General features: G+C 39.4%; 1 protein-coding gene across 1 annotated transcript; it reads right to left on the minus strand.

The window, feature by feature from the left end:
* Nucleotides 1-2,775: 2,775 nt before the first annotated feature.
* Nucleotides 2,776-28,360, minus strand: C1H17orf113 (chromosome 1 C17orf113 homolog). Its single transcript, XM_053698970.1, has 3 exons — nt 28,087-28,360; nt 26,110-26,720; nt 2,776-4,611 (listed from the first exon to the last, which is right to left on the minus strand). Exons 2-3 carry the CDS (start codon nt 26,677-26,679, stop codon nt 3,067-3,069), a joined length of 2,115 nt encoding a protein of 704 aa, XP_053554945.1. The 5' UTR covers nt 26,680-26,720; nt 28,087-28,360; the 3' UTR covers nt 2,776-3,066.
* Between the last annotated feature and the right edge of the window lie 43,729 nt (nt 28,361-72,089).

Below are 72,089 nucleotides of genomic sequence, written 5' to 3' on the forward strand. Positions count from 1 at the left end.
ACGAAAATTAGACTGTTTGGCCTTTGATTTGGCCCTGTCTTGAGGAAGGGTATGACCCTTACCTCCAGTAATGTCAACAATAATTTCCTTCAAACCAGGCCCGAATAGGGTCTGCCCCTTGAAGGGAATGTTAAGTAATTTAGACTTTGAAGTCACGTCAGCTTACCAAGATTTAAGCCATAGCGCCCTACGCGCCTGGATGGCGAATCCAGAATTCTTAGCCGTTAGTTTAGTCAAATGAACAATGGCGTCAGAAACAAAAGAATTAGCTAGCTTAAGTGTTCTAAGCTTGTCAAGTATTTCAGTCAATGGAGTAGCTGTCCGAAAGGCCTCTTCCAGAGACTCAAACCAGAATGCTGCAGCAGCAGTGACAGGCGCAATGCATGCAAGGGGCTGCAGGATAAAACCTTGTTGAATAAACATTTTCTTAAAGGGACAGTCAACACCAGAATTTTTGTTGTTTAAAAAGATAGATAATCTCTTTATTACCCATTCCCCAGTTTTGCATAACCAACACTGTTATATTAATACACTTTTTACTTCTGTGACTATCTTGTATCTAAGCATCTTCTGACCGCCCCTAATCACATGACTTTTAGTTATTATCTATTGACTTGCAGTTTAGCCAATTAGTGCAGTGTCTGCCACAACTCACGGGCGTGATCACAATGCTATCTATATGGTTTACCTGAACTACTCTCCCCTGCTGTGAAAAGCAAATACAAAAGCATGTGATTAGAGGCGGCCTTCAAGGGCTTAGAAATTATCATATGAGCCTTTCTAGGTTTGCTCTCAACTAGAATACCAAGAGAACAAAGCAAAATTGTTGATAAAAGTAAATTGGAAAGTTGTTTAAAATTACATGCCCTATTTGAAAAATAAAAGTTTTTTTGGGCCTTGACTGTCCCTTTAAGGTAACCTTCTAATTTTTTATCCATTGGATCTTAAAAAGCACAACTGTCCTCGACAGGGATAGCGGTACGCTTTGCTAAAGTAGAAACTGCTCCCTCCACCTTAGGGACCGTCTGCCATAAGTCCTGTGTGGTGGCGTCTATTGGAAACATTTTTCTAAAAATAGGAGGGGGGAAAAATGGCACACCGGGTCTATCCCACTCCTTATTAATGATTTCTGTAAACCTTTTAGGTATTGGAAAAACATCAGTACACACCGGCACTGCATAGTATTTATCCAGTCTACACAATTTCTCTGGTACTGCAATTGTGTCACAGTCATTCAGAGCAGCTAACACCTCCCCAAGCAATACACGGAGGATCTCAAGCTTAAATTTAAAAGTAGAAATATCTGAATCAGGTTTCCCCGAATCAGAAATGTCACCCACAGACTGAAGCTCTCCTTCCTCAGCTTCTGCATATTGTGACGCAGTATCAGACATGGGCCTTAAGGCATCTGCGCGCTCTGTACTACGTCTAACCCCAGAGCTATCGCGCTTTACTCTGATTTCCGGCAGTCTGGCTAATACCGCTGACAGGGTATTATCCATGATTGCCGCCATGTCCTGCAAAGTAATCGCTATGGGCGTCTTTGATGTACTTGGTGCCATTTTAGCGTGAGTCCCTTGAGCGGGAGTAAAAGGGTCTGACACGTGGGCAGAGTTAGTCAGCATAACTTCCCCCTCGCCAGAATCCTCTGGTGATAAATTTTTTAAAGATAAAAGCTGATCTTTATTGTTTAAAGTGAAATCAATACATTTACTACATATTCTCATATGGGGTTCCACCATGGCTTTTAAACATAATGAACAAGGAGTTTCCTCTATGTCAGACATGTTTATACAGACTAGCAATGAGACTAGCAAGCTTGGAAAACACTTTAAAGCAAGTTAAACAAGCAATATAAAAAACGTTACTGTGCCTTTAAGGGAAACAAATTTTGCTAAAATTTGAAATAACAGTGAAAAAAGGCAGTTAAACTAACGAAGTGTGTATAATAAGCTAACAGAGCATTGCACCCACTTGCAAATGGATGATTAACCCCTTAATACAAAAAACAGATTAACAAATTGAAAAAAACGTTTTTTAAACAGTCACAACAATTGCCACAGCTCCACTGTGGCTTTACCTTCCTCAATATATGACTTTTGAAGCCTTTTGAGCCCTTCAGAGATGTCCTAAAGCATGCAGGGGACTGCTGAGGGAAGCTGAATGTCTCTGTCTGTAATTTTAACTACGCCCCTCCCACTCATATTACAACAGTGGAAAGCCTCAGGAAACTGTTTCTAGGCAAAAATCAAGCCAGCCATGTGGAAAAAACAAGGCCCCAATAAGTTTTATCACCAAAGCATATATAAAAACGATTAAACATGCCAGAAAACGTTTTATATTGCACATTTATAAGAGTATATATCTCTGATAGTAAGCCTGATACTAGTCGCTATTAAATCACTGTATTTAGGCTTAACTTACATTAATCCGGTATCAGCAGCTTTTTTCTAGCAAATTCCATCCCTAGAAAAACTTAAACTGCACATACCTTATTGCAGGATAACCTGCACGCCGTTCTCCCTCTGAAGTTACCTCACTCCTCAGACATATGTGAGAACAGCAGTGGATCTTAGTTACTTCTGCTAAGATCATAGAAAAACGCAGGCAGATTCTTCTTCTAAATGCTGCCTGAGATAAAATAGTACAACTCCGGTACCATTTAAAAACAATAAACTTTTGATTGAAGAAAAAAACTAACTATATTACACCACTTTCCTCTTACTACCTCCAGCTATGTTGAGAGCTTGCAAGAGAATGACTGGATATGGCAGTTAGGGGAGGAGCTATATAGCAGCTCTGCTGTGGATGATCCTCTTGCAACTTCCTGTTGGGAAGGAGAATATCCCACAAGTAATGGATGATCCGTGGACTGGATACACCTTACAAGAGAAATTGCATATTCTTTCTCAATCATGACAGAAAAAATGTGGGTTTCATATCCCTTTGATACAAGAGTAAATGATATAGTCCATACCTAGTGGTAGGACTGAAACACAATTTTGCTTAAGAGAATCACCCTGTATCTGACAAACAGTTGTTTTATCTTGTCCATGATGATTTCACTTAAGTACATTGAGATTCCCATTTTTCCTCAGAGGCAAAGGACTCATGTTCTCTCATGTTTTCAAATAAATCAATGGCTCTGGCAGTGTCAAACTCATTAAGTACTGGGCCATCAATGCTGATTTTCAAGACATCACAAAGACTGCCTTCTATCCTCCCTAACCTTCTTATCATTTTCCAGTTCTCTTCGGCTCTGTGAATTTTCTCATAAAGCACCGATCCAAGGGGAAGAGCCAGAGCCACAGCAGCAAGGACAGTGAAGTCAGGGAATAGCTCATGCATTTCTGAGCTGGTATGAACCAGCTTAACACAGAGGTCTTTGAAGGTCAGGTTGCTAAGGCTGAACACAATACGTTTGAATAAGGCAAAGTCATTGGAAGCTCGCTCAGGAATCAGTACATGAGAAAAATACTGCAGAAGATGGCGCAGGTCCTCCTCACCATAAGTGCCTATGTCATCCAAAGATGATGGGTAGCACTTTGGATTGAAAATTATAGAGAAGGAGCTTACCACCTTGAGAACACTGCAAGGAAAACGGTCTTGCAGGCTCCTGCAAACATTATCAAGACAAGTCTCTTTTAGGATCTCAAAACTCTTCAGCTTGGCTTTTGAACAGTCTGCCAACTCCACCCCTTTATAGTAAAATCTGCTCTCATTGTCTTCATCTGGATGCTCATTCAGCTCATTCAAGAACTCCTGAAAGTTCTGACCACTCATGGATTTCTGAGCCTGCAAAGTGGCCAAGGATGCAGAGACAATGGGATTTACCATTGATAAGTCTAAGTCCTCAATCTGGAAAAACTGGTTGAGTTTCTGAAAAATGGGGAGGATGTCTAGTAATACCTTGGTAAAAGCCACAAACCAGAATTTTTTAAGCTCTAAGCATAGTCCACTGGCTATGGGAGACTTTGAAGATTCACTTTCAAGTAAAAGAACCAGGCTTGGCCAGGAAGAATCAATGGTTTCAACCGCTGACAATATGGATGTCCAGTGAATTGTACCTGGAGTATTTAAATCTATGCCACATAATGCAAAAACATTCTGTAACTCTTGTATACTGTGACTGTCCCCATTCTTATTGCCATAGAGTCTATAAACAGCATCCATAATACTTTCATATTTCCTTGCATATTCAATGCTGATAAAACTTTCAGCTGGAAGCAAAGATCTTTTATGTGATATGCAATGAAGTTCTGTGATAAGAGGACAAAGGGACCTTAGTTTTTCTCCAACACCATTCAATTGATCAGACATCAATGAAGTTCCATCTGAAGTGAGCCAGGCAACCTTTTTAGCTGGTATATGAAAGTCTTCTAATATTTGCACTAATTTGTCTGTAACAGAGTTGACTTCGCCTAATGACAACTCAAACCTTCCAAGGAACATGACGTACAGTTGCCCATTGCAAGGTGAAATTGAAGTTGCAAACACCACAAGATTTCGGTGTTCTATGATGTCCACAGTCTCATCAACCACCAGCCCAATGAATGGGGAGTCTTTCAATCTACTCCGATCATCGCTGCGAAGGACTTTAACAATGGCGGCCTAAATTGATCAAACACAAGATTATGTCAAACCTTTCCTCTCAACTGTAAAGTTACATTTATGCTATGTTATATACCATATACTTTTCTGTTATACTAAGTCATCATTACATTTGTCTCAGTTATTATATGAAATAATTATGTGATTTATTGGTTGTTTTGAACCCCTGAGTAGCAACTATATCCAGAAGCTCTTTAAATAACGTACAAAGAACACTGTATGGTATTCAGAAACCAAATGAAAACTTTGGATAGCTACAGCATAGTAAAAGCAATACAGATTTTCAGTTAGTAAGGATACGCATTAAAGATAGATTTTAGATGCATACTGTCTCTAAAAAAACATTTACTAATTGTAGTGATATGTAGGAAATCAAAATAAACCATAGGTCACAATTACAGGTTAAACAAAGTGCAGTAATGTACTGGCATATGACATAATTAAGTATTCCGTCTCCTCTGTATTTCCAAGGATTTAATATTGTGTATCTGCTTTAACTAGTTGTCTGAGCATGATGTGTGGAATTTTTCTTTCTTTCATGATTCAGACAGAGCATGCAATTTTAAGCAACTTTCTAATTTACTCCTATTATCAATTTTTTTTTTCATTCTCGGTATCTTTATTTGAAAAAGCAGGAAAATAAGTATAAGCGCCGGCCCATTTTTGGTTCAGCACCCTGGGTTGCGCTTGCTGATTGGTGGCTACATTTAGCCACCAATCAGCAAACACTACCCAGGTACTGAATTAAAAATGGTCTGGCTCCTAAGCTTACATTCCTGCTTTTCAAATAAAGATGTAGGAAGAAAAATTGATAATAGTAGTAAATTAGAAAGTCGCTTAAAACTGCATGCTCTATCTGAATCACGAAAGAAAAAAATTGGGTTTAATATCCCTTTAATGACAATGGTAAAAATATTGTTAAACATATAGAAAATTCTTGAAAAGTATTTTTTTTTAGTTGCCAAGGATGTTTAAATGAATTTTGGATATTTTTGAGGTGCTAACAGTTTTGCTGAATTGGCTCTAGTTTTTGAGATAATGGATACCCCTCAGATTATGATTTTACCCTAATACAACCTGTGGCTGCTGATATATATATAGATATATATATTTGGTCTGTCTTTTTACTCTGTAACATTGTCATTATCTAAGGTAATCTTTAATCTAATCTTATCTTTAACATTGTTTTGCAAGTTTATACATTGAATATAATTTCATATTCCGCCAGAAACTTCAAATGTGTTTTATTGTAGAATGGTAACCACTATGCATCTCTTCCAATTGCTCACTCAAACAAAACTTAAAGGAGAATATGAAAATATCAAAATAGTCTTGCAGAAGCTCAGCTATCATAAGCACCAATGGTCTATTTGTGTTAATCTAAAGATGGTGAACTTTTTGCTTTGGCAGCAAAGTGGATACGCAAAGTATCTTTGTTTCATCTGCCTATGGGATAGTAGGGCAAAGCAAGATCATTAAAAAAAAAATGACATGGTCTTAAAGGGAAGACATGACTGCAGGGGCAGCGAACATCATTAACGAACCATTGGTTGACAGAGAAATAATCTTTTTCCCACCACTCTATATCAAGCTCGGACTGGTGAAGCAATTTGCTAAGGCCTTGGACAGAGATGATGATTGCTTCAAATACATTGCTAGATCGTTCCTTGGATTGAGTTTTAAAGAACTAAAATCAGGAATCTTTGATAGTCAAATTTGTAAACTCATCAATGATTCGAACTTCACAAAATTTATGAATGATGTTGAAGCTCCTGCCTGGTGCAGTTATGTCTTAGCTGTCAAAAACTTCATGGTTAACCACAAAGCAGACAATTATGAAGATTTGGTGCAAAACATGCTTGGTACCTTTAAAAAAGTTACATTTTCTCCATAGCCACTTACAGTGTTTTTCTTTGCATTAAGTGTGATTATCTGAATAAGCTTACTTTGTTTTTATGTTATTGTACTAAATAAAACTCCATTAGGTATTTCTATGATTTGAGACAGTTTACATGTGATTTGTGGGTAGCGTACGCCTGATCATTACATTTTTTACCTTTTTTATGTTTTTCAATGGGTGCATCTATTACCTCTAAAATTAGAGCCAATCTAGAAAAAAAATTATATTTGTAATCAGCGACACAAAGTTACCCTAAAATCAATCCAATATCATTGACAATAAAATCAGTGTTGACCTGTATTATCACTTTAAATTCCCATATTCCATCAATCTATTCATCCATATACAGTTGTAATCAAAATGATTCAACCCCCACTGCAATTCAGGTTAATTGTCAAGAACTTTTTCAGGTTTCAGACTTTCAGCTGTTTGTAATGAACAAATCAAACAAAAGCAATTGAAATAGGTTATCACAAGGAATACTTTAAGTGGTTTACCCAAATTCAACTGAAAATGCAAATTTTAATGAATTATGCAGTGTCAAAATTATTCAACCCCTTCATGGCAAGAATCTTTCAAACTTTAGACTTCTTCTGCAACCAAGCCTTGGTGGAATTTGAGGTATGCTTTGTATCATTGACCTGTTTGAAGGTCCAATGTCGCCGAAGTCTCTGCTTCCTCAGAGACGGCATGACGTTTTCTCCTAGGATTTCCTGATACTTCAATGAATCCATCTTGCCTTACACACGCTGCAGGTTTCCAGTGCCATTGGATGCAAAGCAGCCCCAGGGCATGACCGAGCCACCACCATGCTTAACTATAGGCAGAGTGTTCTTTTCAGCGTATACTTCATTCTTCTTCCTCCAGACATACCGTTGATCCATCAGACCGAAAAGTTCCAGTTTTGTTTCATCATTCCACAGAACAGAATTCCAAAACTTCTGTGGCTTATTTATATGATTTTGAGCATATTGGAGCCAACTTTTATTGTGCTTTTGGGTCAGTAGTAGTGTAAATCTTGGAGTTCTGGCATGGAAACCTTCTGCGTTTAGTACATGCCTTACTGTTCAAACTGAAACCTCAGTGCCTGTTGCCACAAAGTCTTGTTGCAGGTCTTTTGCAGTTACTTGAGGGTTTTTCTCAACCTGCCTTCTCAGAAATCTAGTTTAAGCTGTTGATAGCTTCCTTTTTCTGCCTCGTCCAGGTAGTGTAAACACGGTTTCTTTAACTTTAAACTTGCAAACTATGCTTCCAACTGTGTCTCTAGGAACATTGCGTGCCTTCGCTGTCTTTTTGTATCCAGTTCCTTGTTTGTGAAGGGCAATGATATCTTCTCTTAACTTTTTGGACCATTCTTTTCACTTAGCCATATTTCTAACATACAGTCCAATGTGACACTCAAGAAACCCCTAGCCAGTTCAGGTATTTCCTGTGAAGCCCTTGGTTGCATCAGGTGTGCTTTAGAAAACACCTGTTTTGCATATTTGTGTTGTTGTGAGGGATTCTATTCAGGGGGTTGAATAATTTTAAGACTGCAGAATTCATTAAAAGTTGCATTTTCAGTTGAATTTGGGGAAACCACTTGAAACACTCGTTGTGTTGAGCTATTTCAATTGCTTTTGTTTGATTTGTTCATTGCAAACAGCTGAAAGTATGTACATTTCAACAATAAACCTGATTTGCACTGGGGGTTGAATAATTTTGATTAAAACTGTAACTGCAACATTATGGTTTTAAAGCAGTTTTGGAGATTATGGGGCCTATTTATCAAGCTGTCAACCGCAAATACGCTGGAATTCCGCAGCGTAATTGTGGAAAGCTTGATTCTCCATATTTATCAAACCCTACAGACCGGCAAAAGTAGAATTTTGTGACGTAACATACAATCCGCCGGTCTCAGTCCGACACAGATCTATGGTTACGTCACTACAGATGTTCCGAATGCAAATTCTGCACTATCTGACTACGTTTGCTAGTTATCAAATAACTACCAGGTACGTTCGCAACTATTCCGGCCAAGCGTACCTGGTTTTCAATCCGCCGCCCTAGGAGTCAATGGGAATCTGAAAGCAGCGAAAGCTTATGTTCGCTGCTGCCCGATATCCCATTGATTCCTATGGGAGAATAAAAGTTATTTTTACACCCAACACCCTAACATGTACCCCGAGTCTAAACACCCCTAATTTGCCGCCCCTACATCGCCGCCACCTACATTATACTTATTAACCCCTAATCTGCCGCCCCTACACCGCAGCCACCTACATTATATGTATTAACCCCTAATCTGCCGCCCCTACACCGCCGCCACCTACATTATACTTATTAACCCCTAATCTGCCGCCCCATACACTGCCGCCACCTACATTATACTTATTAACCCCTAATCTGCCGTCCCTACACTGCCGCCGCCACCTACATTATACTTATTAACCCCTAATCTGCCGCCTGACACCGCCGCCACCTAAATAAAAGTTATTAACCCCTATCCCGCCACTCCCGGAGCCCACCGAAACTAAATAAAGTTATTAACCCCTAAACCCCTGGCCTCCCACATCACTAGCACTTACTAAACCTATTAACCCCTAAACCACCAGCCCCCCACATCGCCATAAACTAAATTAAACTAGTAACTCATCCCTATCTTATAATAAATTTAAACTTACCTTTAGATTTAAATTAAACTATATTAAACTATTAATCTACCCTAACTGTTATACTAAAATTACATTAAACTATATTAAATTAATAATTAACCTACCCTAACTTTTAAAATAAAATTACAATAAACTACAAATTAAATTAACTTTATTATATATTTAAACACTTAACCCTACTCAAATAATTTAAATCTACACTAAAAAATTACAAAGTTACAAAAAACTAAGTTACAAAAAATAACAAACACTAAGTTACACAAAAAAATAAACACTAAGTTACACAAAATAAAAAAGAAATTATCAAAGCTTTAAACTAATTACATCTAATCTAAGGGCCCTATGAAAATAAAAATAATATTTATGCTTACCTGATAAATTTGTTTCTTTTTAGACACGATGAGTCCACGGATTTCCTCCTTACTTGTGGGATTACGCCTCCTGGTCAGCAGGAGGAGGCAAAGAGAACCTCAGCAGAGCTGTTATATAGCTAACAGCCCTGGTGGAATGAGCCGTAACTCTGTCAGGAGGCTGCTGTTCAGCAGTCTAATATGCAAAACGGATGATACTCATCAGCCAAAAAGAAAGAGGTAGCCGTAGCTTTCTGACCCTTACGTTTTCCAGAAAAAATGACAAATAGATACGACGATTGACGAAAGTCCTTAGTCGCTGGCAAATAAAATTTTAAAGCACAGACTACGTCCAAATCGTGCAGAAGACGTTCATTCTGATAAGAAGGATTAGAATCCAAGGAAGAAACAACAATCTCCTGAGTAATGTTCTTGTCTGAAATAACCTTAGGAAGAAAACCAGGTCAGTACGCAACACCACCTTATCCGAATGAAAAATAAGGTAAGGTGAATTATATTGAAATGCTGAAAGCTCAGACAAGAAACGGCAACAAGAAATAAAACATTCCAAGATAACAACTAAATATCTATGGAATGCATAGGTTCAAACGGAACCCCTAGAAGAACTTTAAGAACTAAAATCAAATTCCATGGAGGAGCAATAGATTTAAACAAAGGCCTGATTCTAATCAAAGCCTGACAAAAAGATTGAATATCTGGTACATCTGCCAGACACTTGTGCAACAAAATAGATAAGGCAGATATCTGACCCTTTAGGGAACTTGCTGATAAACCCTTATCCAATCCTTCTTGGAGAAAAGACAAAATCCTGGGAATCCTAACTCTACATCATGAGTAGCCCTTGGATTCACACCAATAAAAATATTTGCGCCATATCTTATGGTAAATCTACCCAGATACAGGCTTACGCGCCTGAATTAAGGTATCTATGACCGAATCAGAGAAACCCTGCTTGAATAAAATTAAGCATTCAATCTCCAAGCAGACAGCTGCAGAGAAACTAGATTCGGGAGAAGGAAGGGTCCCTGAATGAGAAGGTCCTTCCTCAAAGGAATCTACCAAGGTGACATGGAGGACATGGCCACCAGATCGGCATACCAAATCCTGCGAGGTCACGCAGGAGCAATGAGGATCACTGATGCCTTCTCCTGTTTGATTTGAGCAATAACCCAGGGAAGAAGCTCAGCCCGGGGGCCCTGGAACTGGACCCGTATCTCGGAAGCTTGGCATTCTGACGAGATGCCATGAGATCCAACTCCGGCCGACCCCATTTGAGAATCAGGTTGGAGAATACTTCCGGATGGAGTTCCCATACTCCTGGATGAAAGGTTCGCCTACTCAGAAAATCCGCCTCCCAGTTGTCTACCCATGGGATGTGGATCACCGACAGAATGGTAAGAATGGGCCTCCGCCCACTGGATTATCTTGGCTACCTCAGTCATCTCTAAAGAACTCCTTGTTCCCTAAAGGTAGTATCATTACCCAAGTTAATGGTACTGAGTTTACCAACCTCGGAATGATGAAAGGTTGAGTGGACCTTGCTGGGATCGAACGTACAACCCTTGGGTTGCCACACATCTCTGTAACAGCGCATTAGCACAAAGAGCTATCTGTTTGGCTTCCCTGATGATTGATGTAAGCCACCGTAGTTAAGGTGTCCGACTGGAATCTGATGAATTGAGCCAAATCCAACTGCGGCCAGGCCCGAAGCACATAGAAGATCACCCTCAACACTAGAATGTTGATGGGAAGGAGAGACTCAGCCTGAGTCCATACGTCCTGAGCCTTTAAAGAGCCCCAGACTGCTCTCCATCCTAAAAGGCTGGTGTCACAATCACCCATGAAGGTCTTTGAAAGCATGTCCCCTGGGATAGATGATCCAGAGACAACCACCATTGAAGAGAGTCCCTCGGCTCCTGATCTAGGGTTATTCGAGGAGACAAATCCGTATAATCTCCATTCTACCATCTGAGCATGCGTAGCTGCAGAGGCCTGAGGTGAAACCGAGCAAATGGTATGATGTCCATTGCCGCCACAATCAATTCGATTACCTCCATGAACTAAGCCACTGACGGCTGAGGAGTGGACTGAAGGGCTCGACATGTATTCAGAATCTTTGACTTTCTGACCTCTGTCAGAAAAATTCTCATTGTTATAGAGTCGATTAGAGTTCCCAAAAAGGAACCCTTGTCTTCGGAATTAAAGAACTCCAGATTTACCTTCCACCCGTGAGTTCTCAGGAAGGATAGCACAATGTCGGTATGGGACCTTGTTTGTTGACATCATGATGCCTGGATTAGAATATCTTCCAGATAAGGCGCCACCGCAATGCCCCGCGATCTTAGGACCGCCAGCAGAGACCCCAGAACCTTTGTGGAAATTCTGTGTGCCGTGGCCAGACCAAAAGGAAGAGCCACAAACTGAAAGTGTTTGTCCAGAAAGGCAAACCTCAGGAACTTGTGATGATCTCTGTGGATAGGAACATGCAGATATGCATCCTTTAGATCCACTGTCGTCATAAATTGACCCCCCTGGATCAATGGAAGGATGGTACGAATAGTTTCCATCCCGAAAGATGGAACTCTGAGAAACTTGTATAGACTCTTGAGGTCTAAGATAGGACTGGAAATTCCCTCTTTTTTTGGGAACGTCAAACAGATTTGAATAAAAACCTTGCCCCCCATTCCTGTATTAAAACAGGACAAATTACACCCATGGAAGAGAGGTCTCTTACACAATGCAAGAACGCCTCATTTTTTAAAAAAATTTTTTTTAAATCTGGTCTGCAGAGATGGTCAGAATCGTTCAGGGATTCTGACCATCTCGAATCCAAGCCTGATCCAATCCCGGATCGGGAACATGTTCTTCATGCTGTCCTTGATTCAACAGCAGGCTAAGTGGATTCTTTCTTTTAAAATTTCAAAAAAGATCATCTCCATCAGGCCAGGTTCCAACAAGGCCTTCTTGTAATGAATTGTTAAAAAATTTAGACTTAGAGCATACATCTGTATAACAAGGTTCTAATCATAAGGCTCAGTGAGCTGGGACAGATAAACCTGAAACCTACGCTCCCATTTTGATAACCTCAAGGCAAGAAATTGAAATAAAGGAATTAGCCAATTGAAAGCTTTTATCCTATCCTGGATTCTATTCAGGGGAGTTTCCGACTTAATAGTATCAGACCAAAATGCCACCGCACTAATGACGGTATTAAAGTACACAGTTGGATGCCATTGTAAGCCCTGGTGTACATCCCTTTTCCAATTTTTATCCCTATAACCTTTGAAAAAATCCAACTATTCTCTAAGGAAATAGTAATTATCTTCGCTAAGCTGGAAACTATTCCTTTCCCCCTAGGTAATGTCTGCCCAGCCTACTTAGCTAAGTCAGTTATGGGAAACATCTCTTTAAGTATAGGGAATACGATCTATTCCATTCCTTATAACTCACTGGACACACTAGGATAGATTACACCGGATAGTGCCAAAGTTGGAAATAATTCCTCTAATAAGGTTAGTTTCCACGCAGGACAACATAGAATGCATGATATGCAAAGAAAAAACTCTGGACGGAGTAAGAGAGGAAGCGCAGGGCACTGCATGTGTGCCCTAACATTTTGTGAACACTATAGGTTTGTGGCATAAAGTGACCATTGTCAACATACTCCAAAATAGCAAACACCTTAAAAGGAGAAGGTTCAGAAAAAAGAGTGTAATTTTTTAAGAAAAATTGACACCAAAAAAACGTTACTGTCACTTTAACTTCTTTTTCTGTGTCAGGAACAATCCAATTAGCATGTTAACCTTGCTGTCAATAGACATTGCTATGTACATTAAGGCAACCATGTCTTGTGCAACAGTTCCATATGAAAATTGCAAGGAACCGCAGAGCACTGCATGTGGGCCAGAAAAAGTCATTTGGGACACTATATGAGAAATTTGTGGCATGTATTGATCAGTGTCAACAGACTCCCAAACACCATCGCTTTAAAAGGAGTCACAAAGGATGAATTGAACAAAAATAACAGAAATTATTTTAAAAAATAACAGATAAAAAGAAACGTTACTGCCTCTTTGAAATTTACTGTGAAAAGCACTCACAAAAATAATGTTGCTTTTAAAATTTAAACTGTCACCTTTCCATTATGCGTGCAGGATTGAAATTAAAATATTAATCAACATTTGTCAAAATTACAAATACTATAAAAATCAGAAACTGCAAAATTAAACCGTTTAAAATTGCTATTGCAAAACGAATCACTTTGTATCACAGTGCTAACAGCACCTGCATGAGCAATAGTTTTGTGAAAAGCTCTTCCCTCCGGAATCGTAATGGAGGTGTAGAGCGCACTATCGGCATAGCTCCGCCCCTCGTGGGTGTGACAGGACTCCATCTCCCGGCACCCTGAATGACTGTCCCCTGAGACATAACAAATGAGCCCAAATAACGGTGCGAAAATAACTCTGCCCCTCGTGGGCGTGACAGGACTCCATCTCCCGGCACCCAGATTGACTGTGTCCTGAGACCTAACAAATGAGCCCAAAAATGGCGCGAAAGCAACTCCGCCCATCGTGGGCGTCACAGTGCTCAATCTCCTGGTCGCCATTAGGATCCTTATAGATCAAACACCGGGAGATAGACTAACAATATAAAATAAAGTAAATTGCTTTCTGAGACTTGTCTTTCTGTTATTACCAGAAAATAAAAAAGTTAACGTAAAATATGCAGACCATAAGAGGGCTAAGACCACCGGGAGTAAAATAACACTGTTTGCCATCCAGCCCCAGTGTCTGCATAGCATAGCTCTCCCTCAAGAAGAGACCAGTCCCAGCACAATAAAGAGTTCATCTATCTTATGCCCTTGATATGTTTTGGTCAGAAAAGTAGTGCTCACTTTCTTCTGAGAGAATAATGTCCCCAGAAATAATAAAGTTAGCACTTACCTTGAATGCTGTGCGACAGCATGGCAGTCCAGCAGGTGTAAGAGGTCCTCTCCCTCCCATAGCCCTGTGGAATAACATAAGCCTGAGTTAAAAATGCTTAGGCTATCTGGATTAGGGCAGCAAATATGTATAGGATGCGCAGTGAGAATTATGTCCCACCAGTTCCTATTGCTTTAAAGCCACCAAATGCTCTACTGTAGAGACTGATCTGGACTAGGCTACACCCTAGAACAAAGTAGCACTCTCTGGCACTACTTTAAAAATAATAAACTCTTGATTGAAGAATCTTTACTAACACCTCACCTCCTACTTACTAACACAGGCAAAGAGAATGACTGGGGTGGAAGGGAGGAGCTATATATACAGCTCTGCTGTGGTGCTCTTTGCCTCCTCCTGCTGACCAGGAGGCGTAATCCCACAAGTAAGGATGCAATCCGTGGACTCATCGTGTCTTTAAAAAGAAGCCACCCCCACCAAATAAAAAAAAAACCCTAACCTACAATAAACTACAAATAGCCCTTAAAAGGGCCTTTTGCGGGGCATTGCCCCAAAGTAATCTGCTCTTTTACCTGTAAAAAAAAAATACAAATACCCCCCAACAGTAAAACCCACCACCCACAGAACCAACCCCCCAAATAAAACCCTATCTAAAAAAACCTAAGCTCCCCATTGCCCTGAAAAGGGCATTTGGATGGGCATTGCCCTTAAAAGGGCAGTTAGCTCTATTGCAGTCCAAGTCCTAATCTAAAACTAAAACCCACCCAATAAACCCTTAAAAAAATCCTAACATTAACCCCAGAAAGAAGTTTTACTTACAGTTTTGAAGATCTGACATCCATCCTCCAAGAAGCCGGGAGAAGTCCTCAACGAAGCGGCCGAAGACTTCATCCAAGCCCGCAGAAGTCTTTATACAGATGGTATCTTCTATCTTCATTTATCCGGCGCAGAGCGGCTCCATCTTCAAGACAACCAACGCGGAGCATCCTCTTCTTTCAGACGACTACCGAAGAATGAAGGTTCCTTTAAATTATGTCATCCAAGATGGTGTCCCTTAGATTCCGATTGGCTGATAGAAAAAATCCTATTAGCTGTTGCAATCATCCAAAAGGATTGAGCTTTCATCCTATTGACTGATCCAATCAGCCAATAGAATGCAAGCTCAATCCTATTGGCTGATTGGATCAGCCAATAGGATAAAAGCTCAATCCTATTGGCTGATTGCAACAGCCAGTAGGATTTTTTCAACCTTAATTCCGATTGGCTGATAGAATTCTATCAGCCAATTGGTATCTAAGGGACACCATCTTGGATGATGTCATTTAAAGGAACCTTCATTCGTCGGTAGTCGTCGGAAAGAAGAGGATGCTCCGTGTCAGATATCTTGAGGATGGAGCCGCTCCGCGCCGGATGGAGGAAGATAGAAGATGCCGTCTGTATGAAGACTTCTGCAGGCTTGGATGAAGACTTCGGCCGCTTTGTTGAGGACTTCTCCTGGCTTCTTGGAGGATGGATGTCGGATCTTCAAAACTGTAAGTAAATCTTCTGGGGTTAGTGTTAGGATTTTTTAAGGGTGTATTGGGTAGGTTTTAGTTTTAGATTAGGACTTGGGCTGCAATAGAGCTAACTGCCCTTTTAAGGGCAATGCCCATCCAAATGCCCTTTTCAGGGCAATGGGGAGCTTAGTTTTTTTAGATAGGATTTTATTTGGGGGGTTGGTTGTGTGGGTGGTGGGTTTTACTGTTGGGGGTATTTATATTTTTTACAGGTAAAAGAGCAGATTACTTTGGGGCAATGTCCCTTTTAAGGGCTATTTGTAGTTTATTGTAGGCTAGGGGTTTTTTTTATTTCGGGGGGGCTTTTTTATTTTCATAGGGCCCTTAGATTAGGTGTAATTAGTTTAAAGCTTTGATAATTTCTTTTTTATTTTTTGTAACTTTGTGTTTATTTTTTGTAACTTAGTTGTTAGTTTTTTGGTAACTTAGTAATTTTTTGTTTACATTTAAATTATTTGAGTAGGGTTAGGTGTTTAAATATATAATACTAGTCCTAAAGCCCGTTGACACGGGCCGTGTTATGTTATATTCTCTCTCTCTCTCTCTCTCTCTCTCTCTCTCTCTCTCTCTCTCTCCTCTGTGTTACAGCTGAGCTGCCGGGTCCTCGCGCGCCTCTGTGTTACAGCTGAGCTGCCGGGTCCTCGCGCGCCTCTGTGTTACAGCTGAGCTGCCGGGTCCTCGCGGCAAGAGTTTGTCTGAACTGCGCATGACGGCTTCAGACAAACTCTTGTCTTTTATTATATAGGATAGTTATTTTAATTTGTAGTTTTATGTAATTTTAGTATAACAGTTAGGTTAGATTAATTATTAATTTAAGATAGTTTCATGTAATTTTATTATAATAGTTAGGGTAGGTTAATTATTAGTTTAATATAGTTTAATGTAATTTTATTATAATAGTTAGAATAGGTTAAATATTAGTTTAATTTAAATCTAAAGGTAAGTTTACATTTATTATAAGATAGGGATGAGTTAATATTTAATATAAAGTTAGTGGGTTGTTAGGTTTAGGGGTTAATAGGTTAATTTAGTTTATGGCGATGTGGGGGGCTGGCGGTTTAGGGGTTAATACATTTATTTCGTTGCGGTGGGCTCCGGGAGCGGCAGGATAGGGTTTAATAACTTTATGTAGGTGGCAGCGGTGTAGGGGGTGGCAGATTAGGGGTTAATTATAATGTAGATAAGATAGGGAAAGGGAGGCTAGTAAAGCCAAAAATTAATTCTTTACCTTGGACTATATGGCAACGCCCAGGTGTTACAAAACCTTACATGAAGGAAAAATAGCAAATGTGCAGACCCTTAAATTATTTAGGTATTCAATATAAAGAAGGGAGGTTATACAGCAACCGCAATTAGATTGCTATAAAAATAGACAGGGATTTCAGCACATATTTTTAAAAAAATATGTGCTGAAATCCCTGTCTATTTTTATAGCAATCTAATTGCGGTTGCTGCATAACATCCCTTCTTTATATTGAATACTTAATTATAATGTAGGTGGCGGTGGGCTCTGGGAGAGGAGGAATAGGGGTTAATAACTTTATTAGAGTTGCGGTGGGCTCCGGGAGCGGCGGGATAGGGGTTAAACAGTTTAGTATAGTGTGGGTGCTTAGTGACAGTATACAAATAAAGCTGGGAAAAAGCAGAAGAGCAGCGAGATCGATGACTGTTAGTTAACAACAGTCCGCTGCTCATCGCCCCGTACTTGGTGCACGGCTTTTTGACAGCTTTTTTTGGTAACTATGGCGAGCGTATTCAGGTCCACGGCCGCGATGTTAGGCGAGCGTATTGGTGCCGGCGAATGCAGCACAGTTGACGGCTTGATAAATAGGCCCCCATATATTTATTAAAACAGTGAGTAACTAGTGTTTATAAAAAAAAAATTCTTACATACCTCCGGGATTTTCTTATTTGGAGAGGCTTCATTTTTTTTTTTTTAGGAATTAGTGCCAAGAAATTAACAGAATTGACTTGATTGTTTCAGAAAATAGCCTTAAAAGGCTTCTTATCTTTATGGCTGACAACAAATCAGAATTCTGCTTGACCTAGTTAATACTACGCAGAGAGCAGCGGAACATAGAAGCTCAGATCTAGGGCTCTTTCGTGTTCCTGTTACTGGGCATGCAAATCTCCAGTCAGCTGCCAGAATTAGCTGGGCTCAGACAATGCCTTGTGGCATCTGTATTATTCCATCTCTTTTGGTGCAAGCGTTTTTGCTGCTGAAAAATACATTCATTTTTTCTTTACCATTGCTTGGGGTTTTTCTGAGGGCTGGATAGTGACTAATTAAAAGTTCTGGACATTTCAATAACTGCTCACAAAGGGCAACAAAATCTAAAATCCAGTGACCTTTTGGAATGCCCTTCAAATCTCTTTATTTTTCTGTCTTTCATATGGCCTCTCTTGCGTAAATGCTGCTTTGATGTGCGTGGGCTACCAGAGCTATTCCTATGGTACTAAAGAAATGGACTACTAATAATTATTAGGTTATACATCTTTAATATACAATTGTGCTGTAACAACTTTTCTATGAAATTGTAAACATATTTCAGCAAAACTGTAAGGGTCAGAATTTACAGGGCCATAGAATATTTATGCAATTGTGCTATAGAGCCTAATACCAATAGACAGCTTAGTAAAGTTCCAAATAATGTAGCCATATTTCTTCATCTGATTAAAGCAATAGCAACATATCACACAAACATATCACTGCATCCTTTATAAATACACCTATATCTATGTACAGTGCTGTAGGCGAACACAAATCTGTCACCAAAAAAAATAAAGGGCAGCAAAATTTCAGTTAGTCAGAGTGCAGCAAATCCATCCTTGCAAAACAATCCATACCATTTCAAATGTACAGCCATTAAAAACAAACAGAGATCCACTTGACTAAGAATGAACACGTGGAAACTCAATATGCCTTTTTACTGAGGAAAAACAACCTGTCAAGTATTCGCCACAGAAACGTTTGCCAGCCAGGAGGCGTTATGAAGTAGCCAGGTGAGGGCAGTGTTATGTACAACAAAAAAGGCGTAAGGGTTTAATAAGTGGAAAGCAGTTAAAACACAAAAAAACTTCACTTATGAAATAGCAGCAGCCGACTTCAGCTTTTCCTTCAGTTGTGAAATAAATTCTGTGTTTGTGTAGTGGTGCCAGCCATTTCCCGGGATCAGTGTTTAGGGGTATATTTATCATAGTGCGAGTGGACATGATACAATGTATCGTATCATGTCCGCTGCACATCGATAAATGCTGACAGCATACGATGTCGGCATTTATCATTGCACCAGCAGTTCACGGCCAATTGGCCGCTAGCAGGGGCTGTCAATCAGCCCGATCATATTCGATCAGGTTGATTTCTGTCCCCGGCCTCAGAGCAGGCGGACAAGTTATGGAGCAGCGGTCTTTAGACCGCTGCTTCATAACTTCTGTAGAACCTTGTGCGGAAACAGGGGCATCAAGCTCCATACAGAGCTTGATAAATCGGCCCCTGAGTGTTCAGGTCAGTCACCGAAAATCGTCTGCAAGGATAAGCCCAAAATGGTGTAGGACACACAAACAACCGGAACTAGTGGAATATACTCGCAGACAAAAGTAGGAATCAATTCAGTTGCACAAATTAATTGCAAAATTTAACAAAAATTGCTCATTTAAACAACAAACATTGAAACATTTCATATAGCTAATTGTATAAAAATATTGGCTTAAATTTTAGCCATGTAGTTAGCAAAATCAGCTGGGTGTTGAACCCGCTAAATAGGTCCTGGGGAGAACACTGATATACTAGTTGGTGCCTGATCTAAAAGACAGGCTATCCCTGAAAAACCAGGCAATTCTACTCTGAACAATGGTGAGCAACCAAACCCAGACATTACAAACTATCTGAGCCTTTGTCAATTAGATGCCGTTGCATCCCTTTAGGCATGTGAGCAAGGAGTCCACATCTGGGTTCCTTTTATTATTCTAAGGGTGACTACACCTAGCATAATTTACATAAAGGAAAAAAACACACAATCAAAATAGACACAGCAGTAAAAGTATCAACTCAGTCTTTGAGAAAAAGATCATGGCAAAGAGCTCACACTGGTTCTGGTTGGCTGACTTAAGTGGCGGTTAAAGAAACATAAATCGATAGCCTAATATAAACGTGTCTGGCGGCAACCAGGTGAGGATTATGAAGACAAGTGTGTCTTGCCTATAGTCAAGCATGGCGGTGGTAGTGTCATGGTCTGGACCTGTATGAGTGCTGCTGGCACTGGGGAGCTATAGTTCATTGAGGAAACCATGAATGCCAACATGTACTGTGACATACTGAAGCAGATCATGATCCCCTCCCTTCAGAAACTGGGCCGCAGGGCAGTATTCCAACATTAAAACGACCCAAACACACCTCCAAGACAACCACTGCCTTGCTAAAGAAGCTGAGGGTAAAGTTGATGGACTGGCCAAGCATGTCTCTAGATCTAAACTTTATTGAGCATCCTCAAATGGAAGGTGGGGGAGCACAAGGTCTCTAACATCCAGCAGCTCCATGATGTTGTCATGGAGAAGTGGATTAGGACTCCAGTGGCAACCTGTGAAGCTCTGGTGAACTCCATGCCCAAGAGGGTTAAGGCAGTGCTGGAAAATAATGGTGGCCACACAAAATATTGACGCTTTGGGCCCAATTTTGACATTTCCACTTAGGGGTGTACTCACTTTTGTTGCCGGTTTTGACATTAATGGCTGTGTGTTGAGTTATTTTGAGGGGACAGCAAATTCACATTGTTTTACAGACTAACTTCTTTACATTGTAGCAAAGTGTCATTTCTTCAGTGTTGTCACATGATGATATAATAAAATATTTCCAAAAATGTGAGGGGTGTACTCACTTTTGTGAGATACTGTATATATACAGGTATACCCCGCTCATACAGCGGGTTAGGAACCAGAGCCCCGCTGTAAAGTGAAAACCGCCTTAAAGTGAAACAAGGCAGTTTTAGCTTTCTTTTCACTTGCCAGTGTGTTTAAAAACTTGAAAACGTGTTTGAACTAACTTATATTAGGGGTGCAATAGTGCTACGTTTAGTTTAACACTAGCACAGCACAGTATTCAGTTACTATTCAATAAACACTGTACCTGTAAAAGAGTGACAATTACTGTAGTAAAATTTGCCAGACTATAACACTTAGACATAGATTGAACTGTAATGATGTAAACAGAGTGAACTAAGCATAACAAAATGGTGCCAGTCGCTTTTCTCGCAATCTCACGATGATTACAGCACTGTTTCAAAATCCTTGGAGGTTTACCTTCAGCTCCACAAAGCGCTGTATTAGCGAAGCGCTGTAAAGTGAAGCGCTGTAAAGTGAAGCGCTGTAAAGTGAGGTATACCTGTACTATATATATATATATATAAATATAATATCTAAGTTACTTAAAACAATTATTAAAAATACAAAAATACAAATAAAATATATGTATTTCTGATATATAATAATCCCATCTGAAGACACCTACTAGCACAAGTCTATCTTGCACATTCCCTGAAACTTTAAATATTTAACAAGGCAAAAAGGTTGGAAAGGGGGAAAGGTGGAACTGGGTATCCTACAGGAGTAGTATAGGAGGCCCAAGGCTCTGGTCTGGGCATTCTATTGGTATTTTTAGATCTGGGCAGAGTTTGGACAATACATTGTGGGGTTTGGGTAGTTCCAGTTTTCACATAGCATTCCACATAACAGTTGCCTCAACATTTGCAAAGCACTCTGTTTTACTGAATTACTCAGGCAGCTGCTGCTGTCAAGGGCTGATAACTTGTCTATTCTTGACTACATGTATTGCCAAGTCCTTTTCTGCTCTCCTCAAATTATTGACCTATTCCATATTTGACTGAGTATTCTGCATTTCTTAAGGCCAGTTGTACAGTACAAATGTAGCTAGTCATCTCTTTAACATTACTTGCTACTTAGACAGTTCTACACTTTGAGTATAATTAGGTCCTGATCTTGCCCCTGACACTTGCCATTATCTATTATCATTATAATACGCAACATATGCATGCAATATTAAGCAACTTTCTAATTTACTCCTATTATCAATTTTTCTTCATTCTCTTGGTATCTTTATTTGAAAAGCAGGAATGTAATTTTAGGAGCCGGACCATTTTTGGTTCAGAACCTGGGTAGCGCTTGCTGATTGGTGGCTAAATGTAGGAATGTAAGCTTAGAAAAATTAATAATAGGAGTAAATTAGAAAGTTGCTTAAAATGTCATGCTCTATCTGAACATGAAAGAAAAACATTTGGGTTTCATGTCCCTATAAGGTTTTAATGTAAATACCTCAACAAGACAATCTACAAGTTCATCCAAAACTTACTAAAAATAGAAGGCAAAGCTGAGTATCATCCCACAGTACAATAAAGAATTATTCTCATGGAAAACAAATACTAATGGGCCAACAGGTATTCCAATGCAACCTAAAGTTTCTTTGTCTTAGCACCTACGAACAATCCTGTCACCAAGAACCAAATCAACTAAAGTTTTAAGTTTAAAAGCATCTACCTGATAAAGGGCTAAATTACATTACAAGTGGAGCGCAAAATTATTGTGCACCTGCAAATGGTAGCAATTAGCGCTTATAAAATTAACCACAGATCAGATCTCTGGTTAATTTTATAAATGTGCCTCAAAATACAGTGTAGTGTATTTTATTAAAAAATAAAGATAGCAGCATCGTTATTTTTTAATAAGATAACTGCACTAGGCAGTATTTTGGGGGTAAAGTTGGCGGGAGTGGGGTGTTTTAAAAAAACGGCACTGAAAAGTGCCTTTACATTGCGGTCTATGGGAACTGTGTGTTCCCAGTAACTATATGTATGTGCTTATATACATATATATTTATGTGCTAATATGTGTAAATACATAAATGAACACATAAATATGTATATAATCATATACATATATTTATAGTTACTGCCATCGCTGTGCTTCTTATCCCCTTCACTGAGCTTAAGTTCTGATGCAGTCTCTGACGGCATCAGAACGAGACTCCCATTGGAGCCTATGGAAGCGTGCTCTCATAAACACAATTCGAACGCGAGCTTGCGATCGTATTGCTGACAACTTGTAATACCAGCGCACATTTGTATGCGTTGGTATTACACAGTGGAGTACAAATATCGCTTTCATGAAAGCAATATTTAGCGTCCCACTTGTAATCTGGCCATAACTATGCTGTTGTTATTTATTCCTCACCTCTGTCAATCCACAACATCCAAGTTACATGCAATGTATTAATATGTATTATGTATAATTGTTTTTCAATAAAGTAAAACAAAAAGAAAGAAAAGATCTATCAGCAAGTACTAAAAAAGTGACTGAGTTGTTAACATGAAGACTTTCAGAATAATGATACACACACAACCCCCCCCACACACACACATACACACAACCAAACACACACAACCCCCCCCACACACACACACTCCCCCCCACACCCCACACACACAACCAAACACACACAACCCCCCCACACACACACAACCCCCCCCACACACAGACACCCCCCCACACACACACATACACACAACCAAACACACACAACCCCCCCCCCCCACACACACACACTGACACCCCCCTCCCCCACACACACACATACACACAACTAAACACACACAACCCCCCCCCACACACACACACTGACACCCCCCTCCCCCACACACACACACAACCACGGGTTAGGAGCCAGCATGAATTTTGAGGACCTAGTCACACACTTCTAGGAACCACACAAAAGTTTTTATTTGTGCTAAATAGGTTAACAAAAAAGTTAGGAGACTAGGAGTGGTGGCTCCTTGTTTTTTAGATGTATATACACACATATACTCACATACACACACGCACACATACATACATATACTCACACATATACTCATATACATACACACACATATATATACACACACATATACTCACACACACGCACACATACATACATATACACACACACACACATATACATATATATACAGGTATACCTCACTTTACTGCGCTTCACTTTACAGCGATTCGCTAATACAGCGCTTTGTAGAGCTGCAGTTCAACCTCCAAGGATTATGAAATAGTGCTGTAATCATTGTGAGTTTGCGAGAAAAGTGACTGGCACCATTTTGTTATGCGCAGTTCACTCTGTTTACAGCTTTACAGTGCAATCTGTGTCTCAGTGCTATAGTTTGGCAAATTTTACTACAGTAATTGTCACTATTTTACAAGTACGGTATTTATTGAATACTGAGCTGTGCTAGTGTTAAACTAAACTTAGCCCTATTGCACTCCTAATATATGTTAGTTCAAACATGTTTTCAAGTTTTTAAACACACTGGCAAGTGGAAAGAAAGCTAAAACTGCCTTGTTTCACTTTAAGGCGGTTTTCACTTTACAGCGGGGCTCCGGTCCCTAACCCGCTGTATGAGCGGGGTATACCTGTATATATATATATATATATACACACACACATATACTCACACAAACACATACATATACACACACACACACACACACATATACTCACATACATACATATACAAACACACATACACATATACACATACTCACACACATACACACACACATATATATGCACACAAACACATATACACATGCTCACACACCTACATATACACACACATAAATGCACACAAACACATATACACATACTCACATATACACACACAAATACATATAGGCACACACACATACATACATATGCAAACACATACATACTTATACACACATATACTCACATACACATACACATACATACTTATACACACATATACTCACATAAATACATATATACACACACACATACATACTTATACATACATATACACACAGAGAGAGCCCTGTCAAATTTTCTATTTTAATTGCTATAAAAAATTATGCCCCAAAGGAGCAAATTTTGATTTTTTTTTTAATTTTCTTGCTTTATAACAACTTTAACATCTTAGACAGAATGTTACGTAAGTAATGAAAAAAGGTCTATTACTTAAAGGGATATTAAACCCACATTTTTTCTTTCATGACTCAGATGTAGAATACCATTTTAAACAACTTTCTAATTTACTTCTATTATCTATTTTGCTTCATTCTCTTGATATCCTTTCCTGAAAAGCATATCTAGATAGGCTCAGTAGCTTCTGATTGGTGGCTGCACTTAGATGCCTCATGTGATTGGCTCACCTATGTGTATTGCTATTTCTTTAACAAAAGATATATAAAGAATGAAGCAAATTAGATAATAGAAGTAAATAGGAATGTTGTTTAAAATTGTATTTTCTATCTGAATCATGAAAGAAAATGTTGTGGTTTAATGTTCCTTTAACCACATAATATGTGGTGGAATATATACTGTTAGTAATGTACAAGGCTACTCTATTCACCTTTTTGCATAACAAATGCAGCTGCAAATGGGTTATAATGGGCAGGGACTGTAGACAGGCGCAATAAGGTCATCACTAACACGTAGGTTCAGCCTCACTATGCAGCAGCACTATAATCTTGAACAAAGCTTCTTTTAATTTTACAGGGCAGCTTTCAATATCGTTTTAAAATACAGTTTTTCTCCTCTTTGGGATAGGAGATTTTTGGGTGCTGAAAATGTAGTCTTGACCTATGTAAGTATGTAAATCACAGAATGCTTCCAACTACAAAAAGGCACTTAAAATGTTACCAGCCATCAGGGGATTATAGTGCACAAATGGTTATCTGGTGCTCACTCCATAGCTAGGGCTGGTCAAAAAATAAAAATAAATCTAACAATACTGGTGCTCTATGAAGAGCACTAAAATCCGCTGTTACTGCAGAACTTCTTAATAATACTTAAGAGATTGGTGATAAACATGATAAATGCAAAGCAGATCTGTTTTACAGCAGCAGTGACTTTTCATATTGGTACTGCTAAAGCCCATTGTCCAACTTATCAATGAGCATGAATGAGTTTTCCTGCTACAGAGGACAACAAGGATTGAGTGTACAAACCAGATGACATAGTGTAACACTGTCCATTCTAGACTTTTTGCACAGTATACAAACCTGCATTTCTCTCACACTGCTTGGGTGGTAATATTCATTTTGCTCAGAGGACAATAATGCTTCACAAAGATTGAACTTCTGCAGTTCCAGCAGTGAAGACAGTTTACCATTTGAGATGCCATCCTTAGCCATACAGTAAACTGTGGATAAAATTGCTATTTTGGAAGGGTCCATCTCTGCTTTAATTACTGACTTCATTTCTTGATGATACTGTAATTCCATGGCTAGCTGTTCCCTATTGACTGCAAGTGCCTGCCTGTGGGCACCTGATGTCACATGACGAAGAAGTGCATGACGCTGAAAGTTGTCAGTGCCTACTGTAAAGGCATTCTCGGCCTTGCCATGCTTGTTCTTCACCAGAGCCTGTCGGCACTCTATGCAGAACATCAGCTTACGTTCATAATCAAACTCCAGCCATGTGAACTCTTCTTTCCAATGCTCGTTGAAGTATCGCTTACATTTTTTATTGGAGTTTGAAGTCTCCCCTGCTGGCTTTTTCCCAGGGGTCACCATAGTGCCGCCACTGCCCATATTGAAATCAAACATTATGGGAGGGCTGAGACTTTCCATGCTGTATTAAACAATGACTCTAATATAGTTCTTGGGTTTGACTGGTAAATGAAAAAACACAAGGAAAAAATATTAAGTATTTGGCAAAATTCTGACTCCCATACTTACTTCTGAAGGGCATTCTTACATGATGTTTTGGTCTAATGTGTCATACTGAGATAAAAATGCAAGAATAATACATTGTATGGAAAAAGTTAAAGGGGTATTAAAGTCAAAATTAAACTTTAATTAATCAAACAGAGCATTTAGTTAAATTGTGCAGTCTTTTTATGCGCACGTTCAATGTGGCACCAGCTCATACTGAGCATGTGAAACATTTCACAGTAAATGTGTGTGTGTGTGTGTGTATATATATATATATATATATATATATATATATATATATATATATATATATATGTGTGTGAGTGTGTGTGAGCCTAGTCTATGATTGGCAGATGGGTTTTACATGATACAAGGGACAGGCAGATTAAAGGAAACTGAAAACTGTCAGTACAAAATATCTACTGTTCATATGAAATGTAAATTGCATTGCCTGTTTATGCATAGGTTAAATATGCAATTCTACTGCATTTAATGTCCCTTTAAGGCTCATTAATACACAGCTAGTGTAACTAGAACAGTATGTTTGATTGTGTTATATCTAACATGGCAAACAGGAATATTTTTATTTATTTATTTAATAAATCCACTAAAGCAACAACGTTTAATTACTTTCAGCCTTTTTTTCCACCAGTATTTATTAATTTATATTTTACTTTATTATTTTTTTAATCCTGTAAAATTCTGAATGTACATAAAGAGAAAATCCACGCAGCTGAAGTAAAAACTTTTGGGGAAAGGAAACATGAGAACTGGTATATTCATGATCATTCTCAAATAGGTGTGAATACAAAGCAGCATTAGCAAAAAAGTTTAGTATTGAGAGAGTTAAATAAACGTTTAAATGTATTTGATCCAAAATTGTATTTAGTTAACTTGCAAATGTATTTTATTCTATTTGAAGTATTTATTGAACTAGAGTTAAAAATATCAGTGTACATTAACTGTCCGGGGAAAAGATGCAAAACTTTACATAAACTGAAAATGACCATATCATTTACTATTTGTTCTCTGCAAGATATATGTATGTATGTGTGTATATAAAGAAATATATATGTACACATATACATAATTACACCCACATGCATATAAATATCCATGCTCATATGATTCCTTGCACATAAAAAGTGCATTAACAAAAACTATTTTCCTATCTAGAAAGTAATTGTATTTATAAAAAAAAAACTGTAGGGAGGTTAAAAAAAACTTGTGGAGAGTAATGTGTTTTAAAGAGGAGCTGGATAGTAAAGAGTTAATCTGGAGAGGAGGAGAGAATTCGCACAGGCACGTACGGTACATACATACCCTGTATAGAATGATGAGGCTTACATTAACTCTTCAGGCAGCAGCTAAGATTCCCCACCTCCCCCTGTACTTCTTTTGTGTTCAGAATGCCTGAGCACTGCAGACATCCAAAGAGGAGAAGCCCCCATGCACTGGCCTTGCACACTCCCCTCTAAACCCAGCGTGCTCACATCCCTCACCACTGAATAACACACTGTCTTTTAGAGAGCAGATATAAAAACGGGAACAGTGTTCAGTGATAGGAAAACAAAGCTTTGCAGGCAGTCGCAGACAAACACGGAGACATGGAAGCAGCCATGATGTGTGACAGTGTGAGTGTATACTGGTTTACTGTAAAGGTAGTGCTGCCTTCTACTGGCTGGAGTGGGCACTTTATCTGTAGATTATATATTTATGAAAATGTATATGAATATACACACACATACATATTATTCCCTTGATAACATTAAATCAATCACTGCATGACAAATATTGTTTAGTAAGATAATATAAAATATTATTTTACTATACTAACGGCTAGATTTAGAGTTTTGTCGGTAAAAAGCAGCGTAGCTAACACTGCTTTTTTTGCCAACGCACCCTTCCAACAACGCTGGTATTTAGAGTTGTCTGAGGGGCTGCGTTAGGCTCAAAAAAGGGTGCGTTGAGCCTAACTTAGCTCCACTTCAACCCTCAATACCAGCGTTGCTTACGGTAGCGGTAAGCTGGCATAACGTGCTTGTGCACGATATCCCCATAGGAAACAATGGGGCATTTTGGGCTGAAAATAAACCTAACACCTTCAAAAAAGCAGCATTCAGCTCCTAACGCAGCCCCATTGTTTCCTATGGGGAAACACTTTCTAAGTCTGCACCTAACACCCTAACATGTACCCCAAGTCTAAACACCCCTAACCTTACATTTATTAACCCCTAATCTGCCGTCCCCGCTATCGCTGACACCTGCATTATACTATTAACCCCTAATCTGCCACTCCGTACACCGCCGCAACCTACATTATCCCTATGAACCCCTAATCTGCTGCCCCTAACATCGCCGACCCCTATATTATATTTATTAACCCCTAATCTGCTACCTAACTACACTTATTAACCCCTAATCTGCCGGCCGGACCTCGCCGCCACTATAATAAATGTATTAACCCCTAAACCGCCGCACTCCCTCCTTGCAAACACTAGAATAAATAGTATTAACCCCTAATCTGCCCTCCCTAACATTGCCGCCACCTACCTACAATTATTAACCCCTAATCTACCGCCCGCACCGTCGCCGCTACTATAATAAAGTTATTAACCCCTAAACCTAACTCTAACCCTAACACCCCCCTAACATAAATATAATTTATATTAAACGAAATAATATTCCTATAATTAACTAAATTATTCCTATTTAAAACTAAATACTTACCTATCAAATAAACCCTAATATAGCTACAATATAATTAATAATTACATTGTAGCTATTTTAGGATTTATATTTATTTTACAGGCAACTTTGTATTTATTTTAACTAGGTACAATAGCTATTAAATAGTTAATACCTATTTAATAGCTACCTAGTTAAAATAAATACAAAATTACCTGTAAAATAAATCCTAACCTAAGTTACAATTAAACCTAACACTACACTATCATTAAATTAATTAAATAAATTACCTACAATTACCTAAAATAAAATACAATAAAATAAACTATTCTATAATACAACCCCCCCCCCACTAAATTACAAAAAATAAAAAAGAATTACACCTAATTACACCTAATCTAAGCCCCTAATAAAATAAAAAAGCCCCCCAAAATAAAAAATTCCCTACCCTATTCTAAAATACAAAAGTAATCAGCTCTTTTACCAGCCCTTAAAAGGGCTTTTTGCGGGGCCTTGCCCCAAAGTAATCAGCTATTTTGCATGAAAATAAAAATACAATACCCCCCCAACATTACAACCCACCACCCACATACCCCTACTCTAACCCACCCAAACCCCCCTTATCACTAACCCCCTGAAGATCTCCCTACCTTGAGTCGTCTTCACCCAGCCGAGCCAAATTCTTCATCCAAGCGGAGCAAGAAGATGTCCTCCATCCGGTAAAAGTCTTGATCCAAGCGGCAAAGAAGAGGTCCTCCATCCAGGCGAAGTCTTGATCCAAGCGGCAAAGAAGAGGTCTTCCATCCGGGCGATGTCTTCTTCCAAGCGGCATATTCTATCTGCTTTCTTCCAGATCCATCTTCATCCCGCCGACGCGGAACATCCTCCTTCCCCGACGGACTAACGATGAATGAAGGTTCCTTTAAGGGACGTCATCCAAGATGGCGTCCCTTCAATTCCGATTGACTGATAGAATTCAATCAGCCAATTGGAATCGGAACAGCCAATAGAATGTGAGTTCAATCCGATTGACTGATTGGATCAGCCAATCGGATTGCACTTCAATCTGATTGGCTGATTGCATCAGCCAATCAGATTTTTTCTACCTTAATTCCGATTGGCTGATTGAATTCTATCAGCCAATCGGAATTGAAGGGACGCCACCTTGGATGACGTCCCTTAAAGGAACCTTCATTCGTCGTTAGTCTGTCGGGGAAGGAGGATGTTCCGCGTCGGCGGGATGAAGATGCATCCGGAAGACAGAAGATAGAAGATGCCGCTTGGAAGAAGACATCGTCCGGATGGAAGACCTCTTCTTTGCCGCTTGGATCAAGACTTCGCCCGGATGGAAAACCTCTTCTTTGCCGCTTGGATCAAGACTTCTACCGGATGGAGGACATCTGCTTGCTCCGCTTGGATGAAGAATTCGGCTCGGTTGGGTGAAGACGACTCAAGGTAGGGAGATCTTCAGGGGGTTAGTGATAGTTTATTTTTTAAGGGGGGTTTGGGTGGGTTAAAGTAGGGGTATGTGGGTGGTGGGTTGTAATGTTGGGGGGGTATTGTATTTTTATTTTCATGCAAAAGAGCTGATTACTTTGGGGCAAGGCTCCGCAAGAAGCCCTTTTAAGGGCTGGTAAAAGAGCTGATTACTTTCGTATTTTAGAATAGGGTAGGGATTTTTTTTATTTTGGGGGGCTTTTTTATTTTTTTAGGGGGCTTAGATTAGGTGTAATTAGTTTAAACTTCTTGTAATTCTTTTTTATTTTTTGTAATTTAGTGTTTGTTTTTGTATTATAGAATAGTTTATTTTATTGTATTTTATTTTAGGTAATTGTAGGTAATTTATTTAATTAATTTAATGATAGTGCAGTGCTAGGATTAATTGTAACTTAGGTTAGGATTTATCTTACAGGTAATTTTGTATTTATTTTAACTAGGTAGCTATTAAATAGTTATTAACTCTTTAATAGCTATTGTACCTAGTTAAAATAAATACAAAGTTGCCTGTAAAATAAATATAAATCCTAAAATAGCTACAATGTAATTATTAATTATATTGTAGCTATATTAGGGTTTATTTGATAGGTAAGTATTTAGTTTTAAATAGGAATAATTTAGTTAATTATTGGAATATTATTTCGTTTAATATAAATTATATTTATGTTAGGGGGGTGTTAGGGTTAGGTTTAGGGGTTAATAACTTTATTATAGTAGCGGAGACGGTGCGGGCGGGAGATTAGGGGTTAATAATTGTAGGTAGGTGGCGGCGATGTTAGGGAGGGCAGATTAGGGGTTAATACTATTTATTCTAGTGTTTGCGAGGCGGGAGTGCGGCGTTTTAGGGGTTAATACATTTATTATAGTGGCGGTGAGGTCCGGTCGGCAGATTAGGGGTTAATAAGTGTAGTTAGGTAGCGGCGACATGGGGGGGGCAGATTAGGGGTTAATAAATATAATATAGGGGTCGGCGATGTTAGGGTCAGCAGATTAGGGGTTCATAGGGATAATGTAGGTGGCGGCGGTGTCCGGTCGGCAGATTAGGGGTTAAAACATTTTATTAGAGTGGCAGCGATGTGGGGGGGCCTCGGTTTAGGGGTACATAGGTAGTTTATGGGTGTTAGTGTACTTTAGAGCACAGTAGTTAAGAGCTTTATAATCCGGCGTTAGCCCATAAAGCTCTTAACTACTGACTTTTTTTGGCGTTAGGAGTCTTGTCGGTAGAGTGTCTACCGCTCACTTCTCCCAAGACTCCAAATACCAGCGTTAGGCAGATCCCATTGAAAAGATAGGATACGCAATTGGCGTAAGGGGATCTGCGGTAGCCTGGAATCGCGGTAGGGAAGTGAGCGGTAGACCCTTTCCTGCCTGACTCTAAATACCAGCGGGCGGTAAAAAGCAGCGTTAGGACCCCTTAACGCTGCTTTTGACGGCTAACGCCAAACTCTAAATCTAGGCGTAAGTTATTTGCTTACCTATACATCAACACTATTTCACTATATGACACATTTAGCGGAGTCTAGTACTGGGAGCATTATGTTAAGGTTAAATATTCTGGCATCTTAACTATAGTGTGGTCAAAACTCTCAAAGTAAGCTGTTTAAGAGCAGCATACACCCCAGTATTGTCCAAAAAGGGACATTTATACTACCCAATTATAATGTAATATCTGTCACAACTCCTGGTTTATCAAGATATCAGCTTTCCCATTTACGTCTATTATCAAATCATCATTCTCTTTGTATCCTTTGCTGAAGGAGCAGCAATGCACTGGTGGGAACTAGCTGGACACATTGGGAAAGCCAACAACGAGGCATATATGTGCTGCTGCTAATCAGAAGCTATCTGCCATTAGTGAATTGCTGTGCCTGAACCTGCCGAGGTATCCTTTTAAACAAAAGGTACCAAGAGAACAAAACAAATTAGGTAATAGAAATAAATTGTTTTTAAAATTACATGCTCTGTCTGAATTATTAAAGGGACATAAAACAAGAGACAAACTATAATAATATGTACTTTAATTACTTTATCTGCAAACTTATACTGCAGTGCCTTGCCATTTACCCTTTCTTTTTAGTTTCTATTTTTAGACCATTTTTCAATTTCTTACCGTTAAGGATTAGGGCTATTTTTACATTTCTGCGATGTTTGTGTTTAGCTGTAATTTTGGTCTTACTCATTTACTGTACCCACACATATTATATACCGTTTTTCTCGCCATTAAATGGACTTTCTAAAGATTTCATTATTTTCATCATATCTTATAATTTACTATAACATTTTAAAATAAAATATGATGAAAAAAAACAAAAAAAAAAACACTTTTCTAACTTTGATCCCCAAAATGTGTTACACGTCTACAACCACCAAAAAACACCAATGCTAAATAGTTTCTAAATTTTGTTTAGAAATACTCAATGTTTACAAGTTCTTTGCTTTTTTTTGCAAGTTATAGGGCAATAAGTACAAGTAGCACTTTGCTATTTCCAAACCATTTTTTTTTCCAAAAACATAAATTATGCTTACCTGATCATTTTCTTTTCTTCCGATGGAAAGAGTCCACTGCTGCATTCATTACTTTTGGGAAATAAGAACCTGGCCACCAGGAGGAGGCAAAGACACCCCAGCCAAAGGCTTAAATACTCCTCCCACTTCCCTCTTCCCCGAGTCATTCTGCTGAGGAACAAGAAACAGTAGAAGAAATATCAGGGTGAAAAGGTGCCAGAAAAATAAAAACAAAGACGCCCCACATAAAAAAGACGGGTGGGGAGCTGTGGACTCTATCGTAAGAAAAGAAAATGATCAGGTAAGCATAATTTATATTTTTTCTTCCTAAATTTGAAAGAGTCCACAGCTGCATTCATTACTTTTGGGAAAACAATACCCAAGCTATAGAAGACACTGAATGCCAAAACGGGAGGGTACAATAGGCGGCCCATTCTGAGGGCACCAGGCCTGAAAACCACTACCACACAAAATAAACAGCTTTGTCCGAAGCCGAGAAAACAGGAAGGGGAAAAGGCCCCAAGGACACTGACCAGCAGATAGCCCAAAAACCTAGCTAGATACCGCAACTCAGACTCAACTGAGCCAACAGTCCTCCGGGAGACACCGTCACCCAACAGCCGATCTCCCAACACACACCCTTCACTAGCAAAGGGAACCCCAGCCGAACTCCCAAAGGAACAAGGCAAGAAGAACAAAATGGAAACCTAAAGTTACCATAAACGCCATAAATAGGAAAACCTTTAAATTAACCAAGCTTGCAAGACCCAAATGGGTCTTGACAATGGAAGGCAACGCCCAATCCAAAAAGAAACCACAAGGTTTACAACCAAGTAGAAGAACAGAGAAGGTTTTCTCAACATCCTGCAAAGGATTGGAACAGCTGGTTAGCACACAATAAAAGCGCAAACAGCTGCAGTTGGTTTCAAAGGAGCAACCCCTCACTTGCCAAGCAGCAAATCAACCAGCGCCTAGGGACAACTGAAAAATTCAGGCAAAATTACATGTAGCAGACCCAGATGAAGGTAAACACATGAGTCAAGGACACGCAGACATCCACAGGATGACACAGAAGAATACTCTAGAAGCGGCTACCAAAATGTGAACTGCTAAACCTCCACTACAGAAGGCACACTCTAAGCAACTGAACTACCAGGCCTACACATAGGTCTCGAAAAACAAGGAGAGCCCAGAGACCAATGCGCCCCCAAGTTCTGAGATGAACAACGGATCTCAGGACCTACCTCCAGCCGGGCCAACACAAGCATTGGCAGGTGCGAAACCAGAGAACCAGAAAACCCCCAGCTCAAACAACAGACGGCAAGAAAGCACTGCCATTACAACAGTGCCTGAATGCCAACCTGAACACCACATAGAGAACGTCTACAAGGCTGTAGATCTAGAGATCTATCTAAAGGCCCAACATAGACTCTATGCGGAGCCAGCAACTCTCCAGATGGACAGAACAACCCAGAGAGCGTCCACACTTCCAAAAGGATATAAGCCCCCCAACCAAGGGGGCCAGCGAAAAAGCTGGAAGGACAAAGCCCCTGCCCCCAGGACACAGCCAGAAGCTGAACCGAGAAAACAAATCTCTAATTCCCTGATCTGGAAGGCATCCCCTGATATTTTAACTTGCTAGCACCAGACAAGGTGCCATAGCTGCAGTGGTTTTTGCTAGCAGAGCAGAGAAACCATCACAAACGTCCAGCCGACCAAGGGAAACCGACCATAGGCGAGGGCAAGCCCAAGGGGCATCGCACCAAGAAAAAATTGGCCAATTATAATGGTATTCATTTATCGACTTCGGAAGGAAAAAGGGCTGAGTCAGCCCTGCCGTGATCTGAACCTGTGACCTTGGATCCTTTAACAGGCTTTCTTGTAGTCAGGGCATTTACCCACTGAGCTACCTCACCAGCCGGAACCAGATCAACTAGCCCAACCATAAGACACAGCCCAAGTTTCCTGGAACTGGGGAACCCCCTACCCACTTTAGATTCTACAGTCCGGTACAACCCGCAATGGGATCCACAAAGAAAGCGCTGAGTGAGAACCTCAGCCACCGGAAGAACCAGAGCGAGGAGGTCCGAGCCCCCCAAAACGGGAACCCGTAAACTGAAATCCCCCGTCTGAATATGTATAAAAGGCAGACCCCCGGGAGATAACCATACAATGTCCAAAGTAAATGGACAATGAGAAAACTCGCAAGTCCCACCACGACGAGACCACCCTTTGCCAACGTTCCAAGGATCTAAGGAAGCAAAAGACTGAAACAACACTAGAACAAAGGCTAGTCTCCACATCACCCCCTTAAAAACAAAATTTATACTTGCCTTTAGGACATGGATGAAGGGAGGGAGAAGACAGGAGCCTAAATGGAAGGCACCACTGCTTGCAAAACCTTTCTCCCAAAAATAGCCTCCGAAGAAGCAAAAGTATCAAATTTGTAAAATTTGGAAAATGTATGAAGCGAAGACCAAGTCGCAGCCTTACAAATCTGTTCAACAGAAGCATCATTTTTAAAAGCCCATGTTGAAGCCACCGCTCTAGTAGAGTGAGCAGTAATTCTTTCAGGAGGCTGCTGTCCAGCAGTCTCATAAGCCAAACAAATTATGCTTTTCAGCCAAAAGGAAAGAGAGGGAGCCGTAGCCTTCTGACCCCTACGTTTTCCAGAATAGACAACAAAGAAGATGATTGACGAAAATCTTTGGTTGCCTGCAAATAGAACTTCAAAGCACGAACCACATCCAAGTTGTGCAATAAACGTTCCTTCTTAGAAGAAGGATTAGGACACAGAGAAGGAACAACAATCTCCTGATTGATATTCCTATTAGTAACAACCTTAGGGAGGAACCCAGGTTTGGTACGCAAAACCACCTTATCAGCATAGAAAACAAGATAAGGCGAGTCACATTGTAATGCAGATAATTCAGAAACCCTTCGAGCTGAAGAGATAGCCACTAGAAACAGAACTTTCCAAGATAGAAGCTTAATATCTATGGAATGCATGGGTTCAAACGAAACCCCCTGAAGAACATTGAGAACTAAATTTAGACTCCATGGCGGAGCAACAGGTTTAAACACAGGATTGATTCTAACTAAAGCCTGACAAAAAGCCTGAATGTCTGGGACATCTGCCAGACGCTTGTGCAATAGAATAGACAAAGCAGATATCTGTCCTTTTAAGGAACTAGCCGACAATCCTTTCTCCAATCCTTCTTTAAGAAAGGACAAAATCCTAGGAATCCTGATCTTACTCCATGAGTAGCCTTTGGATTCGCACCAAAAAAGATATTTACGCCATATCTTATGATAGATTCTCCTGGTGACAGGCTTTCGAGCCTGAATCAAGGTATCTATGACCGACTCAGAGAAACCCCGCTTTGATAAAATCAAGCGTTCAATCTCCAAGCAGTCAGTTGCAGAGAAATTAGATTTGGATGCTTGAACGGACCTTGAATCAGAAGGTCCTGTCGCAGTGGCAGAGTCCATGGTGGCAGAGATGACATGTTTACCAGGTCTGCATACCAAGTCCTGCGTGGCCACGCAGGTGCTATCAAAATCACCGAAGCTCTCTCCTGTTTGATTCTGGCAATCAGACACGGAAGGAGAGGGAAAGGTGGAAACACATAAGCCAGGTTGAACGACCAGGGTACTGCTAGAGCATCTATCAGTATTGCCTGAGGATCCCTGGACCTGGATCTGTAACAAGGAAGTTTAGCGTTCTGACGAGACGCCATCAGATCCAATTATGGTGTGCCCCATAGCTGAACCAGTTGAGCAAACCCCTCCGGATGGAGCTCCCACTCCCCCGGATAAAAAGTCTGATGACTTAGAAAATCTGCCTCCCAGTTCTTTACCCCTGGGATATAGATCACTGATAGATGGCAAGAGTGAGTCTCGGATTATCCTGGAAACTTCTATCATCGCCAAGGAACTCCTTGTTCCCCCCTGATGATTGATATAAGCTACAGTCGTGATGTTGTCCGACTGAAATCTGATGAATCCGGCAGAAGCCAGCTGAGGCCACGCCTGAAGAGCATTGAATATTGCTCTTAATTTCAGAATATTTATCGGTAGGAGGGCCGCCTCCTGAGTCCACAAGCCCTGTGCTTTCAGGGAATTCCAGACTGCACCCCAGCCCAGTAGGCTGGCGTCCGTCATCACTATAACCCACGCTGGCCTGCGGAAACACATTCCCTGGGACAGGTGATCCTGTGACAACCACCAAAGATGAGAGTCTCTGGTCTCTTGATCCAGATTTATCTGACGAGATAAATCTGCATAATCCCCATTCCACTGTTTGAGCATGCATAGTTGCAGTGGTCTGAGATGCAAGCGAGCAAACGGAACTATGTCCATTGCCGCTACCATAAGTCCGATTACCTCCATACACTGAGCCACTGACGGCCGAGGAATGGAATGAAGAGCTCGGCAGGTGGTTAAAATCTTTGATTTCCTGACCTCCGTCAGAAAAAATGTCATGTCCACCGGATCTATCAGAGTTCTCAGGAATGGAACTCTTGTGAGAGGAATAAGAAAACTCTTTTTCACGTTCACCTTCCACCCATGAGATTTTAGAAAGGCCAACACTAAGTCCGTGTGAGACTTGGCTAGTTGGAAAGTCGAAGCTTGAATTAGGATGTCGTCTAGATAAGGCGCCACTGCTATGCCCCATGGCCTTAGGACCGCCAGAAGGGACCCTAGCACCTTTGTGAAGATTCTTGGCGCCGTGGCCAACCCGAAGGGAAGAGCCACAAACTGGTAATGCCTGTCCAGAAAGGCAAACCTGAGGAACTGGTGATGATCTTTGTGGATAGGAATGTGTAGATATGCATTCTTTAAATCCACGGTGGTCATAAATTGACCCTCCTGGATCATTGGTAAAATAGTCCGAATGGTCTCCATCTTGAAGGATGGAACTCTTAGGAATTGGTTTAGGATCTTGAGATCTAGAATTGGTCTGAAGGTTCCCTCCTTTTTTGGGAACCACAAACAGATTGGAGTAGAAACCCTGTCCCTGTTCTTTCAGAACATGGGCAGATCACTCCCATGGTAAAATGGTCTTCTACACAGTGTAAGAACGCCTCTCTTTTTGTCTGGTTTACAGACAATTGAGAAAGATGGAATCTCCCCCTTGGAGGAGAATCTTTGAAATCTAGAAGATACCCCTGGGTTACAATTTCTACGGCCCAGGAGTCCTGTACATCTCTTGCCTAGGCCTGAGCAAAGAGAGAGAGTCTGCCCCCTACTAGATCTGGTCCCAGATCGGGGGCTACCCCTTCATGCTGTCTTAGTGGCAGCAGCAGGCTTTTTGGTCCGTTTACCCTTGTTTCAAGCCTGGTTAGGTCTCCAGGTTGGTTTGGATTGAGAAAAGTTCCCCTCTTGCTTTGCAGCAGGGGAAGTGGAAGCGGGGCCACCCTTGAAGTTTCGAAAGGAACGAACATTATTTTGTTTGGTCCTTGTCTTATCTTGAGGGAGGGCATGACCCTTCCCCCCTTGTGATGTCTGAAATGATCTCTTTCAGTGCAGACCCAAATAGGGTCTTACCTTTGAAAGTGGTGGTCAAAAGCTTAGATTTTGATGACACATCAGCCGACCAGGACTTAAGCCATAACGCTCTACGCGATACAATGGCAAAACCTGAATTCTTTGCCGCTAACTTAGCAAGATGAAAAGTGGCATCTGTAAAAAAAGATTAAGAGCCCTAATTCTGTCCAGAATATCATCTAGTGGGGTCTCCACCTGAAGAGACTCTTCTAGAGCCTCAAACCAAAAGGCAGCTGCAGTGGTTACAGGAAAAATGCACGCTATAGGCTGAAGAAGAAAACCCTGATGAACAAAAATTTTCTTTAGGAGACCCTCTAATTTTTTATCCATAGGATCTATGAAAGCACAACTGTCTTCAATAGGTATAGTTGTACACTTAGCCAGAGTAGAAATAGCTCCCTCCACCTTAGGGACCGTCCGCCATGAGTCCCGCATGGTGTCAGATATGGGAAACATCTTCTTAAAAACAGGAGGGAGAGCGAACGGAAAACCTGGTCTATCACACTCCTTAGTAACAATGTCCGAAATCCTCTTAGGGACCGGAAAAACATCAGTGTAAACAGGAACCTCTAGATATTTGTCCATTTTACACAATAGGGTCACAATCATCCAGAGTCGCTAAAACCTCCCTGAGCAATAAACGGAGGTGTTCTAGCTTAAATTTAAATGCCATCATATCTGAATCTGTCTGAGGGAACATCTTTCCTGAATAAGAAATCTCTCCCTCAGAGAGTAAATCTCTCATCCCTACCTCTGAACATTGGGAGGGAATATCGGATACGGCTACTAAAGCGTCAGAAGGCTCAGCATTCATTCTTAACACAGAGCTACTGCGCTTCCCTTGCAACCCAGGCAGTTTAGATAAAACCTCTGTGAGGGTAGTATTCATAACTGAGGCCATATCTTGCAAGGTAAAAAGAATTAGACGCTTTAGAGGTACTTGGCGTCAAGTCAAGATATGCTGTTTGCAATTTATAGACATATCAGTACAAGTGGGACACATTCTAAGAGGGGGTTCCACAATGGCTTCTAAACAAATTGAACAATGAGTTTCCTCAGTGTCAGACATGTTGAACAGGCTAGTAATGAGACAAGCAAGCTTGGAAAACACCTTATTTAATGAAAAAACAATAATAAAACGGTACTGTGCCTTTAAGAGAAAAAAAGACATACACAAATTGCAAAACTGCTTAAAATTACTTCAAATTTTCCGAAATTTTTGCAGTAGACACACTAAGCTATGGTAAGATTGCACCACAAGTAATTTAACATTTAACCCCCAAATAAGAAAACCGGATTGACAAAGTGCCAAAAACCGGTAAAAACCCCTGTCAGCACCTTGCCACAGCTCTACTGTGGCACCTACCTGCCCTTAGGGGTTGATAATGTGGGGATAAAACTTCAATTAGGCCCAAGAAGTTCCCCAGGACCCTCTGGTTGAAGTTTGCTGCTTGTCTATGGAAAATAACTGCGCAACTGAGGCGCGAAATTAGGCCCCGCCCACCGCACTCGATGTTACTAAGGCCTTTAGAAAAATCTACCAAGTGATTTTTCAGCCATGTGTACCCTCATACAGTTGTCCCTTCAGATAATAAAAAACGTTACTCCCAGAACACACAAACGTTTGTAATACATCATTCAAACTGAATGCCCATAAATTAAGCCCTTTATGCAAGCTAGTAAAGCCCCTTCTAAGACTAGGATTACTGCTTCCCCTTCCCCTTATGGGGATATTGTCAGCCTTTCTGAGTTATCACAGTCTCTGCAGAAAAAATTACTGAACATACCTCATTGCTGTATAGCAAGAAACCGTTCCTCACACTGAAGTTTTCCTGTACTCCTCAGCTTCTGTGGGAACAGCAGTGGACCTTAGTTACAAATGCTAACATCATCATCCTCCAGGCAGAAATCTTCATCTATCTCCTGCCTGAGAGTAAATAGTACAACACTGGTACCATTTAAAAATAACAAACTCTTGCTTGAAGATAAAATAAAAACTAACAGTTTATCACCTCTTTCACTTTACCCTTCCTGCTTAGAGCCGGCAATGAGAATGACTGGGGGGTGGAGTTAAGGGGGGAGCTATATAGACAGCTCTGCTGTGGTGCTCTCTTTGCCACTTCCTGTTAGGAAGGATAATATCCCCCAAGTAAGGATGAATCCGTGGACTCGGTACATCTTGCAAAAGAAATCAGAGGAGAAGATGAAAGAAGGAATGTGGAGCATCTTCCAGCTCTGGGGAGAAACCCTAAACAGAACAGGAGGAGACCACACTGCCCGTGTCCCTACAAAGGGACCAACTCCCGAAGGGAACCAGGTCCACGAGGAACGGACAAAGTCCGACATATCTCCAGCTCCGGGGAGGAACCCTAAACAGAGCAGGAGGAGACCACACTGCCCATGTCCCTACAAAGGAACCAACTCCCGAAGGGAACCAGGTCCCAGAGGAACGGACAAAGTCCGACAGGTCTCCAGATGAAAACCACAGCAGGAACAAGTTCAAGGACAATTCCAAAGCCTAAGAGGCCAAACTGCCAAACGATGGTAAGGGGGCGCTAAACCCCCCAATCCTCTCAAGAGAGGTAAGAGCTCTAGGCCCCGAAGAAATCGAGCAAAAAGAGTGACGGAACGGGACACCACTGACCCGGTCAATCAGAGTGAAATCTGAATAAGGACTGACACAATCTTTCCTGCCATACGGATCATTTTAGAGAGCTTAGCTGAACTTATAAAAAGAACACAGATACACAAATAATAATTTTTGAGCACTCAGCGCCCCACCGGACCAGCAAGGCATAACAGGCGCCATGTGTCTGAATAAGCCACAGGACAGAAGATCTGAATCCCAGCAGGACCAGCCGCAGCTGGGGTCATAACTGCCAAGCTGCCTATATCCTCCCTCAGAGAGGAAGGTAAAACAGACAAACATAGGACTAACATATCCCTTAACAAACTTCCGAAGAAGCAACCAGAGAGAATCGATCCCAGAAGTTCCCGAAGGAAACACATAATCGAAATAAAAGATATCCTAACTGGATAAAAGAAAATATAAGGCAACCCATAGGCTAACGCCCAGGAAGAAAACAGACATACCCGCAGGACCAGCCAAACGGAAGCCTGATCTCCCAACAAAAAACTGGGAAAGACCTCAATAAGCAGAAAGTTTGGAGATTATGTCATCCCCTCATGTCTAATGAGGTGAGCCATTCGAAGTAGAATACTGCGGCTTCCTGTATCCGTTAAGGATAGGATCTTCTAATAACTCAAAAACGTGTCTGAGTAAAACGCGAAGACGCGCTATTCTGTAAAGAAAGGCACAACACTCAGGAACAGCTGCACCCGCAGGGAACTGTATAGGCCCACCCAATGCCGGTAAACCTGGGACAATCAGGAACAAGCACAAACGCAAATAAATGTCTAGACTTTGCAAACGCATAATCGCCAAAAATATGTTAAAGCGAAAACGAGCTGCAACCTCCAGGGGGAAACAAGCCGCCCTGTAAGGAGGGATAAACATAATCTGGGTTACCCACATGTGTAGTAGTCGGGAGCGGTAGGAAACTCACCTCTCGAAGGAAAGAACCCCCAGGGGCGGATGGCTCAGCAGACCCCTGATTCCCCGAGCCCAAGGAACAGGCCACTCTAATACGGCATATCAAACACGGCATATCAAACATAACTGAATGACCTGTGTCAAAGGGGCCAATTTGCATTCTTCAAAAGTCGAAGAATCTGAATCTTGAACAGTCTCAGCATCAGAATCCTCCATAATTAGATAGAGAATTAAATAATATTGACTAAAGAAAAAACTTAAACGGCACCTGACACCCACAATGGCTGGGGCACTCACCACCTCCTAGAACCAAACACTAGCAGACTCTAATTACTCAGTCGCCACACAGTCAGGAATGCGGAAATGGAAAACCAGACTATAAACATGTCCAGTCACAAGGTACAGTACAGTCCAAAAAGCGCGCCCAACCATAAGGTCGCGTCACTTCCAAAGGCCTTTATGTTCTAGCCAAGAGCCCAGTTAACACTACACATAAGCAGATTGAATCATATAACAAACATGATTATATCCCCCCCGTTCCATAATCCCCCTCAGGAGATAGTAACCCTCGACTCTAAGATACCAAAGGAGCCTCACTGAAGCCCTATAAATATACTTAAGTCCCGCAAGATAGTACCTTACGGGAAACAAAAAGTTACAGTACATTCTGATAAAGTAAAATGAAACGATCTTACCAGAATCTACGCCGTAGAACAGGAACATGGCCCTTCAAGTGTGACGAATAGTAGCAGTGCCTCCGCCATGGACTTGAGAGAAGAAAGCAGGCAGTGAAGCGAAGTTCGACAATGCTGATTGCTAGTGAACCTGTTAATATGAGTCAGGATGGTTTTGCAGAAAGACTCTTCCTGGACTCTTCATCCAGGCCCTCACTGAGAGACTGATAGGATTACTTAAAGCTCCTGTCCCATGTCGAAGAGTACTACCGTCCATAAGAGAAAACAAACTTCTGACACTTCTCTGCCAACCTCCTGGGACGAAAGGCAAAGAATGACTGGGGGATGAGGGGAGTGGGAGGAGTATTTAAGCCTTTGGCTTGGGTGTCTTTGCCTTCTCCTGGTGGCCAGGTTCTTTTTTTCCCAAAAGTAATGAATGCAGCTGTGGACTCTTTCCATTTAGGAAGAAAATTAGCGATAGTCATATTGTAACACTGATATGTGTCAGAAATCCCTGAATATCCCTTGACATGTATATATATTTTTTTTAATTAGACAACCCAAAGTATTGATCTAGGCCCATTTTGGTATATTTCATGCCACCATTTCACCGCCAAATGCAATCAAATAAAAAAAATCATTAAAGGGATACTGAACCCAAATTTTTTATTTCATGATTCGGATAGAGCATGCAATTTTAAGCAACTTTCTAATTCACTTCTGTTATCAATTTTTCTTCGTTCTCTTGATTTCTTTATTTGAAAAAGAAGGCATCTAAGCTAAGGAGCCAGCAAATTTGTGGTTCAGAACCATGGACAGCATTTGTTTATTGGTGCTGTCCAATCAGCAAGGACAACCCAGGTTGTTCACCAAAAATGGGCTGGCATCTAAACTTAAATTCTTGCTTTTCAAATAAACATACAGAGAGAATGAAGAAAATTTGATAATAGGAGTACATTAGAAAGTTGCTTAAAATTGCATGCTCTATCTGAATCACAAAATAAAAAATTTGGGTACAGTGTCCCTTTAACTTTTTCACAAACTTTAGGTTTCTCACTGAAATTATTTACAAACAGCTTGTGCTATTATGGCAAAAATGGTTGTAAATGCTTCTCTAGGATCCCCTTTGTTCAGAAATAGCAGACATTTATGGCTTTGGCATTACTTTTTGGTAAATAGAAAGCCGCTAAATGCAACTGTGCACCACACTTGTATTATGCCCAGCAGTGAAGGGGTTAATTAGGGAGCTTGTAGGGTTAATTTTTGCTTTAGTGTAGTAGACTACCCAAAGTATTGATCTAGGCCCATTTTGGTATATTGCATGCCACCATTTCACCGCCAAATGCGATCAAATAAAAAAAATTGTTAACTTTTTTTCAAACTTTAGGTTTCTCACTAAAATTATTTACAAACAGCTTGTGCTATTATGGCACAAATGGTTGTAAATGCTTCTCTGGGATCCCCTTTGTTCAGAAATAGCAGACATATATGGCTTTGGCATTGATTTTTGGTAATTAGAAGGCCGCTAATTGCCGATGCGCACCACATTGTATTATGCCCAGCATGAATGCTTGTTTTTTTTTTACACTGACACTGTATCACATTTACAATTTCATTGTATCGTAAATGGTGTCCATATTTAAGTTGTGCACAGCTATATGTTTTACTGTAATTTTAGCAATATTAATACTAAAAATAGCAAAAACACTGAAAAACAGCGATAAATGCAGACAGCATACACTGTTGGCATCTATCATTGCACAAGCAGTTCTTGTGAACTGCTGGTGCAATGCCGCCCCCTGCAGATTCGCGGCCAATTGGCCGCTAGCAGGGGGTGTCACTCAGCCAGATCGTATTCGATTGGGTTGATTTCTGTCAGTCGCCTCAGAGCAGGCGGAGCTTTATAATTCGGCTCCATAGACCTCAATATTGTATAAGCAACCAGTAAACGGAACTATAAAAATGATATGCTTTAAAAACACACATAATTTAACTACATTTTTCTATAATTAATTCACATTGTCAGGTTTTGCAAAATAATAGATGCATAGCTATCTGCACTGCAAAGTGTACATGAATATTGCCCACTATATGAGAAATGTTGAGCAAAGAGAGGCTGCTTCTTGGGTGGTAACTAGCCATAGAACAAGCTTTTATCTTTTTATTTATGCAAATTATGACATTTTGGGAAGTCTCCCTAAGTGTGATGCAGGAATCCAGACGTGGACCCGTTGCTCAGTGTGCCTAGAGGGATATGGCTGCACCTCACTGACGAGGCCCACAATAGGCCGAAACATACGTCTGGGGTTTTGCCGTTTCTCTTGTTCAGAGAGGGATTGCCTGGTATTTCGGGGCTGGACTGTACTGTGAAATCAGGATCAGACTGATATGCTTCAGGAAAGTTCTTCTCTGTGAAAGGCATATGTTGAGCAAAAAGAGGCTGCTTCTAGGGTGGTAACTAGCCATAGAGGAAGCTATTATGCTATTGTTCTTTCCCAGGTTGAGCGCTTCTATCTTTTTATATATGAGAAATGTTAGCTGCATTGTCCATATATTTGCATATGGCATATTTAGAGCTATTCCTGTGTCTGCACATTCTCTTTCCTGGTATGGAACGGCCTTTCCGGGTCTGAGAACATACTTCAGTTGGCCAGTTAAAGGGACATTAAACCCCCAAATTTTCTTTCATTATTCAGATAGAGAATACAATTTTTTAAAAGCTTCCAATTTAGTTCTATTTTAAAAAATGTTTCATACTCATGTTATTCGTTGTTAAAGAGATACCTAGGTAGGTAGCGTGCACATGCCTAAACCCATACATGACAGGAAATAGTGCTGCCATCTAGTGTTACCGCTAATGTATAACATTGTTGCAAAACTGCTGCTATATAATGCTGCAGACACGTGCACACTCTTGAGCTTACATTTCTGCTTTTCAAATAAGGATAACAAGAAAACGAAGAAAATATGATAATGGAAGTAAATTAGAAAGTTGTTTAAAATGTTATGTTCTATCTAAATCATAAACAAAAAGAATTGGGTTTTACGTCCCTTTAAGTAGAGGGATTTCACCATACAAGATAGCGTCACTTCATGCGATAATATGCCAACCAAGGGGCTTTTCAGAGCAGGGAGATGAGGGGGTCTTGTAAAGGGTGACCCACCAGTGAGCAGAGCAAAGGAGGGATGGACTAGGGGCGTGCCATGGGCAGGATTCAACCACTCAACCTGTGATAATCCTGCAATATCTGCGACACTTGGGAGGTATGTAATAAAACCTTCATTGTTGTGTTCTAATATTTCACTAAAATTAAATCAACATTATCTGTAGAATTAACCAACACTTAAAGGACCACTGAAGCCAAAATTTATGACTTTCATGACTATTACACGTTTTTAAACAACATTCCAATTCACATCCATTATCTAAATATGCACAATATTTTATATGCACACTTTCTGAGGGAAGATTCAAAGAATATAGGTATATGCATTTTGTGATTAGCTGATGGCTGTCACATAATGCAGTGGAAAGTAAAATAAAACTAATTGAAATTTATTAGAAAATAATCTACTGCTCATGTGAAATTCAGACTTAAGGGACAGGAGTTAAAGGGACAGTAAACACCAGAATTATTGTTGTTTAAAAAGGTAGATAATCCCTTTATTACCCATTCCCCAATTTTGCATAACCAACACAGTTATAATAATATACTTTTTTCCTCTGTGATTACCTTGTATCTATGCCTCTCCAAACTGCCCCCTTATTTCAGTTCTTTTGACAGACTTGCATTTTTAGCCAATCAGTGCTGACTCCTAGCTTCACATGCCTGAGCTCAATGTTATCTATATGAAACACATGAACTAACGCCCTCTAGTGGTGAAAAACTGTCAAAATGCTTTCAGATTAGAGGCAGTCTTCAAGGTCTAATAAATTAGCATATGAACCTCCTAGATTTAGCTTTCAACTAAGAATACTTTTATTACCAATTTTGCTTTGTTTTCTTGGTAAATTGGAAAGTTGTTTAAAATTACATGCCCTATTTAAATCATGAAAGTTTTTTTTTACTTTACTGTCCCTTTAACCCCTTAATGACCAAAATACTTTTCCATTTTCTGTCCATTTGGGGCCAAGGCTATTTTTACATTTTTGCGGTGTTTGTGTTTAGCTGTAATTTTCCTCTTACTTATTTACTGTACCCACACATATTATATACCGTTTTTCTCGCCATTAAATGGACTTTCTATATATAATTTACTATAAAATTGTTTTATAAAATATGACGAAAAAAATGGAAAAAAACACTTTTCTAACTTTGACCCCCAAAATCTGTTACACATCTACAACCACCAAAAAACAACCATGCTAAATAGTTTCTAAATTTTGTCCTGAGTTTAGAAATACCCAATGTTTACATGTTCTTTGCTTTTTTTTGCCAGTTATAGGGCAATAAATACAAGTAGCACTTTGCTATTTCCAAACCACTTTTTTTCAAAATTAGCGCTAGTTTCATTGGGACACTGATATCTGTCAGGAATCCCTGAATATCCCATGACATGTATATATATATTTTTAGAAGACATCCCAAAGTATTGTTCTAGGCCAGTTTTGGTATATTTCATGCTACCATTTCACCGCCAAATGAGATCAATTAGAAAAAATTGTTCACTTTTTCACAATTTTTTTCACAAACTTTAGGTTTCTCACTGAAATTATTTGCAAACAACTTGTGCAATTATGGCATAAATGGTTGTAAACGCTTCTCTGGTATCCCCTTTGTTCAGAAATAGCAGACATATATGGCTTGGGCTTTGCTTTTGGTAATTAGAAGGCCGCTAAATGCCACTGTGCACCACACGTGTATTATGCCCAGCAGTGAAGGGGTTAATTAGGGAGCATTTAGGGAGCTTCTAGGGTTAATTTTAGATTTAGTGTAGTGTAGTAGACAACCCCAAGTATTGATCTAGGCCCATCTTGGTATATTCTATGCCACCATTTCACCGCCAAATACGATCAAATGAAGAAAAAAAAATGTTAAATATTTCACAATTTTAGGTTTCCCACTGAAATTATTTACAAACAGCTTGTGCACACATGGTTGTAAAAGCTTCTCTGGGATCCCCTTTGTTCATAAATAGCAGACATATATGGCTTTGGCGTTGCTTCTTTGTAATTAGAAGGGCGCTAAATGCAGCTGCGCACCACACCTGTATTATGCCCAGCAGTGAAGGGGTTAATTAGGGAGCTTGTAGGGTTAATTTTAGCTTTAGTGTAGTAGACAACCCAACGTATTGATCTAGGCCCATTTTAGTATATTTCATGCCTCCCACCTGACACATCACACCCCCTGATCCCTCCCAAACAGGTCTCTTCCCTCCCCCACCCCACAATTGTCCCCGCCATCTTAAGTACTGGCCTAAAATAAAAGGTATCTTCACCAGAACTGCTTGTGCAATGTTAAATGCCGACAGCGTATGCTGTTGGCATTCAGCGATGTCTGGCGGACATTGATAAATCGGCCCCTAAGTGCTCTTGCATTGTCTATTTATTATGCATTTGTTGATTAATGTTATTGTACTATGTTTAGCTGTCTTTTAAATATTTATATTCTTTAAAAAAAATATCAAGATGCAAGCTACTGAAATGGGACATGTAACTAAATATTTAATCTCCCAGTTCATTTTTTTAGTTAATGACAATAAAACATTACAATATACTTTACCTGCTTTTGCTGTAAAATATCACTGAATATTGCTTCAGTTCCACTCCTTCCAGAGTAGCTGAAGTGCCTCCATCAGGTGAAGTATACTTAAGCCAGCAACATTCTACCCAGTGATTGGTTGGTTAGCTCAGACCACAAATTAATTTGCACATGTCCCTAACTGACCACAGCAGAGGAGAACAGGAACATGGAGGATGCCACCAGACTTTTTAGGAAATATCTCCCACAACTGCTCTTGATTTGCAAAACCTTGTAAATTGTTCTTTAACATAGTTATTTTGCAATTCAGTGCCTAATTACTGAGATATGCTGTCCCTTGAATCAGTTAAAAAGACAATACTGACAATATGAAGATGCATGCTCCCTTTGACAGTGTCGTAATTTGTAATAGAGCTATTCGAGAAAGATTATGCTATAACTTAGTATTCCTTTTATTAGACTCCTAACTGATGGATGCGCATATTATCTTTTTTTTTTTTTATAAAGGATGTTTTAAAGGAGGAAGCCAAATTCCCCCCACCCTCAGTGTAGTGGCACCATGATGGTAGCAGTTTGCTTCAAGGCATTGATTAACAATGAAGCTGACCTCAATGTATCGAAAATAATTTTGTCTTTAGCCGCCTAAGGACCACAGATGACATTTTAAATAACCTTTTCCCTAGTGACATTAAAATATGAAATTTAACAGAGATGAATAATAAAAATGAAAAAATAAAAAATAAAAAACAATTAAAATGTGAGAATTGTTTGTGCGCATCTGTACGCGTTGGATGAAGATAGAACACATTGGCTAAAAATCATTTAAGACTATTCTGTCTTTGAAATTGTAAATAAAGATATAAAGCCTAGAGTTATGCCCTTTCCTTATCTCTCCATGAATCAACGAGAACACCCTAACTCAAGCTGACAGAGTGTAGGAAAGCAGAAGAAACCGATGATGGGGTGAGAGTGTGGGTAACGTTCTCTACTCAAAAGAGATTATCTGAGGTTTTCTGATATCCCACATCATCTCTGACATTTGCTAGAGGAAACGTGGGACTGTCACATCTTACTGATTACAGAGCCCTTGTGACTTATTTTGAATAAACCATAACATTTATGATGTGGCGACACTAACTAGATGGTAATTCCATCCATAAAGAGAGAATCACTAAGCATTCTTAGCTGGGAGAATTTACTAACCAAAAGGCACTCACTCACTGAGGAAGCGTGAAAACAACTGGTAAAAATTGGACAAAAAAGTCACCAAGGGCCCAATTATTTAAAACTAGCAGACATGGGGAGAAATCATATTTTTTTTTTTTTTAAATTTTGGAGCATTATATTGCAATATATGTGTACATATTTTACATACAGAACCCTACAAAGTGAGATAAAATGTGCCTTTCTAAAATTCTTTGAGGGACCTCCCCGTACTAACAAGATTTGATAGATAAGCATGTATTTTTTAATTGACACAATAAGAAAAGACACCTCTCCCTTACACCCCTCAAAACCAACCCTCGTTTTTCTCCCTCATACTCGTATCCTCTGCTCATCTCACAACTTGTTCACTTGACCCTATTCATTCATCTTCTTCCCTCTCTCTCTGCTTCTTTAACACTTGCCGTAACTCATCTCTTTAACTAGTCTCTCACAACCTGCACATTTCCTGATACATTCAAGCATGCGTCAATCATACCAATCCTTAAAAAGCCCTCGTTTGACCCATCCACCCCTTTTAACTATCGTCCGGTCTCCTTATTTCCCTTTACCTCCAAATTATTGGAATGACTGGTCTATAATAACCTAACTCCTTACTTGATCCGCTACAATCTGGTTTCCGCCCTAAACACTCAACAAAAACTGCTCTTACTAAACTAACAAATGATCTGCTATCAGCTAAAGCAAAGGGACACTACTCAATACTAATTCTTCTGGATCTATCTGCTGCTTTCGACACAGTTGACCCTCTCCTGGTTTGCTTCCTATCTCTCAAACTGCTCTTTTACTGTATTCTCTTATCCTTTGCCTCTCTCAGCAGTAGTACTACTAGGCTCTGTATTGGGTCCATTGCTTTTTTTCTATTGATACATCCTCCCTTATAAAACTTATATCCTCCTTTGGCTTCCAGATCATTTATATACTGATAAAACCCAAATTAACTTTGCAGTCTCCACATGAATGTCCTTGCACTATCTCCAGCTCAATCTGTCTAATACTTTGCTGTTTCTTAATACCCCCCTACCTGAGACATCCAACACCTACAATACTAATTCATTCCATTATTTTGTCACACTTTGACTACTGCAAACTGCTTCTAAATGGCAATACAATGCAAAGTATTAACCCTAACCAATAAAGCACTCAACAGCCTCACTCCCAACTATATTTCCTCTCTCATCTCCAAATACTCCCTGAGTCGTCCTCTTCGATCAACCTCTGACTTATGTCTCTACACTCCTATTAGCTCTAAGATTTTCTCTTGCCTCAAAGACTTCTCACGTGCTGCTCTTGTCTTCTGGAACTCTCTACTCTGCTTCATCAGACTGTCTCCAACCTTGTATAGCTTCAGACACTTTTTGAAAACCCACCTATTCAGGGAGGCTTACCATAGCTCCCCTGTTTTTCATCCTACCCAAAATAAATCTTGAACTGCCTTGACTCACTGCTGCAAGTACAATCCATATGACAAGCTACCCCAAACCTTAAATCTCTGCACCCTCAACCTGTAGACAGGCACTATACAAATAAATGAAATTAATAATAATCACACCAGACTAGAGAGCTTTACAGAATCAAGCCCTAAGGGCCTGATGATATAAAGCTCTCCGCTCAGGTGAGATGATATAAAATGATCCTCCAGCACGGCAACATCCATCATGAGATTCTAAAAAGGCAGATTTTTCTATACAGGAAAACACTCAGAGATATTGTGGGTTCGGTTCCAGACCACCGCAATAAAACTAATATAGCAAGCAACAAAGTGAGTCAAACTAATTTTTTTGCCTCCCGGTGCATGTAAAAGTTATATATACACTATACTGCAGTCTATTAAGTGTACAATAGCATTATGTCTAAAGAAAAAAAAACAATGCACATAGCTTAATTCAAAACTACTTTATTGCTAAAAAGTCTAACCATCAGTGAGCCATAATCTTTTTGCTGATGGTGTGTATATATATATATAGGTGTACATCTATGTGTATTCATGTGTATTTATGTGTTTATATGTTGAAAAAATTGCACCAATAGACTGGCTCGACACAAGACTGCCACAAGCCTTCAATTTGTAAAAAGATCAATATCTGCAAAGCTTGTTTTTTTATGCAGTACCGTATGGCTATCACGGCTATTAGATAAGAGGTGAAACGTCATCTCATAAAATAAAAGAGTTTTGTGGTGGGACAGATGGGGGTTATGGACTATAAATGTTGAAGTGCATCCTTGATTGAGATACATGAATAAAGGCAGAGTTCAATTTTTGTATAGATTTGGAATATACATTTATGCACACTTCAATTTACCATCACTTTAATAAAGAAAATTATTCTATTCTATTTAATTAAGACTGGGGCATTGTGAACCCAAGCACAGACAATACTGCAAGGCAGGGAAACCCTCTGGAGTTGGAGTTTTAAAAGCAAAAGATAAATTTAGGAATAATGGGAAATGTGACCTTTATGCCTCCTGACAGGACAAATAAAGAGGTTATATGGGAAGAGTTGTCTTGTCTATGCCATGAAGCCTTTGGGGCCCATTTATTAAGCTCCGAACGGAGATTGTGGGCCCGTGTTTCTGGCAAGTCTTCAGACTCGCCAGAAACACCAGTTATGAAGCAGCGGTCTAAAGACCGCTGCTCCATAACTCTGTCCGCCTGCTCTGATGAGGCGGACAGGAATCGCCAGAAATCAACCCGATCGAGTACGATTGGGTTGATTGACACCTCCCTGCTGGTGGCCAATTGGTCGCGAGTCAGCAGGGGGCGGCGTTGCACCAGCAGCTCTTGTGAGCGGCTGGTGCAATGTTAAATGCGGAGAGCGTATTGCTCTCTGCATTCAGCGAGGTCTTGCGGACCTGATCCGCACTGTCGGATCAGGTCCGCAAGACATTTAATAAATAGGCCCCTATGCATCAAAATGTATAGTATATAAAAGTCGCACAGCACATTACAATGATACAGCTAATGCTGTCATTTTTGTTTTCTTCTAGTGCATTTCACTAACTAAATTATTTTTACAAAAGTCTTTAACAATGACCTTTTACAAGCATCCTGTATCCCTTTTTGGCCTTGAAAGAACACCTCTGGTCAGAAAGCAAAGTACAATATTTGGAACGTAAATTACTTAAAGGGAAAGTGCACTGTGATTTTTTTCCTCATCTTTAATCTACCCAATAATCCATTTTACCTGCTGGAGTGTATTAACCCCTTAATGACCGGACCATTTTTCAATTTTCTTACCCTTAATGACAATGGCTATTTTTACATTTCTGCAGTGTTTGTGTTTAGCTGTAATTTCCCTCTTACTCATTTACTGTACCCACACATATTATATACCGTTTTTCTCGCCATTAAATGGACTTTCTAAAGATACCATTATTTTCATCATGTCTTATAATTTACTAAAAAAAAAAAAAAAATATGAGAAAAAAATGGAAAAAAACACACTTTTTCTAACTTCTGCAATTATGGCACAAATGGTTGTAAATGCTTCTCTGGGATCCCCTTTATTCAGAAATAGCAGACTTATATGGCTTTTGGGTTGCTTTTTGGTAATTAGAAGGCCGCTAAATGCCGCTGCGCACCACACGTGTTTTATGCCCAGGAGTGAAGGGGTTAATTAGGGAGCTTGTAGGGAGCTTGTAGGGTTAATTTTAGCTTTAGTGTAGTGTAGTAGACAACCCCAAGTATTGATCTAGGCCCATTTTGGTATATTTTATGCCACCATTTCACCGCCAAATGCGAGCAAATAAAAAAAAAAACTTAACATTTTTCACAATTTTAGGTTTCTCACTGAAATTATTTACAAACAGCTTGTGCAATTATGGCAGAAATTGTTGTAAAAGCTTCTCTGGGATCCCCTTTGTTCAGAAATAGCAGACTTATATGGCTTTGGCGTTGCTTTTTGGTAATTAGAAGGCCGCTAAATGCTGCTGCGCACCACACGTTAATTATGCCCAGCAGTGAAGGGGTTAAATTAGGTAGCTTGTAGGGAGCTTGCAGGGTTAATTTTAGAGATCAGCCTCCCACCTGACACATCCCACCCCCTGATCCCTCCCAAACAGCTCTCTTCCCTCCCCCACCCCACAATTGTTCCCGCCATCTTAAGTACTGGCAGAAAGTCTGCTAGTACTAAATAAAAGAGTTTTTTTTTTTTTTTAAATAAAAATAATAAAGTATTTTAGCTGTGATGGACCCCTGCCTTAGCCCCAACCTCCCTGATCCCCCCTCCAGCTCTCTAACCCTCTCCCCTACCTAATTACCCCCATCTTGGGTACTGGCAGCTGTCTGCCAGTACCCAGTTTGGCCCCAAAAACCCCCCAAAAAGTATTTTTATTTTATTTTTACTTAAAAAACTATTTCTGTAGTGTAGCAGCCCCCCACAATACCCCCACCCCCACCCCCTCCCAGATCCTTTTATATTTTTTTTTTTTAAAAATCCCTTTTTCCCCCCCTTTCTGCCCTCATTCATTGGTGTCAGTGTGGCTAATGGGTGCACGTGCACGCGCACATGCATGCTCACTTGCACACACGTGCACGCGCACCCTCACACCCGGCACTATCTCTACCGGTGCAGAGAGGGCCACAGAGTGGCTCTCTCTGCATCGGGGGCTTGTAAAGTGGTATTGCAGGATGCCTCCATATCGAGGCATCACTGCAATACCCTCAGAGCTGCTGGAAGCATTTGTGATCGCTTCCAGCACTCTGTTAGACAACTGACGTACCAGGTACGTCCATTGTCATTAACTGCTTGTTAATGCATGACGTACCTGGTACGTCAGTTGTCATTAAGGGGTTAAATTGTTTACAGAGAGCTCCTTCACCTTGATTTTGTCATTTCAAATAGCTGGTTTTCACTATTGTATCCCCTCCTATACTGAACATTTCAATACTTAAGTACTGGTTATTGAAAAGCTGCAAAAACATGAAGGGTTAGGAAAAAATCATGCTCACAGTGAGAGAGTTTAAACATGTTAATTTTCCCTTGTTCTCTCTAGGGCCTTATTCTCTAAAGCTCCCTCGTCTAGCAAGATGCCTCTTCAGTAGTACAAGGCCCATCGTGGATTATTTACAAAAGCATTTTTTTTCCTTGGGAACTGTGTATCCCATTAAGGGAAGTTCAATAAAAAAAAATAATATTTGAAGAAAAAAAATTCCACATATATTTTATACTCTGCAGATGATATGACAAGTCATTGGAAACATATTAAAGGGAAAACAATTTTATAGTACACTGTCCCTTTAAATAGTATTTTTGAAATATATATATATATATATATATATATATATATATATATATATATATATATATATATATATATATATATATATATATATGTGCATAAAAAATGTTGCCGCTAAAGTTTTTAAAATTGAATGTGAACTTGCCTGTGTTGTCATTTCCGTTTATGAACTGTGTGATGTCACTGTATTTCTCCTTACTCACGCAGCTCACTATTTTCTTATGCTCCCTATCCAGCTGTACTAGATGTGTAGAAACATATCCTGCAGCCAGATATCACTGGCTGTAACATTTGTGCCTGCAAGTTATATTTATTAAGCAGTGCTTTAAACCCCGGCTTCAAAAACTCTCTCGCCAATTTGGAGTTGGCGGATGAAAATCACCCAGGATTCATTTGATCGGGGTGATTGAGAAGCCCTACTGTCATGCAGTTGGTTGCATGAGGACAGGGGGCGGACTTGTACAAGAGTTTGCCTGTGCAATGTTAAATGAGGGAAAGAAATGTGCCCCCAAATCTGTGATCAAATGTAGACATGTTCACAACATGGGAATTTTGTTTGCGCCCCGATTGATAAATCTGCCCTTATACTCTTCTTCCTTACAAGTTAGTTTAGGCAGCTAAATGGGGTGACCATATTGCCGCTTTAAAAAGGGACACATATGAAAAATACATGTCAGGGCTGTTTAAAGAAATGGTTTTTTTTATAAGAACCCTGACATATGTATTTTTCATATGTGTCCCTTTTTAAAGCGGCAATATGGTCACCCTACAGCTAAGGCAAGTTGCCAGGGAGCAGAGTAAGTTTTATCTGGCAACTCACTCCGGTGCAGGAGTAACAATCAACTACAGAGCAGGTCTATCTGTAGCAGAGGGGCAGCTTCTGCTTTGTTTTTTGTGTCCCTGCACGTTATTTCTGCTTATGTAAGACTTAAATGGTTTCCTTGTTTTTTTTTGAGTGAAGTAACTGCCTCTGCACATTTATTACGGATGGTTAGGGAGTGTAGGAAATAGTGAGCTCTGTGAGGTACGAATAATATAGTAATATCACACAGCTCATAGCAGGAAATGACAACACAGTTCACACTCCATTTTAACAACTTTAGTTCCAAACATTTTAGTACATACACTATATAGCCAAAAAGTATATGGACACCCATAATAACTGTTGACTTTAGGTGTTTCACCCATTGCTAACAGGTGCATAAAATCCAGCACATAGCCATGAAATTTCCATAGAGAAACATCGGCAGTACAATGGGTGGTATTGAAGAGCTCAGTGGCTTAAAAACGTGGCTCTGTCATATGATGCCATCTTTGCCACAAGTCAGTTTATGAAGTTTCTGCCCAACTAGTTCTGCCTAAGTCAACACTAAGTGCTATTATTGTGTAGTAGAAGCATCTAGGAGCAACAACAGCACAGCCATAAATCGGTCAATCATGCAAACTCACAGAGGGGGGGCTGCCTAATTCTGTATCATCTGTTGCATAACTCAGTACAGAGTTCCAAACTGCCTCTGGAAGCAATATGAGCACAAGAACTGTGTATCTGGAGCTTCATGAAATGGATTGGCCAAGCAGCTGTGCACAAGCCTCACATCAACATGTGCAATGCCAAACATCAGCTGAAGTGGTGAAAACCACAATGCCTTTGGACTTTAGAGCAGTGGAAATCTGTTCTCTGTAGTTATGAATCACGCTTCACTATCTGGCAGTAAGATGTAAGAATATGGGTGTGGCAAATGCCAGAAGAACACCACATACTAGAATGCATAGTGCCTACTTTAAAGTTTTGTGGCGGAGGCATAATGGTCTGAGACTGTTTTTCAGGGTTTGGTCTAGGCCCCTTAGTTCCAGTGAAGGGTCATCTTAATGCTACAAGATACAAAGATATATATATAAATATAATTGGGTGCTTCCAAGTTTGTGGTAACTTTTTATGGAAGCCTATTTTTGCATAAAGCAAGGTCCATGAACACATGGTTTGGCAATTTTGGTGGTCTGCACAGAGCACTGACCTCAACTACACGGAACACCTTTGGGTTTAATTGGAAAGTGAATGTGAGCTAGATCTTCTCATCCAACATCAGTGTTTGACCTCACAAATGGCATTTAGGCTGAATGGATATAAATTTCCGCAGACACTTTAAAATCTTGTAGAAAGCTTTCCCATAAGAGTGTTGGCTGGTAAAGCCACATAGGGGAATGGTGGCTAACTCCATATTAATCCCCATGAGATGATCAGGTGTCCAAACACTTTTGACTTTGTAGCATATACTTGCAAAAAAAAAAAAAAGACATAATATAAGAGTCTTGTATACATATTTCATCATTCTATTCATGGTAGTTTATTTTGGTTAGCCTTTTACTGAAAGTTTGACTACTATGCTGAGATGACTTATTTTCAAGTTGTGTTTGCTGTTTCTCTATCTGAGCTTGCTGGGTAATCTATGTGCATTATTAGCTACTGAGGCATGGTAAACTCTCAATTATTTTTGCTATTTGTTCTTATTTGATATTTTTTCATGCATTTGAAAAGCATATTGTTACACCATGTTCTAAATCGGTGATGTCCAACTTTCTAAGTCACAAATCAGTATTTTAGAAGCATTAAGGGTTGCAAATAAATTTATGGCTACACACAAATAAAAATATATTTTCTAAAAATGTCCAGTGACAATAGTGACAAAGAGCCTGATTTAGGTTAGGTGGCAGGGTACCCTGCCGTCCTCTTTACAGGGCTCTGTAAGCCTAATTTTCATGGGGCCAGTGGAGTGACGCCACTACTGATTGAAGGCACAGATGGGCTCTGTAGGGGTCTGGGTCCAGTCTCAGTTGAGAGCCCTGAAGTTATGCCCCACAGTAAGTATTGTGCTATAAATAGATAACATGAGAGATACCTCTGCAGCCATTTTCTGATGTTCGGACTTGTGATTAAGTTCCTCCCCTCTAGGTGGACGGTTTATTTGAAAAAGTTCAAGGTGATACATTTTTGCATACCAGTTCTTATTTAGGAATATAGTTTATGAGTATGTGATATGTATAAATCAAACAAAGTCAGTAATACTTAAAAAGTGGTAGTAACATGGGGAAGTGTACATTGGAGATAAGCTACATACTTTAGAAAGAGAGATGGGACCAGCCCTTACATTGCAGAGATCTGAACAAACTCCAAGTTTAGAGAATTGCTTTTTATCTAGCAGACAGCACTTTGCAATTGTACCGCTTTGCCTTTATGCATATTATGTAAGTTTATCTTTTTATCTTGTATTTTTTATTCATTATATTTACAATACTGTCCTAAGCGTCTGAGATCTGCAAGTCTGAGGGGCTGTACTTATGCGAATGTACAAAGAACGTGTTTTACAGCTCTGTAGAGTGTGAGTATAATAATTTTCAAGGGAGTGTCTGTATACAAATACCTATACCGCACTTCACTTTATCTGCTGCTTTTAATTGTTTTTTAAGGAATTTAGTGAATATTTTTCTAGATTCATATGAAACAGACACATCTAACATCTACTGCATATCTGCTTTTATTAGCCATCTAATATATCAAAGTGTTATAATTATAAACACGAGTGTAACTAGGCAGATTATGTACAGAAGTACAACTAGACAGATCCTGTACAGAAGTGCAACTAGACAGACTCATGTACAGAACTACAACTAGACAGTCTCATGTACAGAAGTACAACTAGACAGATCCTGTACAGAAGTACAACTAGACAGATCCTGTACAGAAGTGCAACTAGACAGACTCATGTACAGATGTACAACTAGACACTTATGTACAGAAGTACAACTAGCCAGACTCATGTACAGAAGTACAACTAGAATGACTCATGTAAAGAAGTACAACTAGCCAGACTCATGTACAGAAGTACAACTAGACAGACTCATGTACAGAAGTACAACTAGACAGATTCTGTACAGAAGTACAACTAGACAGACTCATGTACAGAAGTACAACTAGACAGATTCTGTACAGAAGTACAACTAGACAAACTCATGTACAGAAGTACAACTAGACAGATTATGTACAGAAGTACAACTAGACAGATTCTGTACAGAAGTACAACTAGAAAGATACTGTACAGAAGTACAACGAGACACTCATGTACAGAAGAACAACTAGCCAGACTCATGTACAGAAGAACAACTAGACAGACTTATGTACAGAAGTACAACTAGACAGACTCATGTACAGAAGTACAACTAGACAGACTCGTACAGAAGTACAACAAAACAGTCTCATGAGACATGATTAAGAACCTGGCATAGGTTTGAAACGTTGTTGATATGATGGACCCTGTAAGAAATGAATAAAGGTCTTTTTAAAGTTTAACTGGAGGCTGGAAAAATACTTCTTTCAGAAGTACAACTAGACAGACTCATGTACAGAAGTACAAGTAGACAGACTCATGTACAGAAGTACAACTAGACAGATCCTGTACAGACGTACAACTATACAGACTCATGTACAGAAGTACAACTAGACACTCACGTACAGAAGTACAACTAGACAGATCCTGTACAGACGTACAACTATACAGACTCAGGTACAGAAGTACAACTAGACACTCATGTACAGAAATATAACTAGACACTCATGTACAGAAGTAAAACTAGACAGATCCTGTACAGAAGTACAACTATACAGACTCATGTACAGAAGTACAACTAGAAAGACTCATGTACAAAAGTACAACTAGACAGATCCTGTACAGACGTACAACTATACAGACTCATGTAGAGAAGTACAACTATACACTCATGTACAGAAGTACAACTAGACAGATCCTGTACAGACATACAACTATACAGACTCATGTACAGAAGTACAACTAGACAGATCCTGTACAGACATACAACTAGACAGACTCATGTACAGAAGTACAGCTAGACACTCACGTACAGAAGTACAACTAGACAGATCCTGTACAGACGTACAACTAGACAGACTCATGTACAGAAGTACAACTAGACACTCATGTACAGAAGTACAACTAGACACTCATGTACAGAAGTACAACTAGACAGATCCTGTACAGAAGAACAACTAGACAGACTCATGTACAGAAGTACAACTAGACAGATCATGTACAGAAGTGCAACTAGACAGACTCATGTACAGAAGTACAACTAGACAGTCATGTACAGAAGTACAACTAGACAGATCCTGTACAGAAGAACAACTAGACAGACTCATGTACAGAAGTACAACTAGATACTCATGTACAGAAGTACAACTAGACAGACTCATGTACAGAAGTACAACTAGACACACATCTACAGAAGTACAACTTCTGTACAACTTCTGTAACTAGATAGAATCCTGTACATAAGTGTAACTAGACAGAATCCTGTATATAAGTGTAACTAGACAGAATCCTGTATATAACTGTAACTAGATAGAATCCTGTATATAAGTGTAACTAGACAGAATCCTGTACATAAGTGTAACTAGACAGAATCCTGTACATAACTGTAACTAGACAGAATCCTGTACATAACTGTAACTAGACAGAATCTTGTACATAAGTGTAACTAGAGAGAATCCTAACTAGACACTCATGTACAGAAGTAAAACTAGACAGATCCTGTACAGAAGTACAACTATACAGACTCATGTACAGAAGTACAACTAGAAAGACTCATGTACAAAAGTACAACTAGACAGATCCTGTACAGACGTACAACTATACAGACTCATGTACAGAAGTACAACTAGAAAGACTCATGTACAGAAGTACAACTAGACAGATCCTGTACAGACGTACAACTATACAGACTCATGTAGAGAAGTACAACTATACACTCATGTACAGAAGTACAACTAGACAGATCCTGTACAGACATACAACTATACAGACTCATGTACAGAAGTACAACTAGACAGATCCTGTACAGACATACAACTAGACAGACTCATGTACAGAAGTACAACTAGACACTCACGTACAGAAGTACAACTAGACAGATCCTGTACAGACGTACAACTAGACAGACTCATGTACAGAAGTACAACTAGACACTCATGTACAGAAGTACAACTAGACACTCATGTACAGAAGTACAACTAGACAGATCCTGTACAGAAGTACAACTAGACAGACTCATGTACAGAAGTACAACTAGACAGACCCTGTACAGAAGTACAACTAGACAGATCCTGTACAGAAGTGTAACTAGACAGACTCATGTACAGAAGTACAACTAGACAGATCCTGTACAGAAGTACTAGACAGACTCATGTACAGAAGTACAACTAGACAGATCCTGTACAGACGTACAACTATACAGACTCATGTACAGAAGTACAACTAGACAGATCCTGTACAGACGTACAACTATACAGACTCAGGTACAGAAGTACAACTAGATACTCATGTACAGAAATATAACTAGACACTCATGTACAGAAGTAAAACTAGACAGATCCTGTACAGAAGTACAACTATACAGACTCATGTACAGAAGTACAACTAGAAAGACTCATGTACAAAAGTACAACTAGACAAATCCTGTACAGACGTACAACTATACAGACTCATGTAGAGAAGTACAACTATACACTCATGTACAGAAGTACAACTAGACAGATCCTGTACAGACATACAACTATACAGACTCATGTACAGAAGTACAACTAGACAGATCCTGTACAGACATACAACTAGACAGACTCATGTACAGAAGTACAGCTAGACACTCACGTACAGAAGTACAACTAGACAGATCCTGTACAGACGTACAACTAGACAGACTCATGTACAGAAGTACAACTAGACACTCATGTACAGAAGTACAACTAGACACTCATGTACAGAAGTACAACTAGACAGATCCTGTACAGAAGTACTAGACAGACTCATGTACAGAAGTACAACTAGACAGATCCTGTACAGACGTACAACTATACAGACTCATGTACAGAAGTACAACTAGACACAAACGTACAGAAGTACAACTAGACAGATCCTGTACAGACGTACAACAATACAGACTCAGGTACAGAAGTACAACTAGACACTCATGTACAGAAATATAACTAGACACTCATGTACAGAAGTAAAACTAGACAGATCCTGTACAGAAGTACAACTATACAGACTCATGTACAGAAGTACAACTAGAAAGACTCATGTACAAAAGTACAACTAGACAGATCCTGTACAGACGTACAACTATACAGACTCATGTAGAGAAGTACAACTATACACTCATGTACAGAAGTACAACTAGACAGATCCTGTACAGACATACAACTATACAGACTCATGTACAGAAGTACAACTAGACAGATCCTGTACAGACATACAACTAGACAGACTCATGTACAGAAGTACAGCTAGACACTCACGTACAGAAGTACAACTAGACAGATCCTGTACAGACGTACAACTAGACAGACTCATGTACAGAAGTACAACTAGACACTCATGTACAGAAGTACAACTAGACACTCATGTACAGAAGTACAACTAGACACTCATGTACAGAAGTACAACTAGACAGATCCTGTACAGAAGAACAACTAGACAGACTCATGTACAGAAGTACAACTAGACAGATCATGTACAGAAGTGCAACTAGACAGACTCATGTACAGAAGTACAACTAGACAGTCATGTACAGAAGTACAACTAGACAGATCCTGTACAGAAGAACAACTAGACAGACTCATGTACAGAAGTACAACTAGATACTCATGTACAGAAGTACAACTAGACAGACTCATGTACAGAAGTACAACTAGACACACATCTACAGAAGTACAACTTCTGTACAACTTCTGTAACTAGATAGAATCCTGTACATAAGTGTAACTAGACAGAATCCTGTATATAAGTGTAACTAGACAGAATCCTGTATATAACTGTAACTAGATAGAATCCTGTATATAAGTGTAACTAGACAGAATCCTGTACATAAGTGTAACTAGACAGAATCCTGTACATAACTGTAACTAGACAGAATCCTGTACATAACTGTAACTAGACAGAATCTTGTACATAAGTGTAACTAGAGAGAATCCTGTATATAAGTGTAACTAGACAGAATCCTGTATATAAGTGTAACTAGATAGAATCCTGTATATAAGTGTAACTAGACAGAATCCTGTATATAAGTGTAACTAGACAGAATCATGTATATAAGTGTAACTAGACAGAATCATGTATATAAGTGTAACTAGACAGAATCCTGGACATAACTGTAACTAGACAGAATCCTGTACATAACTGTAACTAGACAGAATCCTGTATATAACTGTAACTAGACAGAATCCTGTACATAAGTGTCACTAGACAGAATCCTGTACAGAAGTGTAACTAGACAGAATCCTGTATATAAGTGTAACTAGACAGAATCCTGTACATAAGTGTAACTAGACAGAATCCTGTACATAACTGTAACTAGACAGAATCCTGTACAAAAGTGTAACTAGACAGAATCCTGTACATAACTGTAACTAGACAGAATCCTGTACATAACTGTAACTAGACAGAATCCTGTACATAAGTGTAACTAGACAGAATTATGTACATAACTGTAACTAGACAGAATCCTGTACATAAGTGTAACTAGACAGAATCCTGTACATAACTGTAACTAGACAGAATCCTGTGCATAAGTGTAACTAGACGGAATCCTGTACAGAAGTTTAAGAAGACAGAATCATGAACAGATTTGTAACTAGTCAGAATCATGAACATTTAAAAGTCAAGGTAAATATTTGTTTCATTTTAATTTATATAAAAAAAATATCAAACAAAACATGTCCAGGATTAATTATAATTGTGCCTGGAGAACTTTTCTACCAAAAGCTGTTTCAGAAGAAGCAAAATCATCAAAATAATATCATTTAGAAAAGGTATGCTAGGATGACCATGTTGCTGCATTGCAAATTTGTTCAACAGAAGTCTCAGTTTTAAAAAAACGAGGAAGTGGACTGGAGCTATAACACACATGAGTTCTAGATTCTGAACACATTGTAAAAAAGACTTGTGCCTTTACAGGGTCCTTTGGAAGATGGGATAGAAGAAACATTCCTCTGGGAGACCATGACTTGAAGCCTATTCTGTAACCTTTGGAAATGATCTTTAAAACCCCTGGGTCTTGAACAGATTGAGACCAGGCCTTCTGAAAAAGGTTTAATCTGCCTCCTACCAGAAGAGAATCTGAATCGGGGGCTGCACATTCATGCTGATTTGGCAGAAGAGGAAGGCTTTTTGGACGGTTTGGCTTTGTTCCAATTGGAAATAGACTTCCAGGAGGTTCTGGAAGAATATTTTTTGTGCAGAGGAGGACTTTTGGTTCCTAGAATGACGAATAGAACAAAAGTGATTGAGCATCCTGTTCTTTCCCCTGGACTTCTTGTACTGAGGAAGAAAAACTCCCTTACCTCCTGTCACAAAATAAAGTATGGCATCTAGACCAGGTCCAAACAAGAGGTTTTCTTGAAAGGGAAGAGACAGCAGTCTATATTTTAAAGCCACTCAACTGACCATGACTTAAGCCACAAAGCTCTTCAGGTGAAAATGGCTAAGGCGTAAAAAAAATAAAAGCATTAGCTAACCTTAGAAACTTCAAACATAGTTAAAAATCTTCATCTAAGGAATCATTTGAAATCTGCTCACATAAATTGTCACACCAAAGAGTAGAAGCTGCTACAACACAAGCAATGCTAACAGCTGGTTTAAACAAGAAACCCTCTTGTTGAAAAACTTTTCCATGAAAAGACTCTTGTTTTCTATCCATTGCATCTTTGAAAGAAGTACAAATCTCTAATGGGATAGTAGTGTGCTTAGCCAAGGTGGAAATTGCACTATCCGGCTTTGGGACAGTTTTCTAAAGCTCCTAGTTAGCAACTGGTAAAGGAAACATCTTTTTAAATGTAGATGCTGGATTACAAGAGATGCCAGGTTTGGACCACTCCTTGTTGATTATTTCAGCGATTGCTTCAGGTACTGGAAAACCTCTAGAGACTTAGCAGTCAATTTGAAAATCAAATCTAATTGCTTAACAGATTTTTCCTGAGTAGGCTTAAGGGTTTGAACTACTAAAGTGCAAAGAACCTCCCTAGGTGAAGTTAGAAAATGTTCAAGCTTGAACATAAAAGAGGAAGATTCTGAATCCTAATCAGAAACAAATTGTTGACCATCCTTGAGAAGCTGTTTAGCTGATCTGACTTCAGAAAGAGCAGATAAATCAACTGCAGATTGATTGTCAGACAGACCTTTTTAGCTTACTTGGAGGAGGCCAACATTTCAGAAACAGTTGATCACACATATTCTTTCAAACATGGAACAAAATCTGAAACACTCCTTGTAGAGAAGAAACAGAGGGAGGACAGATTCCTTTAGAGGCAAGGGCAGCATTTTGATTACAATGCATAAGGTGATCCATACACGAATTGCAAAGCTGAGCTGGGGTTTAACAAGTGCAAGCTTGCAAAAAAGGGTTAAGACAAGTAAAACACAGTGCAAAAATAAATTTAACAAAAACTAGTCCAAAAGTTGTCTCCCGATAACCCCATGACATTAAATGCATAAAGTCTAGTGAATACTATGTTATGTTTGTAAAATGTCCCCTGGCTATAATGTACAATGAGTAAGAGTACCTGCTAATAGTCTGTGGACTATGTGAGTGCCATGCACAGTGTTCATACTTACCTTAATAGCACCCACTCTACTGTGCTTACTAGCTGCAGACAGACTGCGTCCAGCAGAGATTCCATCCAGTGCTGTGTTAGTCACAGCTGAGGATCTGTGTGTAAGGAGTATATTGATGAACCAACAGTAGGAGGCTACAGGACTCTTCCCCGCTACACCTGCAGGATGCTTGTGACTACCTCCTCACTGGCAGTAATTATATCACTGCCCAATACTACAATCTCCCCTCTGTCTCTTCCAGTCAGCTCTCTGAGGGAAAAAAATGGACACCTCTCAATGAAAAATATGTAGCCCTTCAATTCTTCAACTTACTCCTGGGAGGCAAAGATAAGACTGACATACCAGAGAAGTGGGAGGGATTTAAGCAGTCTTGGAGTTTTGGGAAAATTTGCCTCCTCCTAGTGGTCAGTATATGTATCAGGGTTAGGCTTGTGAATTCTGCAATCTGCAATTCCAATTCTCAGAATTGGAAAACCCACAGTTTTAAGAAATAACTGATGGTGGACAATAAATAATTCATTTTCATTGCAAAGTTTTGTTTGTTTGTTTGTTTTTACTGCCCACAATTAAAAATTTCAGATTACAATCTTAAAGTGTTTGCAGTTCCTCTAAACTATACAACCTTGTAGTCTGTTGTTTTCCAGTTTGGCTTATTTAAAGGGACAGTCTACCATAGAATTGTTATTGTTTTAAAAGATAGATAATTCCTTTATTACCCATTCCCCAGTTTTGCATAACCAACACAGGTATATTAATACACTTGTTACCTCTGTGATTACCTTGTATCTAGGAACCTTCTTCCAGCCCCCTGATCACATGACTGCGACTGTTTATTATCTATTGTCTTAAATTTAGCATTGTATTGTGCTAGATCTTAAATAAGCCCCTGTGCCTGAACACAGTGTTATCTATATAGCCCACGTGTACTTTCTGTCTCTTTGTGTTGAAAAGAGATTTAAAAAGCATGTGATAAGAGGCAGCCCTCAAAGGCTTAGAAATTAGCATATGAGCCTACCTATGTTTAGTTTAAACTAAGAATACCAAGAGAAAAAAGCAAATTTGATGATAAAAGTAAATAGGAATGTTTATTAAAATTAAAAGTCCTATCTGAATAGTGAAACTTTAATTTATACTAGACTGTCCCTTTAATGTACAGACATCAAATGACACATAGCTGTAGATGGCAGTAATTGTATAAATATGAAAAACATGCATTTAACATGAAACAAGAGTTGTTGTTTTTTTTACTAATCTACTAAATAAATTATTTATTACATATGTATAGGCTTGTGTATTTAATAATGATAATGAACACACATATTTAGCTATAAATATTAAAGGGCAGTGCACATACAAAAAATTACACCAGTAGATTTTAATAAAATGTGAGATGCCCAGAATCAAGACTATCCAGTAATCAAATCACTGTAAATATTAAAAAATAACAGAATTTAAAAAGAAAGGATTATAAAGGAAGCAATTATAGCAAAACCTTTGAAAAATGTGAAAAATAAACAAAAAACCCAGACAATTTTACCAAAATATCATACTATGTTGTGCCAGAACAAAATAATATATTTATATTTTACAGTACATTAATATACATAAATAAATTGCATTAACATTTTAAAATATACCGTAGATTGGTTTTATGTCTATAAATCTATTTTAAAAATGATCACTTAAAATATATTTTTCTAAATCAAAGAATATTTAAAAAAAAAAAAAATCAATTTCATTTTTTCCCCAATTTAGTGAATATCTAAACAAGGGTTTCAAAAATTCTATTTAAATTAGATTTTTCATGGTTTGTACTCAGTCTGCCAGACAGCTTGGCAATGTGCAGGTTAAAGTGTCAGACGTATATAGCCAGTGTCTCATGGCTTGCGCCTCCAAGCACTGTTGATGGTGAATGTAGGTCCAGAGCTGGCTTGGCCTTCACAGCTGAAGTTTCTGCTCCGATAGAGGCTAAATCTCAGACGTCTGGGTCTGTAAACCGCCTTGCTTTATTTTCCTGTTTGTATTTTTTTTTTCACGCACGTTTTTGTTGGCATCTGGATATTTGCTGCATTATTTAACACACCCTCTTTACAAAATCATAGACTATGCATATAGATAAGTGTATAGGTATACAACAGTACACATTATGTTATTCAAATATGTCCTAAAGATGCAATCATACATACAGTATTTATTAATATGCTACATTAATAAACACTGAGAAATAAATCTATTTACAGTTATATAAAAAAACAATTACACGTGTGTGTTTACATAAATACACGCACATCACTTGTGTTGTGGGATTTATCTCTCACTCTCTCCTGAGATTTTTTTTTTCAGTCTTAGTAATTCTTTGACAGTATAAGACACATGGAGTGTTCTGTTAAGATGAAAAGAGAACCGCTTAGGTTTGCGAAGTTGTGAACATGAGTTTGAAAACCTCTTCAAATAAGAAAGAAATGGTGAGCAATTATGAGATTTGTACACATGAAAAAAGAGATCTGCAGGCTTTACAAATATCTATTAAGCACAAACTGGTGAGGTTTGGAAAACTTGGCATAGAGCCAATAAACATTCAGCGCGACATGTCCCTCCAATGCACGAGCTTAGCCGATACAGCTGATTCACTTGAGCAGGGAGGAGTCCTGCAAATTTTAGTGATTTTTTTTTAAGGCATCATAAATTTCATACCTAATGTTTACCTAAATGTAATGTTATTTGATATCTTAGAGATTCTAGGCCCGTGTGAATTTGGAAATCTTTGAGCACAGGGAAGATACATCTATAAGGATTGGAACATTCTATACAGATTTACAAAAAAAAATCCTACTGTTTGCACAAATGTGTTAATAAAAAAATAAAAGAATAAATGTAAGACAAAGCACACTGCAGTATAATTTACAATGAACTATCTAATCCTTACAATTAAAATGATGATAGGGTAGCATTTGAAACCAATGGCGGTTCTAGTGGTGTGCTATGCATTAGTATTGCTTACTGTGTTACCCCTAAAACACATAGATGTCAGCTGTCCGGAATTTGCAGAATATTGACTTTTTACCAAAGCAAGGGAATGAAATCAATAGAGGTAGAAAAAGGCAGTAAAAGATGATGTTCTTGTCAGTACCCATGTACCTTTAATATTTATCTTTGTGGTTAACTTTTTTGACCTCTAACAGATATGATCTAGAGCTGCCCCCATTTGGGACCATCCTTATGCAAATGTAACCATCTTTGAAGTGTGGGTACAGTATGCTTGTTTTGGAATGCTAAGCACCCCCCAAAATATTTCTTAGAAGATCACAATACATTTGCTCATTAAAGCACAATTTCATTAAAGGTTATTTCATTGCCATAAAAGGCTTTTATAAGAAATGCGGCACTAACAAAAATGTTAATTTGTATCCAAACATGGTCAAAAATATATTAATTGGTCCGATATGTACAGAGTAAGTAACATTGCTTCCTACAAAGGCAATGAACTGGTTAAAGCAATATAAAATAGGAATCAGCCCCCCCACCCCCATGTCTGCCCTTGAAAAGTCATTATGTGCCTTAGCAGTAATGTCATATTAGATAGCAAGCTCTTCTGCAAATGAAAGTGTTCAGTTTGTATAAAAAAACATAAAATTATGTATGAGAAATACTGTAATCCACATATACATATTCTAAGACACTGCATATCTGTCATGACCTCATGATGCCCCTACAAGGGGAGATGAGCTAGGCTGAGAAAATATCAATTATTAGCCTTCATTTGCAGCATCTAGACACAGACAAGCATATTTGCCCTTGATTATCCGCATCAGGAACTTAGATTCTCCTTCCACATGAAGATATGGACATACAAATCTTATCTACAGAAAATGAATGGCCTTTATATACATGCCCTCTGTAAATATGCTACAAAGACAAAGCACCACACTTTTAAATGGCTCTATGTTTGCATAATAACCATCCCATAATACAAAACCATTTTCAGATAACACACAGCAGTTCTTATACAGTGATATTGGTGACAACTAGTTTTTGCTGCTTAGTGTACACAACCTTCAGAACTTGTGATTCTTACCTCCTGCTAATACAGATACATTGAGAACACATATCTTTCAAGTACTTCTGTTACACAGGATACGGTACTCTCACCTTGTCACCTTTTTTTCAAAGGCACGAGGACATGCACAACTCATTTTTTTACACAGACAACAGGAAACTTACTTCTCACTTCCTCCTAATAAACAGGACGTATAACTATTACCTCCACCTATGACACAGGTGACAGGACATGTACCTCTCACCATATTAAAATATACAGACTGTTATATATTGTTGTATGGACTGTACAGATTAATTATGCAACAATGAAACTTGTCGTCAATCTGCAAAGAGGCTGTGCAGTGTCAATATATGTTGGTGTATCACCTCCACCTAGGACACTGGTTATCAGGACATGTACCTCTCACCATTTTAAAATATAGACACCAAGGCATTTACCTCTCACATCCTCCTAATACACAGACATCAAGGTACATTTCTCTTGCCCCCTCCTAATAAGGAGATAATCTCTATAAAAAAAAAAGCAGGCATCAGAATATAAACCTTCCATCTCCTAAAACACACTCACAAGAACAAATTACCCAAATGATTACGCATTTAAATGCATTTGATAACTATACCTGTTATCCCCTCCTCACCCTCCTGCAGCGATATTAGGAGAACATTCCTCTCAACCACCAGCACAAAGACCTTGGGATCAAACCTCTTACCTTCTTGTCTTCTATCTTAGGAACATTTTCCCCTTTCCAATAGGTAATAAATAGAAAGCTAGTGAGTACCAGCACAGATATCCGTGCATCATAAAAAAAAAATCCACCAAGGTCAAACATTTCTTTCACATTTTCACCCCAAAATTCTAAAATTGTCATTTATCTAAATCCTTGACACTTTTATAAATGTAAAAAAGAATTTTGCTATAAAGATAAACTGTAAATGCAGAAAAAGTTTATCCTTTTTTTAAGCCACAAGAATACATACAATGTTGTCCTGGGTTCGCCATCCATATATTCAAATTTTTACAGCGGCGGCATGAGAACTATGCCAAAGACGGCATCTCTGCAGCAGGCAGAAAAGACACCACAATCTACACTCACCTTTACACCGTATTAATGAGGAACGAGCGGAAAAAATAGGGAAGTGGGTCCACTTACCCAAAAGCATTCTTGATTACGTCTCGTTGTCTTGTCTACCGAAATTGCCTATTTAACTGAACACTCGCACGCAGATCCTCCAAGCTGCCTCTGATGGAGAGGCGACTGGCCTCCGGTTTGTTCACCTTCCAAAATGATACACTTATACCTCAATTAAAAGCGTAATGCTCCAATGATCCCTGCCTGGAGGAGTAAACAAGCTGCACTCTCTCTGCAGCCACTGGCCCGTCCTTTAACCCAATCAACAAGCGCAGATGGAGAAATTATCCACTGTAGCCTCTCCTAGCTGAGAGCTGTGCAAACCAAAAGATGCTGTATTAACATACAAATCGGATGGGAGGTCTGAGAGGGGGGTGTAGGGAGAGAGAGAAGTCACATCGCACTCTACATCTTGTCTCACTCTGATGCCAGTTCTCCTGTACCCAAGCTCTGTCACATTTTTTGGAGTTAGGTTACCAGTGGATAATAAGGTAATACAACTTTTATCCATTAATAGACTTTAATTCTACTCTGTGTGTGTGTTATAGATTGTCAGCTAATATTGGGCTATCCCCCTTTTCCTTCTGTAAAAACTGATGTCTTGTGAGTTACTGTGTATTAAATATCTGTTACGTTAAATTGTTTATTATTATTTATTTGTATCAAGTGAAATAATAATATAAAGCTTCATATTAGAATATTAAAATATGTGCATGAATATTATTTATTTAATTAAATATATGTTGCAATAAATGTATGGGTACAGAAACATGCATAAGACAAATAGCAGACCGACACACCATCATTATATTTACACAAAGACAGAG

Source organism: Bombina bombina, chromosome 1 (genome assembly GCF_027579735.1).
Source record: "Bombina bombina isolate aBomBom1 chromosome 1, aBomBom1.pri, whole genome shotgun sequence".
Taxonomy (NCBI): domain Eukaryota; kingdom Metazoa; phylum Chordata; class Amphibia; order Anura; family Bombinatoridae; genus Bombina; species Bombina bombina.

What these genes read in the sequence shown, in the direction of transcription:
- C1H17orf113 (XM_053698970.1), bottom strand. Translation starts at nt 26,679, where the DNA reads ATGGAAAGTCTCAGCCCTCCCATAATGTTTGATTTCAATATGGGCAGT. An exon ending in GCAGTGTGAGAGAAATGCAG is followed by an intron (nt 4,612 to 26,109) that starts GTTTGTATACTG and finishes TGATCAATTTAG; the next exon opens with GCCGCCATTGTTAAAGTCCT.